The 71,464-nt window shown below is 41.0% G+C and overlaps 6 protein-coding genes across 6 annotated transcripts in view; all 6 read left to right on the top strand.

Annotated features, from left to right (window-relative positions):
* Window positions 1–1,240, top strand: part of LOC143825274 (vomeronasal type-2 receptor 26-like) — a 6,989-nt gene extending 5,749 nt beyond the window's left edge. The window contains exon 4 of the mRNA XM_077313298.1: window positions 339–1,240. Within this exon, the coding sequence (XP_077169413.1) occupies window positions 339–1,240 (902 nt within the window). The remainder of the gene's footprint in view (window positions 1–338) is intronic.
* Window positions 1,241–15,246: 14,006 nt separating this feature from the next.
* LOC143826499 (vomeronasal type-2 receptor 26-like) lies at window positions 15,247–16,146 on the top strand. The gene has a single exon (XM_077315336.1). It carries the CDS (start codon window positions 15,247–15,249, stop codon window positions 16,144–16,146), a length of 900 nt encoding a protein of 299 aa, XP_077171451.1.
* A 6,791-nt stretch (window positions 16,147–22,937) lies between these two features.
* On the top strand, window positions 22,938–34,912 carry LOC143825273 (vomeronasal type-2 receptor 26-like). Its single transcript, XM_077313297.1, has 7 exons — window positions 22,938–23,741; window positions 26,092–26,319; window positions 26,641–26,767; window positions 28,512–29,406; window positions 32,079–32,234; window positions 33,121–33,412; window positions 34,667–34,912. Exons 1-7 carry the CDS (start codon window positions 22,938–22,940, stop codon window positions 34,910–34,912), a joined length of 2,748 nt encoding a protein of 915 aa, XP_077169412.1.
* A 155-nt stretch (window positions 34,913–35,067) lies between these two features.
* LOC143825271 (vomeronasal type-2 receptor 26-like) lies at window positions 35,068–42,144 on the top strand. The gene is made up of 4 exons (XM_077313296.1): window positions 35,068–35,883; window positions 39,461–39,688; window positions 40,480–40,606; window positions 41,243–42,144. The coding sequence occupies exons 1-4, from the start codon at window positions 35,068–35,070 to the stop codon at window positions 42,142–42,144; spliced, it is 2,073 nt and encodes a 690-aa protein (XP_077169411.1).
* Window positions 42,145–48,396: 6,252 nt separating this feature from the next.
* LOC143826854 (vomeronasal type-2 receptor 26-like) lies at window positions 48,397–54,847 on the top strand. Its single transcript, XM_077315973.1, has 4 exons — window positions 48,397–49,212; window positions 51,034–51,261; window positions 51,582–51,708; window positions 53,946–54,847. The coding sequence occupies exons 1-4, from the start codon at window positions 48,397–48,399 to the stop codon at window positions 54,845–54,847; spliced, it is 2,073 nt and encodes a 690-aa protein (XP_077172088.1).
* A 9,714-nt stretch (window positions 54,848–64,561) lies between these two features.
* LOC143826702 (vomeronasal type-2 receptor 26-like) lies at window positions 64,562–71,111 on the top strand. Its single transcript, XM_077315604.1, has 4 exons — window positions 64,562–65,377; window positions 67,370–67,597; window positions 67,910–68,036; window positions 70,210–71,111. Exons 1-4 carry the CDS (start codon window positions 64,562–64,564, stop codon window positions 71,109–71,111), a joined length of 2,073 nt encoding a protein of 690 aa, XP_077171719.1.
* The last annotated feature ends 353 nt before the right edge of the window (window positions 71,112–71,464 follow it).

Here is a 71,464-nt window from a genome sequence, read left to right as displayed (position 1 = left end):
GAATATAGAATGAACTGAAGTAGCCTATAATGCATGGAATCATATAATGGAATCTATAAATACTCCACAGGACAGAATTCAGATTAAAGAAATTGAATTCCTGGCCACCATGAGGGCTTCGTTCTGTTTTAAGGAAAGATCATTAGTAGAAAAACTTTGACTGGTATCAATAGACTCCACCAAAAAAGTACCTCAATACTCCATACAGGAATTATGCCCTTATTTCAATATATCCCAGAAGAAACAAATTGGGACATCACTTCTGATATATTTTAAATGTTACATAAATCTCTTCTTGTTGGATGAAATTGTCAAATTAAGTTATATTCTCTTTTCAGACATGGATAATTGCATCACTTGCACTGAATATCATTATCCAAACCAAGGACAAGACCACTGCCTTCCCAAGATCCTAAATTTTCTGTCATTTATGGAGCCTATGAGCATTATTTTAGCCTCTTTAGCTCTTTCCTTCTCTCTGATAACAGCTCTGGTGCTTCTGGCCTTCATAAAGCACCAGAACACACCCATCGTTAAAGCCAACAACCGGACCTTGACCTACGTTCTGCTCACCTCCCTTCTCCTTTGCTTCCTCTGCTCTTTACTCTTCATTGGACAGCCTAACGAGGTGACTTGCCTGCTCCGACAGATGACGTTTGTCATCATATTCTCTGTTGCTCTTTCTTCTGTCCTGGCAAAAACAGTGACTGTTATTGTGGCATTTATGGCCTCTAAGCCAGGAAGCCTTTTTCGAAAATGGGTGGGGAAACATTTGGCATATTATATTGTTGTTTCTTGCTCCTTTGTTCAAGTTCTCATTTGCACGGTTTGGCTTGGTTCTTCTCCTCCCTTCCCAGATTTGGACACCCATTCACTGAGTAGAGAAATCATATTGCAATGCAATGAAGGGTCAGTCACCATGTTTTACTGTGGCCTGGGTTACATTGGAATTCTTGCCACTATATGCTTCATTGTAGCTTTCAAAGCTAGAAAGCTGCCTGACAGTTTCAATGAAGCCAAGTTCATCACCTTTAGTATGTTGGTCTTTTGCAGTGTGTGGCTGTCCTTTGTGCCTACCTACCTGAGCACTAAAGGAAAAGATATGGTAGCCGTGGAGATCTTCTCCATCTTAGCCTCCAGTGCAGGATTACTAGGCTGTATCTTTTTCCCCAAATGTTTTGTCATTCTCTTGAGGCCTGAATTAAACAGAAGAGAGCAACTGATTAGGAAAAGGCATTAAATTCTTTCTCAGCCACCCACTTGTTTTCCAGATGTTCCACAATTTGAGATTTGCAAAAGTGCCTGCATGGCAGAAGGTAATTAAACTCCACATTCAAACTTACCTTGGTGTTACTAACTTGTTCAGCCGAACTTCAATTTGGGTAGTGGGAAGACCAGGTGATTGGAATCTCAGCTGAAAAATTCTCATTTTTTGGAAAACAATGTTTTGAGTCATGAGACCTGTGAGATCCCTCCTGATCACAGGTAATCAGTAGTTTTCCTGGTATTTTGGTTGAAATTCTAGTCTATCCACCAGCTTGAGCAAATAGTCCTTAAAATAGTGAACCCACTGTGTCAAATGCTGCTAGTAAATTAAAAACCCGTTCTTTCAAAAAATGAAGTAAGGTTACCATCAGTTGTTCATTCCAGTCTACGTTATCTGAACATACCCATTTCACGCCATCTTAGTTGAGATGCACTAGTCCAACCTGACCATTAATTGCCTGGCCCAGCTGATACATTCTCTGAAAGGAGGCAACTGAGGAGATTAAAACAACGCCTTCATTGAGGTGTTCAAAACTAACACTTCCTTCAAAAACTACAGCTGCCAGTGAGACAGAATATCAAGGCTCAAAAGACAGTGTGTAGCTTAATAAGCCTAATTAAGGAATGAGCAGCAACACCATCCTGGAGAGCAAGCTGAAGAGGCCCAAAGTCCTCCATGCTGATATAGTCCTACAGATATTAAGTTAAGCTCTCTCACATTGTGGACAACCAGGATTCTGCACTGGGGTCGACGTAACCTTGGGTGTGATTTCTGCTGTTTTGCTAACTTCTTATTCCTTTCAGGTTTTTATCAGCACACCCTTATAGAGTTTCCTGGTCATAGGTCAACTTAATGATCTCTGCTGCTGGGGCATTGCTGGTACCTGCATCATGAACATTTGCATAGGGAACAGATGAACCAGATATGTGTCCCCTTATTTGATCCACATGTTGTCCCAGCACACAGCCAACTGGTGGATCTGCCCAGTAGGATAATGGCCCCTTAGCTCATGACACAATAGCTGGAATCGATACTAAATCAGAACTATAATACAGGATCACTTGGAATAAATGTGTGGACAGACCATTGAACACCTCTTGGAGAGGAGTGACAACTGGAGTGTCTCGGGGATGTGTTCTGGGCCTTGTACTGTTCAATATTTTAATAAATGTTTTAGATGAATAAATTGAGGGGTGCTTGTTGAATTTTCAAGAGCCTCTTGTGGCGCAGAGTGGTAAGGCAGCCGTCTGGAAGCTTTGCCCATAAGGCTGGGAGTTCAATCCCAGCAGCCGGCTCAAGGTTGACTCAGCCTTCCATCCTTCCGAGGTCGGTAAAATGAGTACCCAGCTTGCTGGGGGGTAAACGGTAATGACTGGGGAAGGCACTGGCAAACCACCCCGTATTGAGTCTGCCATGAAAACGCTAGAGGGCGTCACCCCAAGGGTCAGACATGACTCGGTGCTTGCACAGGGGATACCTTTACCTGCTGAATTTTCATATGATACTAAATTGAGAGGGGCAACAAACACAGCATTAGACAGAATCAGGATGCAGGATGATCTTCACCCATTTGAAATTCTAACTCCTCTCCAGAAGGAAACAGAAAACAAATCAGAAATGAAGTCTCAAAATTCTGGCTACAAAAGCCAACACTGACCCATTCATGACTAAAATAAGGGACTGGAGAGAGACATGTTTCTTGTTGCTACTCCATATCTCTCGAATAGCATATAAAACTGACAGTTGCAAAACAAAGAAATTAGGTTAATATCTGAGATCATCTTAAAACCAGGCTGAACCTAATGAAAAAAATCTTTAGAGGAGACCCAGGAGTGTCAAATTGTAAAGACATGCCTTTGGATTGCAAATGGAAGAATCTGTGATATTCCTGCTGATACTAAGGCTCCTTGCTTTTATGTAAATTTTAGAGTATGAAGTGCTCTGGAAACAATCCCCCTCAGATTCCACATCAGTGGTATCAGCCAGCTGATATCCTGATAGGGAGAATTGTTACTCATATGGGTTGTTTTAAGCAGAAGGTTTTATTTCAGCAGTGCTCTGACCAGAATGATAAATGCCTTTTCCTTATCAGTTGCTCTATAAACATTTAAACCAGCTCCTAATAATATCACTAGACATGACGAGCACACTGACTTGACACATTCATTGCGTTATCCATTTATACTTCAAGGTCTCTTTCCTCATGAGGTTTACATCAGTTCAGACTTCATTATTATTATTTATTTATTTATTTATTTATTATATTTATAAAGTAGCATCTACTTGAAGTTTGGGGTGGGTTGGTTGTCACCTTACTCTTTCATGTGTTGAACATTCCTGTGCATTTATTTCTAGACTTTTTGAGAAGTTACAGGAAGACAGATTTAAAGGAAACCAGATAAATTGACCACAGTAGAGCTTAGCGATGCTTTAAGGCAAGACACTGTCTTGTAAGAAATTGAGAAGAATCAACGAGAACCACAAGAGTTCTTTAACCTCAACGGGATTCAGACACTTAGTTGAATATCTCCTTGAAAGTGCAAATGGAGACTTTGTTTCTTACATATTTTTAATGTCAGGACCAGTGTATAAACTGTTTTCATCATGGGGTGATATTACAACTCTCGCTACAAAATCTTCTGCTTCTTGAATGATGAAAGTACCTATATACGTTATCTTTTCCTTTCAGATAGGGATTATTGTATCACTTGTTCTGAAACCCAAACCAAGGACAAGACGGCTGCCTTTCCAAGGTTCCAGACTTCCTTTAATTTCTAGAGCCTATGAGCATTAAAGTAGTCTTTTTAGCTCTTTTCTTATTTCTTATTTATCAAATATTACACATTAAATATTAACTATTAACTGATGATGTTATCTGTTCAGTCGTGTCCGACCCTCGGCGATTCTATAGGAAAGTTTTCACCATACTTTTCTATCAATGGCTGCTTCCAGGGGAAGGACCTCGAAACACACCCCGTCTTTTTTGCTAAGAAAATTCTATATTAAGTCCATCAACTATGGTATGGTGTGGTAGGCCGCACAAGCCACGAAGTACTGAACTATTAACTATTGATTAAATATTTAATATTGTTATTACTGTAATGATACGTTTGAATATTTTATTTTTGTAAGTCTCAAATACAAAACACCAGTTGGGGATTGTGTGTGTGTGTGTGTGTGAGAGAGAGACAGAGAGAGACAGAGAGAGACAGAGAGAGACAGAGAGAGACAGAGAGACACACCAGCACTGTTTCACAGATCTGATGTCCTTGCAGCCTCAATTGATCCTTTTCCCTACTGGGATATTATGCAAAAACAGACGTCCCACTCCTCTCCTCTATAAAGATTTTTTCAGGGGGTGGATGGGTGGATTAGTGGGGTTGAAAACCACCATGTATGTGTGTGTGTGTGTGTGTGTGTTTATGTGGACAGGTTGTGACCTGCCACAAGCCGGTTCGGGAGTGGTGGGTAATAAGTTTAAATAATAAATAAACAATAAATAATTACTGAAACAGGACAACAAAGTGCAGCACTATTTTACAGATCTGATGTCCCCACAGCCTCATATGATTCTTTTGCCTCGCGTGATGTTACTCGAAAACGCAGCAGACTAGAAAACATTTTATGCTCTTTATTTTACCAGCAGCAAATCAAAAAGCAGACGCAGGGCAAAACTGTGCATGAAACATTAGGGTTACATGCCTCTATCTTGGGAGACTGGCACCATAAACTGGACCCGTGCCACTAATCCTGACCTCTAAATGAAGAAATGAGGTGGCATTTTCAGCTTTGGTATTGTGCCCATGGGCTACGCTTTCCTGTGAGCCTTCCCCCCCCGAAAAAGTCATCTTTCGCCAAGCACTTAATAGTGAGGGTGATCTTGCAACATTGTGATAGAAAGATCTGTAAGACCCCCTAGGACTAAAGATATTATCGTTATGTGAACAGCCAACTTGCATTTTTATCTGCCCCTTTCATCCCTTTTTTGGGGTAGAACTGGGAATTATTTGGTTTTCTTGTTATTTATTATTACCTTCTATTTGTAGTATTTTTTATGTCTGTGGTTTTAAAGGGAAATTTATTGAGGCTTTTCATACAGACGTTTGTACCCCGCCATGAGGTGTTGGGAAGTAGAGAGTAAGAAATCTAAATAATGATAATGATAATGATAATGATAATGATAATGATAATGATAATGATAATGATAATAATAATAATAATAATAATAATAATAATAATAATAATAATAATAATAATAATTTGTTTCTAAGCTGAGAAAACTGTAAATCACATGGCTTAGCATAGGGTTTAGATACTGGATATTTAGGGTGAGTTTTACTGAACTTTGGATGATTCTATTTCCTTTGTTGCTTTACCATGTTTTTTTCCCCGTAGACTACTTCGAACAGTCTGTCAAGACAAGTGTTACAGAATGTTCTAAATAAATTAAGAAATAGTTGAATCAGAGGAAATGTTCACAGTTATTGCATTGTCACTTTCCTTCTGGGAATCCTCAGGTCTTTCTTTGGATAATTTCATGGAGGGAAAGTTTGAGCTCCGCATTCCAGCTGCTGGTCTTGCGACTGAGGAGCAACAATAAGATCAGACAAATATATTTGCTCCACTATTTCTGCAGCTAATTACCCAGAACTCAAATAAGAGTCTTCCAGAGGAGATTATCTCCGCTATAATTATCAGAATCAATGTCATTTCTTCACCTTGTCAAAGTTCCAGTACCCTTCCTGAAGGAAATGGAAAATAAATCAGAAATGAAGTCTCACATTTCTGGTTATAAAAGCCACCAGTGAGTCATTTACTGCTAAAATGGAGGATTAGAGAAATGTGGTTTTCATATCAGTACTCACTATCTCTTGAGTAGCATACAAAGCAGATAAATGGGCCATGAAAGACAAGGATCATATGTGTATGCTTCAACAGTGTGTTGGATGAGGTAGGAGACATCCAAATAATCTTTTTGAAATCGGAAGCTACCTGACAATCGTATGGAGGAGACAAAGAAGAGGAGAAAAGGCATTTTAGATTGCACATGGCAGAATATGTGATGTTGCTGTTGTTACCAAAGCTGCTTGCTCATGTATGAATTACGTAGCATGAAGTGCACTGGAAACAATCCTCCTCAGATTCCATATCAGTGGTATCAGCCAAGAGAAATCCTGATTGGTGGAATTGTCACTCATATTGGCTGTGGCTCCCAGAAGGTTCCATTTCGTCAGCACTCTGACCTGGAATATAGATGCGATCCAATGTAAGGGATGAGGGCATATTTTGGGTACCAAAACAAAGTAATCACACTCCAGGGACAATCATTATAGGCATCATTGCTTCATTGATAATTTATTGATAATAGACTGCACTTTTTATGGTCGGAGCATTTATGCACTGAGCATTCCTAGATTACAAAATGTACAGCATGAATCAGGGATTTTTTTCATTGCACAAAATATCCATTCATTGGCTGTGCTATTTTGAAAAAGGTCAGTTCAGGACTGGGGAGGACAAAGCTAAAAAAGAAGTAATGAGACCTAATATTTGAAAAACAATATAGAGTAACTTGAGAGATAATCTCAGTATGATGAAAATGTAAAAGTATTTCAGTGCCATAAGAGACTTGTGATGTTGATCTGTAAAGTCTGAACCAAGGGTGCATCCGTAGTCATGATTTTTCAACCCTCGGGTTACAGATCAGTTGCATTTTTTACTAACGACATAAAGGAAGACGTGAAAGACATTATGTATAATTTGGAGAAAGGAGAATGTCTAGCCCATTTTTCACTACAGTAAAAGTCAGAATCACTGAATGCATTTTTATTACCAATATATAGATAGAACAGACATATGAAAGTGCTTCCTAACAGAGCACTGGCTATACTGAAGGTGACTGGATTACACATCTTAAAGGGGCTTAGGAAAATTCATGGATATATTAAGGGCCCTTTCTTTGGGTAAGTGACAGGAACAAGCAGTATCCATGAGAATGTCAGTCATTGGGGGCAGTCGGGATGGCTGATGGCTCCATGTCCAACTTGATAGTTTTCCAGCAGCATTGTGCTATAGGACATGAAAATGTAGAACACATGGGCCTTATATCTCATTCATCTGGAACCTTCTTATGTTCTTAGACATACTACTGTGATGATCCAGATTATCTTCTAAAACAATAACTGGTTTTCTTTGCAGGCTACTAACAAAGTTCTACCAGCACATCCTCGCCTTAGTGTTTGCAATCTATGAGATCAATCAGAACCCCAACATACTGCCCAATGTCACTCTTGGGTTCCACATCCGTGACACCACCACAGTTCAAAAGTGGATCCACGGGATCACCCTGGACCTCCTCTTTGCATCACCTGAACTTGTTCCAAACTACAAATGTGGCACCGAAAAAAACATGATTGGAGTCATTGGGGGATACAGTTCTGAAACCACAACAGACATGGCAACTATCTTAAATCGTTACAAGATCCCACAGGTAAGATTGGAGAACTGAAACTATTTGGACTTTCACATGTAGCGAGATTGAGAACTATTCCAGGGTACATAGTCGCTGTGGGGCAAAGAATGAAACAGGCATCCTTGAAATCATAACCAAATCACCCCATAAGGGTCAAAAATATTTACTAGGCTGTTCTCTACAGGGCAATCTCCTTGATGTGAATGCCAACTTCATTACTCTTTAAGAAGTGCTATTTTTGATACCCTTAACTTTTATTGCCCAAAGTATTCTCAAAGTGAATCAGTATAACTATACTTGCTCCCCCCACAACAGACAACCTATGAGATAGGTGAGGCTGAGAGAATTCAGAGAAAACTTTTATTGACCCAAGGTCACCCAGCTGGCTTTAGGTGGAGAAGTGGGGGACCAAACCCAGTTCTCCAGATTACACCAAGCTTGCTCTCTTTAACTGTCCATAATGCCCTGCACATTGAAAAATGAATATGAATCAAAGAGGAGGTGTGCACACAACTCAATTACTGAAGCCAAGTGATATTCCACATAGGAAAATTTCTAGTTTCTTCTTGTGAATGTTGATCAGGGAACCAGGAGAAAGCTTGTTAAAGTTTATTCTATATTATCTGTTTCTCTGTTACCCTTTGTCCTTTAAAGATATACTTGATTTGTAACTATAGTATCTACTCCAATTGGATCCTGGATAGTCATACATTCATTGTCATACATTCACTGGATGCCTCACTTCAAGAAGGACGTAGATAAAATTGAAAGGGTGCAGAGGAGAGCGACAAAGATGATCTGGGGCCAAGGGACCAAGCCCTATGAAGATAGGTTGAGGGACTTGGGAATGTTCAGCCTGGAGAAAAGGAGGTTGAGAGGGGACATGATAGCCCTCTTTAAGTATTTGAAAGGTTGTCACTTGGAGGAGGGCAGGATGCTGTTTCTGTTGGCTGCAGAGGAGAGGACACGCAGTAATGGGTTTAAACTTCAAGTACAACGATATAGGCTAGATATCAGGAAAACATTTTTCACAGTCAGAGTAGTTCAGCAGTGGAATAGGCTGCCTAAGGAGGTCGTGAGCTCCCCCTCACTGGCAGTCTTCAAGCAAAGGTTGGATATGCACTTTTCTTGGATGCTTTAGGATGCTTAGGGCTGATCCTGCGTTGAGCAGGGGGTTGGACTAGATGGCCTGCATGGCCCCTTCCAACTCTATGATTCTATGATTCATTCATTTGGATTTTTATACTGCCCTTCCATATAGCTCTGGGTAGTTCACATAGAGCATTGCAAGAAAATAGTTACATAGAACATTATAACAATAACAATCATAAAATAACATAACATAGCATGTCAACGTGAAGAGTATATCAGCAGAACAACAAAGACATATCCCTGGGGAGGTCATATTGTTCAGTCATAAAGTGGTGTTCAGGGTGGGAACCAGATTCAGATTTAGTTTATTAGTCGGCCATTGGCCATTTCCAGCAAATTGACTGTACAGTACAAAAGTCAGTTAAAATTAAGACATCAAGCTGGTAAAATCACAGGTAGTAATAAAAGTAATAAAATAATAAAAAGTTACACAGATAAAAAGGAACCATAATGATTAGGGTTTTAATCCTAATTGCACAATTTGGACCTGATTTTCCTGGCTGCGAGAGCAAACAGTGCGACTCTGTTGGTAACGTAGGCATCGATATCACACAATAAAAAGATCATATACTCAGTTTTTGAGAGGCCTGAGGTGGTAGGGAGTATTCTTTTAATAAACTTGCCTCTTGGTTCATCACAGAGGGGGCAGTCCATTACATAGTCTGTGAGGTCCTCTATCACTCCCCTATCACATTTGCAGATGCATTCAGATAGGGGGAGATGGGAGAACCAACTACTACACACTGCTATGGGTAAGGATTGGAACCTTAAATGAGTAAATGCCATCCTGAGTGTTAAGGATGGCAGACTCTCCAGATATGAAGATCTGCAATGAATTCTCTTGAAATGTTTAAAAAGAGGGACAGCTCTGGACCGAGCAATTATATCACCATCTAGAACTGCATCCATTTGATAGATCCATTTCCAGAGCTCCTTTACTGAGCTTCCAGGCCTGATTAGATCGTCTGGGATAGAGTAGTATAAGATAATACTATTTATGTACTCTAGATGGATTCTATCAGTAATGGAAGTGAAGGGTGGGAACCAGCAGATGTTTTGAGTTGGTTGGCCTCAAACAAATGCCTGGTGAAGGAACTGGAATTAATATATTACAGAGAGAGGACTTTCTGACTTCCACCCATGAAGGAAGCTCACCTGGAGGGAACATAAGAGTGAGTCATTTCAGTAGGAGTTCTAACAATTATCGAACAACTTCCCAAAAAGCACACCTGCCCCCCTCCTTTTCAATCTTGATGAACCAGTTAAATGCTGTTTTATTAATGACTTGTTTGACTAACTAAATCTTTTAATCACAGAGATTTAAAATTATGGCATTTCATGTATTTTATTGACATTATTAGACACCTTGAGTGCTGCAAGGTGAAAGATGGTTGGGGAATGTTTTAAATATATGTATTAATTATCAGAAGGAAGAGATATACAAAACATGTGGTTTTTGATAAATTTATAGTGGGGATAATATAGGTTCAAAAACTGTGGTGACATTTTAACACCTTGTGAAAGAAGGTGGTGATGAATAGAAATTTCACTGGTTCAATGTTTAAACCTCAATGAACAACGAGCTTATAATATTATTAAGCAGCAAAAACTTGACATCAGTGATCAAACTATCCTAGAAGGAGAACATAAATCCTTCTCCCCCAAAAACATTTGATATTTTCCCTTCTGTGGAAAGAACAGATTCTTTTTCATTGCTCGCCTCACATTCCATTAGAAGACTCTTCATGCTGGCATTACCAACAGTGCTAACTAAAGGCCAATATTTAAAAGCCCCTTACTTGGAGAGTCTCTGCACCTATTCAGTTAAACAACCTGAATCCCATTGAGCAAGTTTTCTTTTACTGCAAGCGACAGAACCACATAGAACAACTCTTGAAATCATTAATCAGAAGTGATGTCTCCCAAAATACAAAGAAGATAACTAGTTACTTTCTTTAAGATCACTACCCTCAGCTGATGAAAATTATTGTCAGGTGTCTGTAATTATCCTTATACCCACACCATGATAGCGCTTGACTGCCTGAGTCTGAATTTTGATGGCTCACTTTCTTTTATATATTAATTTTAGGGTTTCCTTTTCTATGCAAATAATGATAGTGAAGTTCAGTTTGATTTAAGTATTTCTATTATCCCTCTGTAACATGGTTCTTTTTCTTATTAGTTGTCCTATGGCTCCTTTGAATCAGATGTGGATGGCCCAACCAGTTTCCCTTCATTTTATCACATGTTTCCACACGTTCACCTTCAGTACGAGGGAATCATCCAAATACTTCTGCATTTCAGGTGGAAGTGGGTTGGCCTCATCACTGTGGATGATGAAAGGGGAGATCGTTTCTTGCAGACTTTGGAGCAGATGCTTTTCAGGAATGGAATCTGTGCAGCCTTCACAAAGAAGGCAATGAAAGAGTTCCACTGGGATAATATGGATTTTCTAGACAATAGCAACACAAATTTCTTGAATAGCAACGCCAATGCAATTGTTGTATCTGGAGAATCCAGAACAATGATTTGGCTGGCAGTCATTATCTTTGTGCCTGCATTTTTCATGAATTTTACAGATTACATGGAGAAAACCTCCACTGGAAAGGTGTGGATTACAACAGCCCAGATGGATTTTGCATTCAACTCCTTTCAAAAAGTTGATTATATAGAAATGTTCCATGGGGCTCTTACCTTCTCAATTCATTCAATGGACATACCAGATTTCAGAAATTTTGTTCAGCATTATAAGCCTTCCTTGGCAAAAAGGGATGGTTTTATCAGGGATTTCTGGGAACAAGTGTTTGATTGTGCATTACCAGGTTCCATTAAACCAGCAATGTCTGGTGAAACGTGTACTGAAGAGGAGAAACTAGAGACTGTTCCGGCACCTTTTTTTGAAATGAGCATGACTGGTCATAGCTACAGTATATATAGTTCTGTCCATGCCATTGCACATGCCCTACACAGCTTGGGCTCATCTAGAATCAACCACAGAGCAAGGGCTAATGGAAGCAACATGACTTACTTGAATGTGCCACCATGGAAGGTAATTTCACTGGGGGGTGGGAGAACACTCCCTTGCCATGCTTAATGCTCAATCTGTTTCTAAGAGTGCAGGGAATTGGATTTTGAAATTGTTTCCTGCCCAACTGAGAGTCAGAAAGTCACTTAGTTGTCCTGAGTTTCCTACACAGTGAGTTTTCTCCCTCCTAAATTTCTCCATTCTCTGGATTTCGTTGCCATCCTCAATGCATAACAAAAAAAGGGTATTTTCTGCTCATGAATTTGTTTGGGTCATCCATTACTACAGTGTCTTTCTAGGCTTAACTCTTGGGTTCTCCTGAGAAGTAGGGTGGCTACAGCCCCTTCCTCCCTTTCTTTTGGTGCAGTTTTGTAAAACAGGAGGCTTTCATGTGTCTCACAGAGACCAGAGTAACTGCCATTTCATTGAAATATAGTTTATTATAAATTCAAAAATATACATAGCTGTTGTAAGCACAAAATACTGAGCAAAGACATATAAATCAGTTAAAACAAAAGGTGTAATTAAAAGCGTGCTAAGGACACCTAGCTTTATCTCCTCATGGACAGCTGCCCAGTCTCTCCCCCCCCCCCCCCGGGTACCATTTGCCAACTGTTTAGAAGCAGTGGCTGAGTGGCTTGAGATGAGTCGTCTGAATCTCAACCCCTCCAAGATGGAGGTTGTGTGGCTAGGAAGTAGTGGAGCAGATCAGGATTAGCCACCCTGGTAGGGAGACAATTTAGACTGTGACAAGGCCAGAAATTTGGGAGCGACCATGGATGCCTCACTAACTATGGAGGCACAGGTCAAGAGGGAAACTGACCAGACTTTTTCCTACCTTCTCCAGGCTCAGCTACTAGCACCCTACCTGTCCTCTGAACACCTGGGCAAGGTCATCCATGCAACTGTCACCTCCAGAATAGATTTCTGTAAGTCGCTCTATGTGGGACTCCCCTTGTCCTTGATCCGAAAATTGCAACTGCTACAAAATGCGGCTGCTAGGGTCCTCACAGGAACACCTTCCAGGGCCCATATTCAACCTGTGCTGAGGAACCTACATTGGTTGCCAGTTGCTACATGGATCTGGTACAAGGTCTTAGTTTTGACCTTCAAGGTCTTTTGCCATCTGGGCCCCACTGAACTGAGGGTCTTCCCATGCTCTATTCGCCCTGCAAACCTTTACGCTCCACAGGTACCAACTTGCTGGTCATTCCTGGCCCCAGGGAAGCATGTCTGTCCTAAACCATGACCAAGACTTTTTTAGTACTGGCACCTACCTGGTGGAATGAGCTCCTGGTTGAGGTACAGGTCCTGCAGGAGCTCTCAGTGTTCCACAGGGCCTGTAAAATGGAGTTCTTTCACCAGGTCTATAGTTGAGGCCCGGGCTGCCCCCCCCCCCGGAGCTAAGCAGCATGGAGCCATGTGTGAGCAATGGCTACATCTCCCTACTCCCTTATATAGATATGTGTTTAGGGGGATCGGAGAATTGAATTATATCACCAAGTTTATGCTCTGGTTTTAGTTTTATTGTAAGATTGTTTATGTCCCTTTATTGGTTTTAATGTGGTTTTTGTTGGGGTTTTATTGAGAACAATTGGTAACCTGCCACGAGCTATCCTTGCAAGTGGTAGGAATAAATTTAAATAGCAACAGTAGTAGTAGTAGTCGTAGTGCTAGTAGTAAATGTTACATAACTGGAATGATATGAAACAGATTTCAAAAGTTGCAGGCCTTAAATATATAATAGAAAGGCATTGGTGAGCACACTCCACAACATCCCATTAATTCCATTCCCCTTAATTCTTCTTCTCTTTTCCCTTAGCTCCACACCCTTCTTCAGAGAATTGCTTTCAACAATAGTATCGGAGAGGAAGTGGCCTTTAATGAACATGGAGAAATGAAAGGTGGAATTGACATTACCAACTTGATCACTTTTCCGAATAATTCTTATATCAGAGTCAAGATTGGGAGGGTGGATCCACAGGAACCTTTTAGTAAAAGAGTAATTATTCATGAGGACAGGATTAAGTGGAACAGACACCTTCTGCAGGTGAGACAGCACCTAAGTGTTTTTCAGATACAAAACCCTTTGCCATTTAAGGCAATGGGCAGCCATATGCTTTAAGGAGAGCAAATGGATTCTATGATTCTTTTTAATCTGTGGAATTTGCTAAGTAATATCTGAGTTCAATGAGCATGACACATTTCAACCATAGTTAGTTCCATCTTGTTTTGTAGACTATGCATTCCTCTCGCACATAAGGAGCCAGCTTTGAGACTGAGATATAAGGATTTAATTTTGAAGCACAATGCTCACAATTGCTTCTCAGTTTTAAATTCTTACTTTCTTCAAGGACAGGTGCCTCCTCTCTCTCGCTGTAATGATAATTGCAAGCCTGGCTATAGCAGGAAGAAGAAGGAAGGGGAGAAATTCTGCTGCTACCTTTGTGATCGGTGTCCGGAAGGGAAAATGTCAGACAAAGAAGGTAGGAAATGCTCTGATGAAGATCACTTCTGTTAAAAGGTTAAATATTTGCATGGTAAGAAAACATCAAAAAAGACTTAGATGCTGTTTGTTTTCATTACGCATTAAGAACACATAACAGAGATATAATCCCATAGGATCAGACAAGTGCTCCAACAAGGCCAGCAGCCTTTTTCAATAGTAGCCAACTAATTCATCTGAATGACCAACAACAGGGAACAGAGGCCATAACTTTCCCTTGATGCTGCCTTCTAACTCTGGTGTTCAAAGGTATCATACAGTACACAAACTATAAAAACAATAAAATGCCATAAAAATGCAGACGTAAAAACACAGTTCTAAACTTACAAAAGAAACTTATTCAGGATAGGATTAACATGGACACATATAAATTGGTATGCAAAAAAAATTTTTTTTAACTTGATTGAAGGTAGAATGTAGGATACATCCCTAAATACAATGGATGCATTTGCATCCACCAGTAGCAAACTGATGTGGTATTCTACTATTCCAGAGGAATGTAGATTGACCTGAAGCAGCCTATAATGTGTGAAATCATATAATGTAATCTATAAATACTTCACAGGACAGAATTTAGATTAAAGAAAACTGAATTCCTGGGCAGCACTAGGGCTTGGTTCTGTTTTAAGGAAAGATCATTACTAGAAAAACTTTGAGAGGTATCAAAATACTCCACCAAAAAGCACCTCAATGCTCCTTATCATGCCCAAATAACCCAGAAGGGATATAACTTCTGGGCATCACTTTTTATATATTTACAATGTTATATAAATCTCTTCTTGCTGTATGATATTGTCAAATTAAGTAATCTTTTCTTTTCAGATATGGATTATTGCATCACTTGCACTGAATATCATTATCCAAACCAAGGAAAAGACCAGTGCTTTCCCAAGATCCCAAATTTTATGTCATTTATAGAGCCTATGAGCATTATTTTAGCCTCTTTAGCTCTTTCCTTCTCTCTGATAACAGCTCTGGTGCTTCTGGCTTTCATAAAGCATCAGAACACTCCCATTGTTAAAGCCAACAACTGGACCTTGACCTACGTTCTGCTCATCACTCTTCTCCTTTGCTTCCTTTGCTCTTTGCTCTTCATTGGACAGCCTAACAAGGTGACTTGCCTGCTCCGACAGATGACGTTTGTCATCATATTCTCTATTGCTGTTTCTTCTGTCCTGGCAAAAACAGTGACTGTTATTGTGGTATTTAAGGCCTCCAAGCCAGGAAGCCTTTTTCGAAAATGGGTGGGAAAACATTTGGCATATTATATTGTTGTTTCTTGCTCCTTTGTTCAAGTTCTCATTTGCACGGTTTGGCTTGGTTCTTTTCCTCCCTTCCCAGATTTGGACACTCATTCACTGAGTAGAGAAATCATAGTGCAGTGCAATGAAGGATCCATCACCATGTTTTACTGTTGCCTGGGTTACATTGGATTTCTTGCCACTATTTGCTTCCTTGTGGCTTTCAAAGCTAGAAAGCTGCCTGACAGTTTCAATGAAGCCAAGTTCATCACCTTCAGCATGTTGGACTTTTGCAGTGTTTGGCTGTCCTTTGTGCCTACCTACCTGAGCACTAAAGGAAAAGACATGGTAGCCGTGGAGATCTTCTCCATCTTAGCCTCCAGTGCTGGATTACTAGGCTGTATCTTTTTTCCCAAATGTTTTGTCATCCTCTTGAGGCCTGAATTGAACAGAAGAGAGCAACTGATAAGGAAAGTGCGTTAAATGCTTTCTTCAGCCTCCCACTTTTTCTCCAGATTTTTTAAAAATGGAACTCATATAGGAATTTTTTATTTTGTTTAGAGAGTGGAACCTATGTATCATTTCCCAAAAGTTATGCTTGTTTGTTTTTTCTTTGTCTTAATATTTTTCATTTGTTTGGTTAGCCTTACTTTTCAGATTAAAGAATTATGCATTTGAATGTATTATTCTCAACATACCGGAATTACATAGTACAACAGTACTTTCCTCATCCTTGATATCACATATCATGATCAAAGTGTTTGTACACTGTCCATCATTTGGTTTACCCAAACATATAACTTTCATGCAGTCTAAGGGGAGATGTAGAGATTCATACTGGTGTAGAGAGCCAGCTTAGTGTAGCAGTTAAGTGTGGTGGCTTCTATTCTGGCAAGCCAGATTTGATTCCCAACTCCTCCTTCACATGCAGCCAGCTGGGTGACCTTGGGCTAATCACAGTCCTGATAGTACTATAAGAGGTCTCTCGGCCCCTCCTACTGCAGAGGATGTCAGTTGTGGGGTGAAGAAGGGAAGGTAATTGAAAGCTAATTTGAGATTCCATCTGTTATTGAAACACAGGATATACAAACCAACTCTTCCTCTAATCCCCCTTCACTCAATCATTTCTACACCTGTTCATCTGTGATTAAGGTGGAAAAATTACTGCTCCATAATTTGCGATTTGCAAAAAGTACCTGCCAGGTACCCTCACACCTACCATGGTGCTACAAACGTATTTCAGCTGGACTTCAGTTTGGGTAGAAGGAAGACCAGGTGATTGGAAGCTCGGCTCAAAAATACTCATAGTTTTTAGAAATTGTGTTTTGAGTCATGAGACCTGTGAGAGCTCTCCTGATCACAAGCAATCAGAAATATTCCTGGTATTTTGGTTGAAATTCTAGTCCACCCACCAACTTGTCATCATGGCATAACCCTGAGCAAACAGTCCACGAATTTCTTTAACATCTGAATATATCCCTGAATGTGCAAATGAGGAATTTGTTTTTTTACATATTTTTAAGATCAGGACCAGTGTATAAACTGTTTTTATCATGGGGTGACATTAAAATGCTTGTTACAAAATCTTCTGCTTCTTGAAAGATCAAAGTGCCTTCATGTGTTACCTTTCCTTTTAGGAAGGGATTATTGCATCACTTGCTCTGAAGGTTATGGTCAAAACCAGGGGCAAGACCAGGGCCTTTCCTAGATTCCAAACTCCCTTTTTGAACTTTTGAGCATTATTTTAGCCTTTTTAGAACTTGCTTATTTATTATTTATCAAATATTACATATTAAAAATTAAATATTCAACATGAAATGCTATTGTTATTACTGCAATTATACACGTAAATATTTTATCTTTGTAAGTCTCAAATATAAAACACCAGTTCTGGGTTTGTGTGTGCTTGTATGATAGATAGATAGATAGATAGATAGATAGATAGATAGATAGATAGATAGATAGATAGATAGATAGATAGATAGATAGATAGATAGATAGATAGATAGATAGATAGAGAGAGAGAGAGAGAGAGAGAGAGAGAGAGAGAGAGAGACAGACAGACAGACAGACAGACAGACAGACAGACAGACAGACAGACAGACAGACAGACAGACAGACAGACAGACAGACAGACAGACAGACAGACAGACAGACAGACAGAGGTGTCCTGCAGCCTCATATGTTACTGAAAAACACAACAGACTCAAAAACATTTTGTTTTTATTTAACAACAGCAAATCAAAAAGCAAACCCGAGGGAAAACAGTGCATAAAACAGTAGGGTTACATGCCTCTATCTTGGGAGACTGGCAGCATGACCTAGACCAGTGGCACTATTCTTGACCCTTGAATGCAGCAATGACGTGGGTTGGGCCCAAAGATGGTTCTTTCAAGTTTTGGTATCTTGCCCATGGAATACCCTTCCCTGTGAGACACCTGTGAGCCAGACACCTACCCTACTATAAGTTAGGCAGAAGGCCAAAAAAGTTATCTTTCCCCATGAACTTAATTGTGAGGGTGATCTTACAACATTGTAATATTTTGTTTCAAAGCTGAGAAAACTTGTAAAACACATGGCTTTGCACAGGAATACGGGATTTTTTGGGTGGGTTTTTCTGAACTTTGAATGATTCTATTTCTTTGTTGCTTTACCATGTTTTTTTTTGTAGACTACTTTGAACACTCTCTCGAGACCAGTGGTAGAAAAATATTCTAAATAAATTAAGAAATAATTTGAATCGCAGGAAATGTTCACAATTATCACTTTCCTTCTGGGAATCCTCAGGTTTTACTATGGATAATTTCATGGAGGGAAAGTTTGAGCTCCGCATTCCAGCTGCTGGTCTTGCCACTGAGGAGCAACAATAAGATCAGACAAATATATTTGCTCCACTATTTCTGCAGCTAATTACCCAGAACTCAAATAAGAGTCTTCCAGAGGAGATTATCTCCGCTATAATTATCAGAATCAATGTCATTTCTTCACCTTGTCAAAGTTCCAGTATGCTTTCTGAAGGAGACAGAAAACAAATAATAAATGAAGTCTCACATTTCTGGTTATAAAAGCCACCAGTGAGTCATTCACTGCTAAAATGGGGGATTAGAGAAATGTGGTTTTCATATCACTACTCACTATCTCTCGAGTAGCAATCAAAGCACATAGCTGGGACATGAAAGACACGGTTCATATGTGTGTGCTTGAAAAGTACTTTGAATGAGGTAGGAGACAGCTGAATAATCTTTTTGAAATCAGAAGCTAAAAGAAGATTGCATAGAGGAGACAAAGAAGAGGAGAAAAGGCATTTTGGATTGCACTTGGCAGAATATGTGATGTTGCTGTTGTTACCAAAGCTGCTTGCTCATGTATGAATTACGTAGCATGAAGTGCACTGGAAACAATCCTCCTCAGATTCCATATCAGTGGTATCAGCCAGGAGAAATCCTGATTGGTGGAATTGTCACTCATATTGGCTGTGGCTCCCAGAAGGTTCCATTTCGTCAGCACTCTGACCTGGAATATAAATGTGATCCAATGTAAGGGATGAGGGCATATTTTGGGTGCCAGAATGAAGTAATCACACTCCAAGGCCAAACATAGGCAGCATTGCTTCACTGATAATTTATGAGAACACTGCACTTTTTTAGTTGGAGCATGTATGCACTGAGCCTTCCTAGATTACAAAATGTACAGCAGGAGTCAGGGATTTTTTTTCATTGCACAAAATATCCATCCATTCATTTGCTGGGCTGTTTTGAAAAAGGGACAGTTCAGCACTGGGGAGGGCAAAATTAGAAAAGAAGAAATGAGAAGGGACCTAGTAATTGAAAAAAAATAGAGTAACTTAAGAGATAATCTCAGTGTGATGAAAATGTAAAAATATTTCAATGCTACAAGAGACTTGTGATGTTGGTCAGTACAAACTGCATCCATAGTCATAAATTTTCAACCCTCAGTTGCAGATCAGTTGCATTTTTGACTAACGACATAAAGGAAGATGTGAAAGACATTATGTATAATTTGGAGAAAGGAGAATAAGTGTGTCTAGCCCATTTTTCACAATAGTATAATTCAGAATCACTGAATGAATTTTTCATTATGACTATATAGGTGGAACAGACCTATGAAAGTGCTTCTTCACAGAGCCTTGGCTATACTGAAGGTGATTGGATTACACCTAAAGTGGATTAGGAACTTTTATGGATATATCAAGGGCCCTTTCTTTCGGTAACTAACAGAAACCTCCAGTATCCATGAGAATGCCAGTCATTGGGGGCAGTAGGGATGGCTGATGGCTCCATGTCCAACTTGAGGGTTTTCCAGCAGCATTGTGCTATAGGAAATGATAATGTGGATCAGATGGGCCTTATCTCTCCTTCCTCTGGGACCTTCTTATGTTCTCAGACATACTACTGTGACAATCCAGATTCTCTTCTAAAAAATTAACTGCTTTTCTTTTCAGGCTACTAACAAAGTTCTACCAGCACATCCTGGCCTTAGTCTTTGCAATCTATGAGATCAATAAGAACCCCAACATATTGCCCAATGTCACTCTTGGGTTCCACATCCGTGACACCACCACAGTTCAAAAGTGGATCCACGGGATCACCCTGGACCTCCTCTTTGCATCACCTGCACTTGTTCCAAATTACAAATGTGGCACTCAGAAAAACATGATTGGTTTCATTGGGGGATACAGTTTTGAAACCACAACAGACATGGCAACTATCTTAACTCTTTACAAGATCCCACAGGTAAGGTTGGAGAACTGAAACAATTTGGACTTTCACATGTAGTATTATTACTCTTCTTGATCTGTTATCAGGGTTTGCAAAAAGAGGGTAGAAATGAAATGTGTTAAATTACATGTAAGTTTCAAGATGGATCTTGACATTTCAGGTTTGAGAATGCATCCCAAAGTTTGACATTGAATATTCTGGCTCAACTTATTCAAGTGTTGAGTGGAATGTGTTAAAGTACTTCTGTTCAATGAATGTATGTTGATTTGATTTTTCACCACTTCTGTCTACAGGATAATTTATTAAATATACAAGGAACACTCCTTTTAATATGGTAGCTACTAAATGTAGAAGAAAAGGATTGTATAGAAGAAGATATATAACTGATTCACACAAATCCGATGACCTTTTTCTGTGATACTTGGCTTTTCAGATTGAGAACAATTATAGAGTACACAATTGCTGTGGGGAAAATAATTAAACAGGCATCCTTGAAATCATAGTCAAATACCCCATAAAGGTTAAAAATATTTACTTGGTTAAAAAACTGATGTTCTCTACAGGGCAATCTCCTTGACTTGAAAGACAACTTCATTGGTCATTAAGAAGTGCAATTTTTGATACCCCACCTTTCACTGCCCAGAGGATACTCACAGTGGATTAGTATAACTATCCATACTCCCCCCACCAAGAACAGACAACCTATGAGATATGTGAGGCTGAGAGAATTTAGCAAAAACTCTTATTGGCCCAAGGTCACCCAGTTGGCTTTAGGTGGAGAAGTCGGGGACCAAACCCAATTCTCCAGATTACACCAAGCTTGCTTTCATTAACTGCCCATACAACTCTACACATTGAATAATTAATATGAATTCAAGAAGAGATGAGCACACAACACATACACTAAAGCCATGTGATTTTCCACACAGGAATACTTGGAAGTTTCTTCTTGTGAATGTTGATCAGGGGAAACAGGAGATGGCTTGCTAAAGTTTATTCAATACTCTCTGTTTCTCAGTTACCCTATGTCCTTTAAAGCTATACATGATTTGTTACTATAGTATCTACTCCAATTGGATCCTGGCTAGTTATTTATTTTTTATTTATTAGTTATTTATTTGGATATTTATACCACCCTTCCATACAGCTCTGGGCGGTTTACATAGAACGTTGTAAGAAAATACTTACATAGAACATTATAACAACCTGTAAGATAACAATCATAAAATAACATAACATAGCATGTCAACCCGAACTTTATATCAACAGAACAACAATGGCATATCCCTGGGGAGGTAAGATAGTTGAGTCATAAAGTGGTGTCTGAGAGATGGGGCAGCAGATGTTTTGAGTTGGTCGGTCTCAAAAGAAATGCCCGATGAAGGAGCTAGGAATTAATATTACAGAGATAGGACCTTCTGACTTCCACCCATGAAGGCAGCTCACCTGGCAGGAACATAGGAGTGAGTCATTTCAGTAGGAGTTCTAACAATTATGGAACAACTTCCCAAAAAGCACACCTGCCCCTTCCCTTTCAGTCTTGAGGAACCAATGCTGTTTTATTAATGACATGTTTGACTAACTACATCCTTTAATCACAGAGATTTAAAATTATGGCATTTCATGTATTTTATTGACATCATCAGCCACCTTGAGTACTGCAAGGCGAACGATGGCTAGGGAATGTTTTAAATATATGTATTAATTATCATAAGGAAGAAATATACAGAACATGTTCAACAGTCTGAAAACATGAGTGGTTTTTGATAAATTTATGGTGGGAATAATATAGGTCCAAAATCTAGGGTGACATTTAAATACTTTGTGAAAGAAGGTGGTGATTAATACAGATTTCATTGGATCAGTGTTAAGACCACAATGAACAAAAAGCTTATAAAATTATTAAGCAGCGAAAACTTGACATCAAGTGTCAAACTACCCCAGAAGGAGAACAAATCCTTCTCCCCAAAAAATGTTTGATATTTTCCCTTCTGTGGAAGGAACAGATTATTTTTCATTGCTTGCCTCACTTTCCATTAGAAGACTCTTCATGTTGGCATTGCCAACAGTGCTAACTAAAGGCCAATCTTTAAAAGCCCCTTACTCAGAGGGACTTTGCACCTACTCGGTTAAACAATCTGAATCCCTTTGAGCATGTTTTATTTATTGCAAGCAACATAACAACCACATAGAACTCTTGAAATCATTAATGAGAACTGATAGGTCCTACAATACTAAGAAGATAACTAGTTACTATCTTCAAGATAACCACCTCAGCTGAAGAAAATTATTGCCAGCTTTCTCTACTTCTCTATACCCACACCATGATAACTCTTGAATACCCGAGTCTGAATTTTGATGGCTCGCTATCTTTTATGTATTAAATTTTATTGTTTCCTAACTATGCTAATAAGGATTAGGAATTTAAGTAGATCTATTAGCCCTCTGTAACATGATTCTTTTTCTTATTAGCTGTCCTATGGCTCCTTTGAATCAGATGTGGATGGCCCAACCAGTTTCCCTTCATTTTATCACATGTTTCCACATGTTCACCTTCAGTACGAGGGAATCATCCAAATACTTCTGCATTTCAGGTGGAAGTGGGTTGGCCTCATCACTGTGGATGATGAAAGGGGAGATCGTTTCTTGCAGACGTTGGAGCCAATGCTTTTCAGGAATGGAATCTGTGCAGCCTTCACAAAGAAGGCAATGAAAGAGTTCCACTGGGATGAAATGGATTTTCTGGACAATAACAATGCAAATTTCTTGAAGAGCAATGCCAATGCAATTGTTTTATCTGGGGAATCCAGAACAATGATTTGGCTGGCAGGCATTATCTTTCTGCCAACAATTTTAATGAATTTTACAGAATACGTGGAGAGAACCTCCACTGGAAAGGTGTGGATTACAACAGCCCAGATGGATTTTGCATTCAATTCATTTCAAAAAGTTGATTATATAGAAATGTTCCATGGGGCTCTTTCCTTCTCAATTAATTCAAAGGACATACCAGATTTCAGAAATTTTGTTCAGCATTATAAGCCTTCCTTGGCAAAAGGGGATGGTTTTATCAAGGATTTCTGGGAACAAGTGTTTGATTGTACACTACCAGGTTCCGGTAACCCAGCTATGTCTGGTGAAACGTGCACTGAAGAGGAGAGACTAGAGACTGTCCCAGCACCTTTTTTTGAAATGACCATGACGGATCATAGCTATAGTATATACAATGCTGTCTATGCCATTGCACATGCCCTACACATCTTGGACTCATCTAGAATCAACCAGAGAGCAAGAGCTAAAGGAAGCAGCTTGGCTTCCTTGAATGTGCCACCATGGAAGGTAATTACTCATCACTGGGGGGGGGGCTCCCCTGCCATGGTTAAGGTTTAATCTGTTGGTAAGAGTGCAGGGAATTGGATTTTGAAATTGTTTCCTGCCCAAGTGAGAGTCAGAAAATCACGTAATTGCTCTGAGGTTCCAAGCCAGCAAGGTTTCTCCCTCCTTCTGAATTTCCAATTCTTTGGATTTTGTTGCTATCCTCAAGTCATATCAAAAAAAGGTTTTTCTCTGCACATGAATTCAGATGGGGAGTCCAAAACTACAATGTCTTTCTAGGCTCTTTTGGGTTCTCCTGGGAAGGAGGGTGGCTACAGTCCCTCCCTCCCTTTCTTTTGGTATACTTGAGTAAAACAGGGGTCTCTCGTGTATCTCACAGAGACCAGAATGACTGGCATTTCATTCATGGCCCCAGGGAAGCATGCCTGGCCTTGATCATGAGCAGGGCTTTTTCAGTCCTGGCACCAACCTGGTGGAATGAGCTCCTAGTCAAGGTACAGGCCCTGCAGGAGCTCTCAGTGCTCCACAGGGCCTTTAAAATGGAGTTCTTCCACCAGGTCTATGGTTGGGCTTGGGGCACCCCCCCCCCACGGTGCTAAGCAGCATGAAGCCATGTTTGAGCAATGGCCACCTCTCCCTACTCCCTTATTTAGATATGTGTTTGGGGGGATCAGAGAATTGAACAATATTGCTGTGTATCTTCTCTGGTTTTGGTTTTATTGTAAGGTTATTTTATATCCTTGTATTAGTTTTAATGGGGTCTTCTTGGGGTTTTATTGAGGACAATTTGTAACCCGCTATTCTAGGGAATGGCAGGAATAAATTTAAATAATAATAGTAAAAATAATAATAACTGTTACATAACCGGAATGATAGGAAACAGATTTCCAAATTTGCAGTCCTTTAGAAAACATCTATTACTTTTTTCCCTGTGTGGTTTCAGAGTGGTAAGGCAGCTGTCTGAAAGCTTTGCCCATGAGGTTGGGAGTTCGATCCCAGCAGCCGGCTCAAGGTTGACTCAGCCTTCCATCATTCTGAGGTCGGTAAAATGAGTACCCAGCTTGCTGGGGGTTAAACGGTAATGACTGGGGAAGGCACTGGCAAACCACCCCGTATTGAGTCTGCCATGAAAATGCTAGAGGGTGTCACCCCAAGGGTCAGACATGACTCAGTGCTTGCACAGGGAATACCTTTACCTTTACCTTTAACAATGAAGGCAGAGGTATTTGCTAGATCATGTTGCCGTTCTATATCCACTACTCGCAGTTTGATAACCTTTTAAGCTTGTTCATAGGCCATCTGAACCAGGAATTCCGGTGAAAATCCCAAAACTGCAATTTTCCCCGTCACATATTGTTTCCATGAAGACTGGAAATCATCCTTCAATATCAAAGAAGCTACTCCACAGGGAAAAAAAGAGATCTTAAGCCAGTAATTGAGAATGCTTAACCATACTCTTGCCTCCACCTTCATAAGGCCAGTCTCAAGTCACAAGCTGGCACTGGAAACACATCTTGGGACTTGGATGGCTGCTCTTAGGAATTTGGATTGTACAAATTCCAATAATGCAAAGTTGGAATAAGGACCTAGCTGCACACTGTATAACAGTTGTGCCATTGACTTAGCGTCAAACAATTTTAGAACTGCAGGGATAAAATGTCCTCCTTTCAGCCTAAGGAATCTGAGGATGGCATTGGCACTTTTTTGTGCCTTTTCAGCGACATAAGCCCCATGGGCTATCCTGCGGCCAGATGATTGCAGAACAACTCCCAAATATTTGAAACAGGAAACCTGTTCTATCTTAGTTCTGTCAATGTGCCAGGTGTATTTCTTTGGCCTTTTGGCAAATGTCATGATTTTGGTTTTCTGACAGTTAAGTTCTAATTGATCCCCTTCACAATATAATGGTAATGCGTTCACTTTCAGTGAGATCCCTTCATTTAACTTACGTATTAAATAAAGCAGCCGATGGTCTATTGAAGAATTCTCCAATTTCTCCCGCAGTTTGACATGGGAAATGGAGTCAAAAGCTGCTTTGAAATCTATAAAAGCAGCATAGAGGGAAGTTGTGTAGCAAGAGGAGTAATGTCGAACCAGACACTGATCGATAGTAGATTGACCCTCCCTAAAGCATTCATTCCAGAAACATCCTGAATCATACATCTTTCCTTTGCATGGCATTTAGCAATGGAAGTTTATTCTCATGAGCAAAAATAAAATAATGGCAATCATAAATGCCTCCTCATCTTCAAGAAAAGAATCTAAAAATCTGTAACAGAAAGGCATTGGTGAGCATACTCCACAAGAGCCAGTTGTTTCCATGCCCCTTAATTATTCTTCTCTTTTCCCCAAGCTCCACACCCTTCTTCAGAGAATTGCTTTCAACAATACTATCGCAGAGGAAGTGGCCTTCAATGAACATGGAGAAATGAAAGGTGGATTTGATATTACCAACTTGATCACTTTTCCAAATAACTCTTATGTCAGAGTCAAGATTGGGAGGGTGGATCCTCAGAAACTTCTTAGTAAAGGAGTAATCATCCATGAGGACAGGATTAAGTGGAACAGACACCTTCTGCAGGTGAGACAGCATCTCAGTGTATCTCAGATACAAAACCCTTTGCCATTTAATGCAATAGGCAGGCATATTCATTAAGGAGCAAATGGTTTCTATGATTTTTTAATCTATGGAATTTGCTAAGAAATATCTGAGCTCAATGAGCATGCCACATTTCAACCATGGTTAATTCCATCTTGTTTTGGAGACTATGCATTCCTCACGCACATAAGGAGCCAGCTTTGAGATCTGAAATATCATGCTTCCATCACTATAAGAACTTAATTCTGAAGCGCAATGCTCACAATTGCTTCTCAGTTTAAATTCTTTCTTTCTTAAGAACAGGTGCCTCCATTATCTCGGTGTAATGACAACTGCAAGCCTGGTTATAGCAGAAAGAAGAAGGAAGGGGCGAAATTCTGCTGCTACCTTTGTGATCGATGTCCAGAAGGGAAAATGTCAGACAAAGAGGGTAGGACATGCGCTGGTGACAATCACTTCTGTCAAAGGGTGGGAATGTAAATATATGCACTATATGAAAACATCAAAAAAGACTTAAAGATGATGTTTTTTCCCATTAAAATGTAAGGACCTATAACAGAGATACAGTCCAACAGGATCAGAGTCAGACAAATTGTCAAACAAGGCCAGCAGCCTTACTCAATAGTAGCCAACCAATTTATCTGGATGTCCAACAACAGGGAATAGGGGCCATAGCCTTCCCTTGTTGTTTCCTCCTATCACTGGTGTTCAGAGGTTTGCTTCCTGCAGATGTGGTGGTTTCCACTAGCCAACAAAATTAGAAGCCATTGATAGGCTCCATGAATCTATCTGATTCCCTTTTAAATATATGCACGTTTGTGACCATCTCTACATCAACTGGCAGCAAATTCCATATTTTTAGATGAGGTATAAAGAAGTATTCCCTGTTGCCTGAGCTGAAGCTATTACCCATCAGATTCCCAGAGTACAATTTTTGTATTTTGTCAGAAGGAGACAAAATTATTCTGTCCCATGCATTATTTTTCAACCTCCATCATGTCTGTCCCTTAGAACAGCCTTTTTAACCACTGAGTACCCCCTGGAAGACTCTACGGTCTCTGAGAAACCCCAGAAGTGGTGAGATTGTGCAGAATATGGTTGGGAAGCATACCAGCATATATGCCTACCTAGGATCCCTCCTCTTCCTACTTCCACCATGCCAACATTGGCCATTTTAGTTGGCGGGGGTAATGATGATCAAATCTGTTCTTATCACCCAATAAAAGTTTAACATTTATTTTATCTATATACTAGGGGCAAAACCCATTGCATTATGGAGTACAAAAGGCACCAGTACTTCCTCCCTCCACGCCAGCCCCAAAAGCCTTGCCAAAGGCTGTGCATGTCGTAATGGGGCTTTTGAACTGTGTGTCTTGGTACAGAATATGCAACATGGTTTGCCGGTCATCAAGTGGCCAGCCATTCAGGCTGCAATAGGACACAGTCATGAAGGCTCATTGGCCTTTAAACTGTGAGGCCCAAAACTCCTTACTGCTTTATTATACTTACAGTTACATACATACATACATACATACATACATACATACATACATACATACATACATACATACATACATACATACATACATACATACATACATACATAATGGCTCCCTTGAAGGCTGGACTCTGAGGCACTGTAACCAGGAGGCGGTGGAGTTCCTGGGCTTTCGCATTTCCAGTGGGAGAATAGAGATGGACCCAGGGAAGGTCCGGGATCTGTTGGCTTGGGAACCCCCTGTATGAGGAAACAGCTGCAAAGTTTCTTAGGGTTCGCCAACTTCTACTGTTCCTTCATCTGCAACTTTGCGAAAGTTGCCCTCCCATTGACTGATTTGCTAAAGACTAAAGGAATGGCCGCACGAACCAGCACGCCACTGGCATGGTCCCCTGGCTGTCTCGGCCATGGACGGATGTTACCATGGACTTCATTACGGACCTCCCGCTTAGTCAGGGGAAAAGCGTGATTTGGGTTGTAGTGGATGCTTTCTCTAAGCAAGCTCATTTTGTCCCCTGTGCTGGAGTACCTTCTGCCCTGTAGTTTGGGTACAATGGGCTTTGCTCCTAATCCTACATATTTTTAAAGTTAGGACAGCTTTATGGGTTGATGATATGTTACATATATCTCTTCTTGTTGGATGAAAATGTGAAATTAAGTTGTGTTCTCTTTTCAGACATGGATAATTGCATCACTTGCTCAGAAGATCATTATCCAAACCAAGGAAAAGACCACTGCCTTCCCAAGATCCCAAACTTCTTGTCATTTACTGAGCCTATGAGCATTATTTTAGCCTTTTCAGCTCTTTCCTTCTCTCTGATAACAGCTCTGGTGCTTCTGGTCTTCATAAAGCACCGAAACACCCCCATTGTTAAAGCCAACAACCGGACCTTGACCTACATTCTGCTCATATCTCTTCTCCTTTGCTTCCTCTGCTCTTTGCTCTTCATTGGACAACCAAACAAGGTGACTTGCCTGCTCCGACAGATGACATTTGGCATCATCTTCTCTGTTGCTGTTTCTTCTGTCCTGGCAAAAACAGTCACTGTTATTGTGGCATTTATGGCCTCAAAACCAGGAAGCCTTTTTCGAAAATGGGTGGGGAACCATTTGGCATATTATATTGATGTTTCTTGCTCCTTTGTTCAAGTTCTCATTTGCACTGTTTGGCTTGGTTCTTCTCCTCCCTTCCCAGATTTGGACACCCATTCACTGAGTAGAGAAATCATAGTGCAATGCAATGAAGGATCCATCACCATGTTTTACTGTGCTCTAGGTTACATTGGATTTCTTGCCACTATTTGCTTCCTTGTAGCTTTCAAAGCTAGAACGTTGCCTGACAGTTTCAATGAAGCCAAGTTCATCACCTTCAGCATGCTGGTCTTTTGCAGTGTTTGGCTGTCCTTTGTGCCTACCTACCTGAGCACTAAAGGAAAAGACATGGTAGCCGTGGAGATCTTTTCCATCTTAGCTTCCAGCACAGGCTTATTAGGCTGTATCTTTTCCCCAAAATGTTATGTCATTCTCTTGAGGCCTGAATTGAACAGAAGAGAGCAGCTGATCAAGAAACGGTATTAGATTCTTTCATCAGTTACCCATTTGTTCTCCAGATGTTTTTTTTTTAATGAAACTCAAACAGGAATTTTTCTTTTGCACAGAGTGGGACCCATGACATTTCTATTTCTAATTTTTTTTTCTCTTGGGTTAGCCTTACTTTTCGAACAGAAGAGTTATGCAGTTGAATGTTTTAGTCTCAAAATGTTTTAGTACTTTACAGATCCTTGATATCACATATCATGATAAAAGCCTCCATACACCCTCCACCATTTGGTGTACTCAAGCCTATTCTTTTCATGCAGTCTTAGGGAACATGTAGAGAGTCATTTTGGTGTAGAGAGCCAACCTGGTGTAGTAAAGTGTGGTGGCTTCTATTCTGGGAAGCCGGGTTTTATTCCCAACTTCTCCTTCACATGCATCCAGCTGGGCTAATCATTGTCCTGATAATACTGTTCTCACACAGTAGTCCTGTCACAGCTCTCTCAGCCCTACCTACCTCACAGGGTGTCCGTTGTTTATAACTCCATCTGGTAGTGAAACACAGTCTTTGTTTATATTGCTAATCTGCTTTATGCCAATAAATTTATTGTGTGTGTGTGTCTGAAGCACAGGATATACAAATCAACTCTTCTTCTGATCCCTCTTCACTCATTTATTTCTGGAACTGATCATCTGTCAATCAGGGGGTGTAATGACTGCTCCATGTTTTGTAGAAGTTCCTGCAAGGCAGAATGTAATAAAACTCCACTTCACTTCAGTTTGGATAATTGGAAGACCAGGTGATTGGAAGTTTGGCTCACAAAATCTTATGGTTTTGGGACATGGTGTTTTGAGTCATGACAATTGTCACATCTCTCCAAACTATAAATATGGCACCAAGAAAAACATGATTGGTGCCATTGGGAGATATCTTTCTGAAACCACATCAGACATTCAACTCTCATAAATCTATACAAGAGACCACAAGTAGGATCAGAGAACTGGATTATATTAAGGGTTGCAAAGACTAAGAACTACAACAAACAATAATAGAAAAGATTACCATATATACTCGAGAATAAACAAACTCGTTTAAGCCAAGGCACCTAATTTTACCACAGAATCTGGGCAAACTTATTGACTCACACATCAGCCGAAGGTGGGAAATGCAACAAACGAAAGATAAAAATCTGTCCAATGGCTTAATTAAAGATCAAAAGCTTAAGAGTCTCTGTTATATCTTTTATTTAATTAGACTTGGACTTATTTTGGCTGGGAACCATTCTCTTTATTCTCAGTTTTAAGGGATCTAATAGGTGCTGAATATGCAGAAAGAACCTCTGAAGGAAAGGACTGGCTTACAATGGCCCAGATTATCTGAATATATCCCTGACGATGCAAATGGTGGCTTTGTTATTTACATACTTTTAATGTCAGGACCAGTGTATAAACTCTTTTCATCATGGGGCGACACTGCGATGCTCTTTACAAAATCTTCTGCTTCTTGAAAGATAAAAGTTCCTACACATTGTATCTACTCCTTTCAGGTAGGGATTATTGCATCACTTGCTCTGAGGCCCATTATCTAAACCAGGGAAGGGACGACTGCCTTCCCAAGATTCCAAACTTCCTGGAATTTCTTGAACCTATCAGCATTAATGTAGCCTTTTTAGCTCTTTTCTTATTTTCCATTTATCTTTTATCATGTATTAAATATTAAATATTTTTCTAAATCTCAAATATAAAACACCAGTTCTGGATTCTGTGTGTGTGTATGTTTGTGTGTGTGTGTGTGTGTGTGTGTGAGAGAGAGAGAGACAGAGAGAGAGAGAGAGAGAGAGAGAGCACTATTTCTGTATTTCTGATGTCCCTGCAGTCTCATATGATCATTTTGCGTAGTGTGTGAGAGAGAGGCAGAGAGAGAGACGGGGGGAATAATTTCTAAAAATATGTTGGGTTTTTTCCCGCTAAGGTACTTGAGTACACAAAGTCAGATTTTGTTTTTGTAGACTACATCAAACAGCATCTTGAGACAAGTGGTACAGAAATGTTCTAAATCAATCAATCAATAGTTGAATCTGAGGGAATGTTGTTCACAGTTATTGCATTGTCACTTTCCTTCTGGGAATCCTCAGGTTTTATTTTGGATTATTTCATGGATGAAAAGTTTGAGCTCACCATTCCACCTGCTGGTCTTGCTATTGAGGAGCTGGAATAAGATCAGACAACTATTTCTGCAGCTAATTACCCCAGAACTCGATTCACAGTCTTCCAGAGGAGATTATCTCCACTATAATTATTAGAATCAATGTCATTTCTTCACCTTGTCAGAGTTCCAATACCCTTCCAGAAGGAAACGGAAAACAAATCAGAAATGAAGTCTCACATTTCTGGTTATAAAAGCCACCACTGAGTCCTTTACTGCTAAAATGGGGGAATAGAGAAATGTGGTTTTCATATCACTACTCACTATCTCTTGAGTAGCATTCAAAGCACATAGTTGGAACATGAAATTCGAGATTCATACGTGTATGCTTGAGAAGTGCATTGGAAGAGACACGAGCCGTCGGAATAATCTTTTTGCAATCGGAAGCTAATGATGATGGTATACAGGAGACAAAGAAAAGGAGAGAGGAGTATTTAGATTGCATGTGGCAGAATGTTGCTGTTTTTACTAATGCTCCTTGCTCATGTCTGAATTACATAGCATGAAGTGCACTGGAAACAGTCCTCCTCAGATTCCACATCAGTGGTATCAGCCAGGCGAAATCCTGATTGGTGGAATTGTTACTCATATTGGCTGTGGTGCCCAGAAGGTTCCATTTCGTCAGCACTCTGACCTGGATTATGAATGTGATCCAATGTAAGGGATGAGGGCATATTTTGGTACCAAAGTGAAGTACTCACTCTCCAAGGCCAAACAGTATAGGCAGCATTGCTTCATTGAAAATTTATGTCCAGACTGCACATTTTTGGTGGAAACATTTATGCACTGAGAGTTCCTAGATTACAAAATGTACAGCAGGAGTCAGGGATTTTTTTTTCATTGCACAAAATATCCATCCATTCATTTGTGGGACTATTTTGAGAAATGTTAGTTCAGCACTGGGTAGGACAATATTAGAAAAAAAGAAAAGAGCTGGGACCTAATATTTGAAAAAAAAAGATTAACTTGAGAGTGTGATGAAAATGTAGAAGTATTTTTATGCCACAAGACTTGTGATGCTGATCTGTACAGACTGAACCAAGGGTTCATCCATGCATTTTCAAACATCAGGTTACAAATCTCTTACATTTTAGACCAAACTCATACAGGATGATATGAAAGGCATTATGAATAATTCGGAGAAATCAAAACAAGTGTCAGAATCACTGAATGAATCTTTTACTACCACTATAGGTGGAACAGACATATGAAAGTGCTTCTTCACAGAGCACTGGCTATACTGAAGGTGGCTGGATTACACATCCTAAAGGCGGTTAGGAAAATTCATGGATCTGTCAAGGGCCCTTTCTTTGTGTAACTAACAGGAACCTCCAGCATCCATTCGAATGCCAGTCATTGGGGGCAGTAGGGATGGCTGATGGCTTCATGTCCAGCTTGAAAGTTTTCCAGTAGCATTGTGCTATAGGAAATGAAAATGTGGATTAAATGAGCTATATCTCTCCTTTATCTGGAGCCTTCTTATGTTCTCAGACCTGTGATGATCCAGATTCTCTACTAAAACAATTACTTCTTTTCTTTGCAGCCCACTAACAAAGTTCTACCAGCACATCCTGGCCTTAGTGTTTGCCATCTACGAGATCAATAGGAACCCCAACATACTGCCCAATGTCACTCTTGGATTCCACATCCGTGACTCCACCTCAGTTCAAAAGTGGATCCACAGGATCACCCTGGACCTCCTCTTTGCATCACCTGAACTTGTTCCAAACTACAAATGTGGCACCCAGAAAAATATAATTGGAGTCATTGGGGGATACAGTTCTGAAACCACAACAGACATGGCAACTCTCTTAAGTCTTTACAAGATCCCACAGGTAAGATGGGAGAACTGGAACTATTTGGACTTTCACTAATCTCACATCTCATCTCACATGTAGTTTAATTACCTTTGCTGATCTATCAGGGGTTGCAAAAATAAGAAATAAAACACAAAAAGGAGTAGTAGTGAAATGTGTTGAATTGCATTTAAGTTTCTTGATGGATCTTGAAATACCAGATTTTAGAATGCATTCCAAAGATTGACCTTGAACATTCAGGTTCAACATGTTCACGTGTTGAGGGGAATGTGTTAAAGTACTTCTGTTCAATGAATGCATGTTGATTTGATTTCTTCACCTGTCTACAGGATAATTCATTAGATATACCATGAACATTCCCTCTATTATGGTAGCTACTCAATATAGAAGAAAAGGATTGTATAGAAAAAAGAAATGTAACCGATTCACACCAATGTGGTGACCTTTTTCTGTGATTTTTGGATTTTCAGATTGAGAACAATCCTAGAGTATACTGAATCACTTTGGAGCAAAGAATAAAACAGGCATACTTGAAATCATAAACATACCACCATAAAGGTCAAAAATACGTATTCAGTTGAAAAACTGCTGTTCTCTACATGCCAATCTCCTTGATGTGAAAGACAACTTAATTGGTCATTAAGAAGTGCTATTTTTGATACCCCACTTTTCACTGCCCAAATGATTCTCTAAGCAGTTTAATATTGTATGTACTCCTATCGGATCCTGGCTAGGAATTAATATTACAGAGGGAAGCCCTTCTGATTTCCAGCCATGAAGGAAGCTCCCCTGGAGGGAACATAAAAGGGAGTCTTTTCAGTAGCAGTCCCAATGATTATGGTACAACCTCCCAAAAAGTGCAATTGCCCCCCTCACTGTCAATATTTAGGAATGAGTTGAATGCAGTTTTATTAATGACTTCTTTGACTATTTACATCCTTTAATGACAAATTTAATGTAAAATTAATGGCATTTCATGTATTTTCATAATACTTTGATTGACATTATTAGCCACCTTGTGTACTGCAAGTTGAAAGATGGCTATGGAATTTTTTAAATATAGATAACAATTTTCAGAAAGAAGAAATATGCAGAACGTGTGCAACAGTCTGAAAAGATTAGTTATTTTTGATAAATTTATGGTGGGGATATTATAGGTTCAAAATCTGGGGTAACATTTAAATATCTTATGAAACAAGGTGGTGATGAATAGAGTTTTCACTGGATCAATGTGAAAACTTCCATTAATGAGAAACTTATAATGTCATTAAGCAGCGAATACTTGACATCAACTATCAATCTAACCAAGAAGGAGAACGTAAATCCTTCTACTCAATAACCTTTGATATCTTCCCTTCTGGGGGAAGAATACCAGATTATTTTTCATTGCTGTCCTCACTTTCCATGACCCTTCATGCTGGCACACTTAAATTTATTACTAACAGTGCTAACTTAAGACCAATATTTAAAAGTCCCTTATTTGGAGAGACTTTGCTACTATTCAGCTCAACAACCTGAATCCCTTTGAGCATGTTTTCTTTATTGCAAGCAACATAACAATTTGAGTTATTTCTATTATCCCTCTGTAACATGATTCTTTTTCTTATTAGCTGTCCTATGGCTCCTTTGAATCAGATGTGGATGGCCCAACCAGTTTCCCTTCCTTTTACCACATGTTTCCACATGCTCACCTTCAGTATGATGGAATCGTCCAGATACTTCTGCATTTCAGGTGGATGTGGGTTGGCCTCATCACTGTGGATGATGAAAGGGGAGATCATTTCTTGCAGACTTTGGAGCAGATGCTTTTCAGGAATGGAATCTGTGCAGCCTTCACAAAGAAGGCAAGCAGAGAGATCCATTGGGATGACATGGGGTTTCTGAACAATTTTCTAGACAATAACAATGCAAATTTCTTAAATAGCAAAGCCAACACCATTGTAGTATCTGGGGGATCCAGAACAATAGTTTGGCTGGCAGCCATGATCTTTCTGCCTACTGTTTTAATGGATTTTACAGAATACGTGGAGAGAACCTCAGTGGGAAAGGTATGGATTACAACAGCCCAGATGGATTTTGCATTCAATGCATTTCTAAAAGTTGATTATATAGAAATATTCCATGGGGCTCTTTCCTTCTCAATTTATTCAAAGGACATACCAGATTTCAGAACTTTTGTTCAGCATTATAAGCCTTCCTTGGCAAAAGGGGATGGTTTCATCAGGGATTTCTGGGAACAAGTGTTCGAATGTACTCTACCAGGTTCCAGTAACCCAGCAAAGGCTGGTGAAAAATGCACTGAAGACGAGAGACTGGAGACTGTCCCAACACCTTTTTTTGAAATGAGCATGATTGACCATAGCTACAGTATATATAATTCTGTCTATGCCATTGCCCATGCCCTACACATCTTGGACTCATCTAGAACCAACCACAGAGCAAGAGCTAATGGAAACAGCTTGGCTTACTTGAACGTGCCACCATGGAAGGTAATTTAACTTTGGGGGGGGGGGTGAACAGTCCCCTGCCATGTTTAAGGTTCAATCTGTTGGTAAGAGTGCAGGGAATTATATTTTGAAATCATTTTCCTGCTCTGTCAGAAAGTCACTTAGTTTTCCTGAGTTTCCTACCCAGTGAGTTTTCTCCATCCTTCTGAATTTTCCCATTCTCTATTTTGTTACCATCCTCAAGTCATAAAAAAATCAGTATTCTCTGCCCATTAATTTGGATCAGGAGTCCAATAAAACAATGGCTTTCTAGACTTAGATGTTGGGTTGTCCTGAGAAGGAGTGTGGCTGCATCCTCTCCTTACCATTCTTTTGGTACATTTGAGTCGACAGGGGGCTTTCATGTGTCTCTCAGAGACCAGAATGACTGCCATTTCAATGAAATGCAGTTTATTAACAATTCAAATATACACATAGCTGTTGTAACCATTATATACTGAACAAAGACAAAAAATATGTTAAAACAAAAGGTCTAACTAAAAGCTCTATGCTGAAGACACCCGGCTCTATCTCCTCATGAACTGCTGCCAAGATTCCCCCCTTCCCCAGAACCATTTACCAAATATTTGGAAGCAGTGTCTGAGTGGCTTGAGCAGAGTCATCTGAAACTCAACCCCTCCAAGGCAGAGGTCCTGTGGCTGGGAATTAGGGGGGCAGGTCACGAAGCACGTTTACCCAGCCTGGCAGGGACACAACATACAGCCATGACCAGGCCAGAAATCTGGGAGTGACTATGGATACCTCACTAACCATGGAGGCACAGGTCAAGACTGTAGCTGGCCAAGCATTTTTCCAACTCTTCCAGGCTCAGTTACTAGTGTCCTACCCAGGTGATCCATGCAATGGTAACCTCCTGAATAGATATCTGGAACTCACTGTAAGCGTGTCTGCCATTGTCCCTGATCCTAAAATTGTGGCTGGTACAAAATGTGACTGCTAGGGTCCTTACATGAACCTCTTGGAGGGCCCATATCCATGCTGTGCTAAGGCAGCTGCATTGGTTGCCAGTTGCTGCCCGGATCCTGTACAAGGTCTTGGTTTTGACCTTCAAGGCCATTTGTAGTCTGGGCCCCACAGATCTGAGGGACCGCTTGTGCTCTATGCCCCATGCAGAGCTTTACATTATGTGGATACCAACTTGTTGGACATTCTCGGCTCCATGGAAGCATGCCTGTCCTCGACCATGGCCAGGGCTTTTTCAATCCTGGCCCCTACCTGGTGGAATGAGCTCCTGGTCGAGCTACGGGCCCTGCAGGAGCTATCGGTATTCCACAGGGCCTGTGAAATGGAGCTCTTCCACCAGGTCTATGGTTGAGGCTGGGGCAGTGAGAAAGATCTGACTGGGCCTCTCCACCCCTGGTGCTAAGCAGCATGTAGCCATGTGTCAGCAATGCCCACCTCCTCCTACTCCCTTATTTAGATACATGTTTGGGAGGGATCAGAGACATGAAAAATATCAACATGTATTTGCTCTAGTTTTGGTTTTATTGTACAATTTTTAATGTCCCTGTATTGTTTTTAAAGGGGTTTTATTGGGGACAATTTGTAACCTGCCACAAGCTGTTCTTGGTAGTGGTGGGAACACATTTTAACAACAACAACAACAACAACTCTTACATTGGAAACAGATTCCCAAAGTTGCAGTCCTTTACAAAATATCTATCACATTGTTCCAGTGGTTTCAGATTCTTCCCTCTGTGGTTTCAGCAAAAGGCTGAAATTCAAAGCCTTGGGGGGGGGGATTGTGTAAAGGTTCTAAGAGCACCTCATGACCAATCACTGTTCAAGGGATCTTTGATTTCTTCTGATTGTGGTGACAGTCCAAGGGCAGCCAATATCAGGGTTCTACAATGGGGAGTATTTCATGAAAAATTGGAGGTGATATTCAGGTTGAAATTCAGGTTGAAAGGGCTGCTGCCAGCCAAATATCAGCATTCTTGAGAGAAACTTCAGCCCTTGACACATTTCAGTCAGGCTTGTGGCCTGGCCATGGGGTAGACAGCGCTAGTTGCCCTGATGGATGACCTCTGCCGCTAACTGAACTGAGGCGGGTCAGAACTGCTGGTACTATTAGACCTGTCAGCAGCATTTGACACAGTCGATCATGTGCTTCTAGCTCAACGCCTTGCCGACACTGGGATACATTGGACAGCCCTCAAATAGCTGATCTCCTTCCTCCAGGGTCATGGACAGAGGGTAGCAATAAGAGAGAGGGTATCTAGCCATTACCAGCTCACATATGGAGTCCCACAAGGAGCAGTCCTCTCTCCTATCCTATTTAATATCTTCATGCGCCCTCTTGCTCAGGTGGTGTGAAGGTTTGGGCTGGGTTGGTTGCCACCAATTTGCAGATGACACCCAGCTCTTCCTCCTGATGGATGACCGCCCTGACTCCCTCCCAGAATTTTTACCTCTAGACTAGTCACCTCTAGACTGGATTTCTGTAACTCATTCTATGCAAGCCTACCATTATCCTTGATCCGGAAACTACAACTGGTGCAGAACGCTACGTCCAAGATTCTCACTAAGACATCATGGAGATCTCACATCCGGCCGGTACTCCAAGAACTCGGCTGGCTACCAATTGAATTCTGGATTAAGCTTAAGGTTTTGGTAATCACCTTTGAGGCCATACGCAGTCTGGGCCCAATGTATCTGAGAGACCGCCTCTCTACCTATACCCCCAGAAGATCTATATGCTTTGCCACTTCCAACAGGCTGTGCATCCTTGGCCCTAAAGAGGCACGTCAGACCTTAACAAGGACCAGCACATTTTCAGTCAAATATATTGTTGTTGAAATACTGTTCTAATTGTTCTAGTTGGTATGTTATTGTTATTGTTGTATTGTTGTATTGATATTGATAGTGGTCTATGTAAATGTTCCAAGATGTTTTATGTAAACCATCCAGAACTGTAGGTTAGGGGGTTATAAAAATCTGTCTGTCTGTCTGTCAAAATCTAAATCTCAACCCCCTCCCCTTTTAGAAATTCCCAAAGCCATGGAAATTACAGTAAATCATATAGAATTGTGGCCTTTTAATTCTTCTTTACTACCTACCAGCTATTTCCTTTTAACACTTGGCATTTCATAGAATCATAGACCTTTATGAACCATAAAGGTCTCCTAAGACCAGCAGCAACTCTTCAGAGTATCCATCCAAGCTCTTTTACATCATCTACTACCTGACCTTTTACTTGGCAATGCTAGGGATTGTCCCTGGGCCCTTCTGCATGCCAATCAAATGCTCAAAACTGAGTTGTGGATAATACCTTTTTGCCACCATTGGGTGGAGCAATACCAAAATTAATCTTTTTCAATGTTCTCTATGCAGCGTTCATTACAGAAACATCCTGAATCTTACCTCTGTCCGTTGCCTTGTGTTTAGCAATGCAAGTTTATTCTCATGAGCAAAATTATCATAATGGAAATCATAAATGCCTACTCTCCTGTAAGAGAGGAATTTCAAAATCTGTTTGAAACAGAAAGGTGTTGGTGAGCATACTCCACAACATCCAATTGATTCCAGGCCTCTTAATTCTTCTTCTCCTTTCCCCAAGCTCCACACCCTTCTTCAGAGAATTGCTTTCAACAATACTATTGGACAGGAAGTGGCCTTTAATGAACATGGAGAAATGAAAGGTGGATTTGACATTACCAACTTGATCACTTTTCCGAATAACTCCTATGTCCGAGTCAAGATCGGGAGGGTAGATCCTCAGGAACCTCTTAGTAAAAGAGTAATCATCCATGAGGACAGGATTAAGTGGAACAGACACCTTCTGCAGGTGAGACAGCACCTCAGTGTTTTTCAGATACAAAACCCTTTGCCATTTAAGGCAATGGGAAGGTGTAAGCTTTAAGGAAAGCATATGGACTCCATTATTTATTTTTTAATCTACTGCAGTAGTCCGCAACCTTCCGGTTGCTGCGGACCGCTGCTCCGGAGTGGAGGGAGAGGGCGGCCCGGGGTCCCGCGCATGCACGGCAGCCCCAGCGCAAACGCGCGTGCGCAGACTACCGCACACGCACATTTGCGCCCGGCAGGGGCACAAACGCGCGTGCGCAGCAGTCCGCGCATGCGCGTTTGTGCCGCCGCCATGCCGGCGGCCGCGGCTCCCTCTCCCGGCCCCTACGGGCCGCCAGCAAATCGGCCGCCAAAGCGGCCAATTAGTTTGCGGCTCGGCAAGCTTCTCTTCCCCCCCCTCCCGAAACAAGAAGCTTGCCGGGCCGCAAGCTAATCGGCCGCTTCGGCGGCCGATTTGCTTGCGGCCTGGCGAGCTTCTCGCTTCGGGGGGGGGGCCGGAAGAGGGAGCTGCAGCCTGGCACCAGGCCGCGGCCCGCAGTTTGGGGACCACTGATCTAAGGAATTTGTTGTGATCTCTGAGCTCAATGAGCAAGCCATATTTCAACCATGGTTAGTTCCATCTTGTTTTGGAGATTATGCATTCTTCACGCACATGCGGAGTCAGCTTTGAGATCTACGATGTCATGCTTGCATCATTATACGAACTTAATTCTGAAGCACAATGCTCAGAATTGCTTCTCAGTTTTGAATTCTTACTTTTGTTAAGAACAGGTGCCTCCATTCTCCCGGTGTAATGATAATTGCAAGCCTGGCTACAGCAAGAAGAAGGAGGAAGGGGAGAAATTCTGCTGCTATCTTTGTGATCGATGTCCAGAAGGGAAAATGTCAGACAAAGAAGGTAGGAGATGCACTGGTGAAGATTACTTGTGTTAAAGGGTGGGAATGTAAATATTTGCACTATGAGAAAATGCTAAGAAAGAATTAAGCATACTGTTTTTTATTATGCAATAAAAACATATAACAGAGATACAGTACTACAGGATCAGAGTCAGACAAGTTGTCCAACATGGCCAGGAGACTTTTTCAATAGTAACCAACAACAAGGAAAAGAGGTCATAGCCTTCCCTTGATGTGGCCTTCCATCACTGGTGTTTAGAGGCTTGCTGACTGCAAATGTGGAGGTTTTCACTAGACAACAAAGTTAGAAGCCTTTGATAGGCTCCATGAATCTGTCTGATTCCCTTTTAAAGTCATTGAATTCCTGGGCAGCACTAGGGCTTGTTTCTGGTTTAAGGAAAGAGAATAAATAGAAATTGAGAGGTATCAACAGGTCCCACAAAAAGAGTCCCCAAAGTCTTCCTACAGGATTCATGCCCTAATTTCATTATAACCCAAAAGGCACAAATTGGGTCATCTTACATATTTTCAAAGTTAGGACAGGTTAATAAAATGGCTTTCATCATGGGTTCATGATAAAATGTTACATAAATCTCTTCTTGTTGGATGAAAATGTCAAATTATCTTCTCTTATCAGACATGGATTATTGCATCACTTGCTCTGAAGATCATTATCCAGACCAAGAACAAGTCCTTTGTCTTCCCAAGATCCCAAACTTCCTGTCGTTTACTGAGCCTATGAGCATTATTTTAGCCTCTTCAGCTCTTTTCTTCTCTCTGATAACAGCTCTGGTGCTTCTGGCCTTCATAAAACACCAGAACACCCCCATTGTTAAAGCCAACAACCAGACCTTGACCTACGTTCTGCTCATCTCTCTTCTCCTTTGCTTCCTCACCTCTTTGCTCTTCATTGGACAACCTAACAAGGTGACTTGCCTGCTCCGACAGATGACATTTGGCATCATCTTCTCTGTTGCTGTTTCTTCTGTCCTGGCAAAAACAGTTACTGTTATTGTGGCATTTAAGGCCTCCAAGCCAGGAAGCCTTTTTCAAAAATGGGTGGGGAAACATTTGGCATATTATATTGATGTTTCTTGCTCCTTTGTTCAAGTTCTCATTTGCACTGTTTGGCTTGGTTCTTCTCCTCCCTTCCCAGATCTGGACACCCATTCACTGAGTAGAGAAATCATACTGCAATGCAATGAAGGGTCAGTCACCATGTTTTACTGTGCCCTAGGTTACATTGGAATTCTTGCCACTATATGCTTCATTGTAGCTTTCAAAGCTAGAACGTTGCCTGACAGTTTCAATGAAGCCAAGTTCATCACCTTCAGCATGTTGGTCTTTTGCAGTGTTTGGCTGTCCTTTGTGCCTACCTACCTGAGCACTAAAGGAAAAGACATGGTAGCCGTGGAGATCTTCTCCATCTTAGCCTCTAGTGCTGGATTACTAGGCTGTATCTTTTTCCCAAAATGTTATGTCATCCTCTTGAGGCCTGAATTGAACAGAAGAGAGCAGCTGATAAGGACAAGAAATTAAATTCTTTCATCAGCCACCCACTTGTTCTCCAGATGTTTTTTTTTAATGAAACTTATATAGGATTTTTTTGTTTTTTCCAGAGAGTGGGAGTACTTCATTATGTTCTTGAATAGCAATGCCAATACAATATGGTTTGTTCACCATCACCAGTACTGGATAATTTACACTGGGAATGAAGAGTTGGTTTCTATATCCTGCTTGTCACTGCCTGAAGGAGTCTCAAAGTGGCTTGCAATCGCCTTCCCTTCCTCTATCCTCAACAGACACCCTGTGAGGTTGGTGAGGCTGAGAGAACTCTGACAGGACTGCTTCATCAAAACTGCACTATCCAGGCTGTAATAACCCCTAGGTCACCCTGCTGGCTGCATGTGGAAGAGCAGGGAATCAAACCTGGCTTGCCAGATTAGAAGCTACCACTGATAACCACTACACCATGCTATTTTTCCTCTGTGACATTATTTTTTTCCTTAATGCTCATCCTATGGCTCCTTTGAATCAGATATGGATGGCCCATTAGGTCACCCTAATTTTACTACATGTTCCCTAAGGAAGCCCTTCAGTATGAGGGAATAGTTTAGACAGTTCTGCAATTCAGGTGGAAGTGGAGTAGCCTCATCACTATGGATGATGAAATGGGTGATCACTTATTGCAGACACTGGGGAAGATGATTTCCAGGAATGGAACCTGTGCAATCTTCATAGAAAAGGTGACCAGACAGGTCCATTGGCATGACATCATTTTTCAGAACCATTTTATTGACCATATCAATGCAATTATTTTGGACAGCAAAGTCAATGTAATTGTTTTATACGAAGAAACTGTCCCAGTATTTTGGCTGGGAACCATTCTCTTTATTCACAGTTTTAAGAGATTTAATAGGTGCTGAATATGCAGACAGAAACTCTGAAGGAAAGAACTGGATTACAATGTCCCAGATTATCTGAATATATTCCTGAAAGTGCATATGGGGGCTTTGTTACTTACATACTTTTAATGTCAGGACCGGTGTATAAACTCTTTTCATCATGGGGAGATGTTGCAATGCTTGTTGCAAAATCTTCTGCTTCTTGAAAGATAAAAGGGCCAGCATATGTTCCCAGAACACCTAGCCACAGTGATACATGCAACGGTAACCTCTAGGCTGGACTTCTGTAACTCGCTCTATGCTGGCCTGCCCTTATCCTTGATATGAAAACTGCAATTAGTCCAGAATGCACCTGCCAGGGTTCTCACATCAACACCTTGGAGGACCCACATCCAGCCCATCCTCCAGCAGCTGTGTTGGCTCCCGATTGAATTCTGGATCAGGCTTAAGGTTTTGGTTATCACCTTCAAGGCCAACCTCCTGGTGGTCCCTGGCCCCAAGGAAGCCTGCTTGACCTCAACCAGGGCCAGAGTCTTTTCCATTCTGTCCCCCACCTGGTGGAACGAGCTCCCAGAGGAGATCAGGGCCCTGACGGAGCTAAAATAGTTCCACAGGGCCTGCAAAAGGCAGCTCCTCCACCAGGCATTTGGTTGAGGTCGACCTGTCCATTGCTTCCAATTGGCCCCAAAGCCCTCCCCTCCTACCATGACTAAACAAATCCACCCAACCCTTGGGTCTCAGTACGAGTTGAGCTAAGGTTCTTGTAGTTGCAGTTTCACCTTCCATTAATGCTATTGATTTTATTGTTATTATGTTAAGGTTGTTATCATTGTTGTGACCACCTTACTGTTGAATAATGTTACCTGTACCATTTTGTTGTTTCCTGTAAACCGCCCTGAGCCTTCGGGGAGGGCAGTATAGAAATAAATAAATAAATAAATAAATAAATAAATAAATAAATAAATAAATAAATAAATAAATAAATAAATAAAATCTTCTGCTTCTTGAAAGATAAAAGGGTCTATGTTCTCTCTTCAGCTAGGGATTATTGCATCACTTGCTTTGAAAATCATAATCCAAACAAGGGACGAGACCATTGCTTTTCCAAGATTCCAAATTTTCTTCAATGTATGAGCATTAATTTAGCTTTCTTAGAGCTTTTCTTATTTTCCATTTATCATTTATCATTTATTAAATATTAAATACTTTACTAACCTCAAATATAAAACACAAGTTGGGGATTTTGTCTATGTGAATGTCTGTTTGCGTGTGTGTTTGAGAGGGAGAAAGAGATAGAAGGAGGGAGAATTTCTAATAATGGACTGTTTTTTCCCCCCCACTATAAGACACTTCAGTAAACTTTTTTTTTTTGTAGACTACATCGAACAGTGTCCTGAGACAAGTGGTACAAAAATTTTCTAAATAAATTAATAAATAGTTGAATTTGAGGAAATGTTTTACACAGTTATTGCATTGTCACTTTGCGTCTGGGAATCCTCAGGTTTTACTTTGGATTATTTCATGGAGGGAAAGTTTGAACTCACTACTCCACCTGCCAGTCTTGGTGTTGAGGAGCTGGAAAAACATCAGACAAATATTTTTGCTTCACTATTTCTGCAGCTAATTACCCCGGAACTCGATTCACAGTCTTCCAGAGTAGATCATCTCCACTATAATTATCAGAATCAATGTTATTTCTTCCCCCTGTCAAAGTTCCAATACCCATCCAGAAGGGAATAGAAAACAAATCATAAATGAAATCTCACATTTGTTGTTATAAAAGCCACCACTGAGTCATTCACTGCTAAAATGGGGGATTAGAGAAATGTGGTTATCATATCAGTACTCACTATGTCTTGAGTAGGATACAAAGCAGATAGTTGGGACATGAAAGACAAGGTTCATTTGTGTATGCTTAAAAAGTGTGTCAGACGAGATTAGAGCCATCTAAATAATCTTTTTGAAATCAGAAGCTAAATGACGATGGTATAGAGGAGACAAAAAAGAGGAGAGAGGACATTTTAGATTGCACATTGCAGAATATGTGGTATTTCTCCTGATACCGACGCTGCTTGCTCATGTATGAATTACGTAGCATGAAGTGCACTGGAAACAATCCTCCTCAGATTCCACATCAGTGGTATCAGCCAGGAGAAATCCTGATTGGTGGAATTGTCACTCATATTGGCTGTGGCTCCCAGAAGGTTCCATTTCGTCAGCACTCTGACCTGGATTATAAATGTGATCCAATGTAAGGGATGAGGGCATATTTTGGGTACCAGAATGAAGTAATCACACTCCAGGGACAACCATTATAGGCATCATTGCTTCATTGATAATGTATGAGAACACTGCACTTTTTGGGTTGTAACATTTATGTACTGAGCATTCCCAGATTACAAAATGTACAGCAGGAGTTAGGGAAATTTACTGGATTATACATCCTGAAGGGGGTTAGGAAAATTAATGGATCTATCAAGGGCCCTTTTTGGGTGTAACTAAGAGGAACCTCCAGTATCAATTAAAATGCCAGTAACTGGGGGCAGTAAGGATGGCTGATGGCTCCATGTCCATCTTGAGAGTTTTCCAGTAGCACTGTTCTATAGAAAATGGAAATGTGGATCACATGGGCCATATCCCTCATTAATTTGGGGCCTTCTTAGGTTCTCAGATATAAAAATAGGACAATCCAGATTGTCTTCTAAAACAATTTTGTTTTGTTTGAAGGCTACTAACAAAGTTCTACCAGCACATCCTCACCTTAGTGTTTGCCATCCACGAGATCAACAAGAACCCCAACATACTGCCCAATGTCACTCTTGGGTTCCACATCCGTGACACCACTACAGATCAAAAGTGGATCTATGGAATCATCCTGGACCTCCTCTTTGCATCACCTGAACTTGTTCCAAACTACAAATGTGGCATCCAGAAAAACATGATTGGTGTCATTGGAGGATACAATTCTGAAACAACATCAGACATCGCAACTCTCTTAAGCATTCACAAGATCCCACAGGTAAGATGGGAGAACTGGAACTATTTGGACGTTCACTAATCTCACATGTAGCATAATTACCTCTGCTGATCTATTATCAGGGGTTGCAAGAATAAGAAATAAAACACAAAATGGGCAGAAGTGAAATGTGTTAAATTACATTAAATTTCAAGACGGATCTTGAAATACCAGATCTGAGAATGCATTCCTAAAGGTTCAACATGTTCACATGTTGAGGGGAATATGTTAAAGTACTTCTGTTCAATGAATGTATGTTGATTTGATTGGTATGTTGATTTTGATTCTGTCTACAGGGTCATTCATTGTATATACTATGAACATTGCTTTTATTATGGTAGCTACTAAATACTGAAGAAAAGGATTATATAGAGAAAGAAATATAACTGATTCATACAAGTCTGGTGATCTTTGTCTCTGATTTTTGGATTTTCAGATAGAGAACAATCCTAGGGTAAAAGAATAAAACAGGCATAGTAGAAATCATAACCAAATCACCCCATAAATTTTAAAAATATTTACTAGGTTGAAAAACTACTGTTCTCTACACAGGGCAATCCTCCTGATGTGAAAGACAACTTTATTGGTCATTAAGAAGTGCTATTGTTGGTACCCCACTTTTCACTGTGCAAAGGATTCTCCAGGTGACCTAGTATCACTATCCTTGCTCCCCCTACAATGGACAATCTATGAGATAGATGAGACTGAGAGAATTCAGAGACAACTATTATTGGCCCAAGGTCACCCAACTGGCAGTATGTGAAGAACTGGGGATCAAACCCTGTTCTCCAGATTACACCAAGCTTGCTCTCATTAACTGTCCATACAATTCTACACATTGAAAAATGAATATGAATCCAAGAGGAGATGTACACACAACAGATACACTGAAGCCATGTGATATTCCTCACAGGAATACATGAAGTTTCTTCTTGTGAATGTTGATCAGGGGAAACAGGAGATGGCTTGCTAAAGTTTATTCTACACCCTCTGTTTCTCAATTATCCTTTGTCCTTTCAAGCTATACATGACTTGGAACTATGGTTTCAGAAGGAAGAAACATGCAGAATATGTGCAACAGTCTGAGAAGATGTGTGGTTTTTGATAAATTTATGGTGGGGATATTATAGTTTCAAAATCTGGGGTAACATTTAAATATCTTGTGAAAGACGGTGGTGTTGAATAGACCTTTGACTGGATCAATGTGAAAACCTCTATGTACAACAAACTAATAATATAATTAAGCAGCGAATCCGAGGCATCCACTATAAAACTATCATACCAGGAGCACGTAAAACCTGCTCCCCAATAGAAGAAGAAGAAGAGTTGGTTCTTATATGCCACTTTTCCCTACCCGAAGGAGGCTCAAAGCGGCTTACAGTTGCCTTCCCTTTCCTCTCCCCACAACAGACACCCTGTGGGGTGGGTGAGGCTGAGAGAGCCCTGATATCACTACTCGGTCAGAACAGTTTTATCAGTGCCGTGGCAAGACCAAGGTCACCCAGCTGGTTGCATGTGGGGGAGCGCAGAATCGAACCTGGCATATAACCTTTGATATCTTCCCTTCTGCGGGAAGAATACCAGATTATTTTTCATTGCTGGCCTCACTTTCTGTGAGAAGACTCTTCACACTGGCACACTTAGATTCGTTACCAACAGTGCTAACTAAAGTCCAATATTTAAAAGTCCCTTATTTGGAGAGACTCTGCATCTATTCAGCTAAACAACATGATTCCCATTTAGCATGTTTTCTTTTACTGCAAGCAACATAATAACCATATTGAAGAAGAAGAGTTGGTTCTTATATGCTGCTTTTCTCTACTCAAAGGAGGTTCAAGTTGGCTTAGTTGGCTTCCCTTTCCTCTCCCCACAATAGACACCCTGTGAGGAGGGTGAGGCTGAGAAAGCCCTGATATCACTGCTCGGTCAGAACAGCTTTATCAGTGCTGTGGCGAGCCCAAGGTCATCCAGCTGGCTGCATGTGGGGGAGTGCAGAATTGAACCCGGCTTACCAGATTAAAAGTCCACACTCCTAACCACAACACCAAACGGAACAACTCTTGAAATCACTACTGCGTTACTTTCTTCAAGATCACTAACCTCAGCTGACCAAAATCATTGCCAGGTTTCTGCACTTTTCCCTATTCCCACACCATTATAACTTGGGACTGCCCGCGTCTGAATTTTGATGGCTCAATTTCTTTTATGTATTAAATATTATTGTTTTTTTCCTAACTATGCTACTAATATTTTTTGAATTTAAGTATTTCTATCATCCCTCTGTAACATGATTCTTTTTCTTCTTAGTTTGCCTATGGCTCCTTTGAATCAGATATGGATGGCCTAACCAGTTTCCCATCATATTACCACATGTTTCCTAAGGAAGCCCTTCAGTATGAGGGAATCATTGAGATACTTCTGCATTTCAGGTGGAAATGGGTTGGCCTCATAAGTGTAGATAATGAAAAGGGGGATCGTTTCTTGCAGACTTTGGAACTGATGCTTTTCAGGAAAGGAATCTGTGTAGCCTTCACAGAGAAGGCAACCAGACAGGTCCAGTGGGATGACATGGGTTTCCTGAACAATTTTCTAGACCATAGCAATGCAAATTTCTTGAATAGCAATGCCAATACAATTGTCATATCCGGGGAAACCAGAATAATAATTTGGCTGGCAGCCATTATCTTTCTGCCTACACTTTTAATGGATATTACAGAATACGTGGAGAGAACCTCTGCAGGAAAGGTGTGGATTACAACAGCCCAGATGGATTTTGCATTCAATTCCTTTCAAAAAGTTGATTATATAGAAATATTCCATGGGACTATTTCCTTCTCAATACATTCAAAGGACATACCATATTTCAGAACTTTTGTTCAGCATTATAAGCCTTCCTTGGCAAAAGGGGATGGTTTCATCAGGGATTTCTGGGAACAAGTGTTCGATTGTACGCTACCAAGTTCCAGTAACTCAGCAAAGTCTGGTGAAACATGCACAGAAGAGGAGAGACTAGAGACTGTTCCGGCACCTTTTTTTGAAATGAGCATGACTGACCATAGCTACAGTATATATAATTCTGTCTATGCCATTGCCCATGCCCTACACATCTTGGACTCATCTAGAATCAACCAGAGAGCAAGAGCTAAAGGAAGCAGCTTGGCTTCCTTGAATGTGCCACCATGGAAGGTATTTCCTCATCATTGGGGTGGGGGCTCCCCTGTCATGCTTAAGGTTTAATCTGTTGGTAAGAGTGCAGGGAACTGGATTTTGAAATCTTTTTCCTGCACAATTGAGAGTCAGGAAGTCACTTAATTTTCCTAAGTTTCCTAGCCAACGTTTCACATTCTCTGGATTTTGTTGCCATCCTCAAGTCGTATCAAAAAAGGTTTTTCTCTGCCCATGAATTCGGATGGGGAGTCCAATACAACAATGTCTTTCTAGGCTCTCTTGGGTTCTCCTGAGAAGGAGGGTGGCTACAGCCCCTCCCTCCCTTTCTTTTGGTACACTTGAATCAAACAGGGGCCTTTCAAGTGTCTCACAGAGCCCAGAATGACTGACATTTCAATGAAATATAACTTATTACAGATTCAAAAATAAGCAAAGACAAAAAGAGCTGTTAAAAATGTCTAACGAAAAGCTCTATACAGAAGTTATCCAGCTGTATCGCCTCATGGACAGCTGCCCAGATCCCCCCCCCCCAGTAACATTTGCCAAATGTTTAGAAGCTGTGGCCGGGTGGCTTGAGTAGAGTTGTCTGAATCTCAGGCCCTCCAAAATGGAGGTCCTCTGGTTGGGAAGTAGGGGGGCAGGTCAGGAAGCGTGATTAGCCACTCTAACAGGGACACAATGTACGATTGTGACAAGGCCAGGAATTTGGGAGTGACCGTGGATTCCTGACTAACCATGGAGGCTCAGGTTAACTGGCCAGACATTTTTCTACCCTTTCCAGGCTCAGCTACTAGTGCCCTACCTGTCCTCTGAACACCTGGGCATGGTAATCCATGCAAATGTCACCTCCAGAATAGATTTCTGTAACTCGCTCTATGTGGGCCTGCCCTTGTCCCTGATCAGAAAATTGCAGCTGGTACAAAATGTGGCTGCTAGGGTCCTCACAGAAACATCTTCCAGGGCCCATATCCAGTCCGTGCTGAGGCAGCTGCATTGGTTGCTTCAGTTGCTGCCCGGATCTGATACAGGGTTTTGGTTCTGACCTTCAAGGCAGTTTGCAGTTTAGCCCCACATCCCTGAGGGACTGTCTGTACACTATGCCCCCTACAGACCTTTACACTCCATAGGTACCAACTTGCTGGTCATTCCTGGCCCCAGGGAAGCATGCCTGGCCTTGACCATGGCCAGGGCCTTTTGAGTTCTCGCATGTTCCTGGTGTAATGAGCTCCTAACCAAGGTACGGGACCTGCAGGAGCTCTCAGTATTCCACAGGGCCTGTAAAACGGAGTTTTTCCATCAGGTCTATGGTTGAGGCCGGGGCTGCCCCCCCTCCCGGTGCTAAGCAGCATGGAGCCCTGTGTGAGCAATGGCCACCTCTCCCTACTCCCTTATTTAGATATTACTTATGTTTTGGGGGGATAGGAGAATGGAACAATATTGCTGTGTTTCATCTCTGGTTTTGGTTTTATTGTAAGTTTTGTAAGATTTTTTTTGTCTCTGTATTCATTTTAATGGTGTTTTTATTGGTTTTTTATTGAGGACAATTTGTAACCCTCCATGAGCCATTCTTGTGAGTGGCAGGAAGAAATTTAAATACTACTACTACTACTACTACTACTACTACTACTACTACTACTACTACTACTACTACTACTCAGTCCTTTAGAAAACATCTATCACATTGTTGCAGTGGTTTCAGATTTTGACAGTGGCTTCAGAAATGCCTACTCTCCTACAAGAAAGGAATTTAAAAATCTGTATCAGAAAGATATTGGTGAGCACACTCCACAACATCCAATGGATTCCATGCCCCTTAATTCTTCTTCTCTTTTCCCCAAGCTCCACAACCTGCTTCAGAGAACTGCTTTCAACAATAGTATCGGAGAGGAAGTAGCCATTAATGAACATGGAGAATTGGCAGGTGGATTTGATATCACCAACTTGATCACTTTTGCGAATAACTCCTATGTCCGAGTCAAGATCGGGAGGGTGGATCCTCAGGAATCTCTTATTAAAAGAGTCATCATCCATGAGGACAGGATTAAGTGGAACAGACACCTTCTGCAGGTGAGACAGCATCTCAATGTATCTCAGATATAAAACTCTTTGCCATTTAAGGCAATGGGCAGGCATATTCATTAAGGAGAGCAAATGGTTTCTATGATTTTTTAATCTGTGGAATTTGCTAAGTAATCTCTGAACTCAATTAGCATGCCATTTTTCAACCATGGTTAGTTCCATCTGGTTTTGGAGACTATGCCTCCCGCACATAAGGAGCCAGCTTTGAGATCTGAGAGATATGCTTCCATCACTATAAGAACTTAATTCTGAAGTACAATGCTCACAATTGCTTGTCAGATTTAAATTCTTACTTTTGTTAAGAACAGATACCTCCATTCTCTCGGTGTAATGATAACTGCAAGCCTGGCTATAGCAGGAAGAAGAAGGAAGGGGAGAAATTCTGCTGCTACCTTTGTGATCCGTGTCCAGAAGGGAAAATGTCAGACAAAGAGGGTAAGCAATGCTCTGGTGAAGATCACTTCTGTCAAGGGGTGGGAATGTAAATATTTGCACTGTATGAAAACATCAAATAAGACATTAAGGACATATAACAGAGATATAGTCCCACAGGATCAGTCAGACAAGTTGTCCAATAAGACCAGCAGCCTTTCTCAAAAGTAGCCAACCAGTTCATCTGGATGGACAACAACAAGGAACAGAGGTCATAACCTTCCCTTGATGTTGCCTTCTAACTCTGGTGTTCAGGGGTTTGCTGTCTGCAAATGTAGAGGTTTTCATTAGCCAACAAGGAAGCAAGTGATAGACTATCCTCCATGAATCTGTCTTATTCCTTTTTTAAAGTTGCCCATATCAGTGACCATCTCTACATCAACAGGCAGCAAATTCCATGTTTTTGTGGGATATAAAGACAAATTTCATTTTGTCTAAACTGAAGCTATTTCCTATCAGTTTCCAAGAGTACTCTAGAATTCTAGTATTTTGTGGGAGAGAGACAAAATTATTCTGTTCCATATATTATTTTTGACATCTATCATTTCTGTCCCTTTAGTCAACCTTTTTTATATACTGAAAACACCTGGAGCAGCCTGTTTTACCCTTGAGTACCCCCTAAAATAGTCTTCTAACAGGCCAACATTGGTCATTGGATATTGTGTTTGTGTAGGGGGGTAAAGATGATCATATATGGTCCTATCACCCAATACATTTTATATATATACTAGGGGCAAAAGGAAAAGCTATCCCCTGTGCAAGCACCGAGTCATGTCTGACCCTTGGGGTGATGCCCTCTAGCGTTTTCTTGGCAGAATCAATACAGGGTGTTTTTTGATTTCCTTCCCCAGTCATTACTCTTTTACCCCCCAGCAACCTGGGTACTCATTTTACCGACCTCGGAAGGATGGAAGGCTGAGTCAAACTTGAGCCAGCCCCTGGGATCGAACTCTCAGCCTCATGATCAGAGCTTCAGTCAGAATGTCAGCCGCTTTACCACCCTGCACCACAAGAGGCTCCTTAAATATATGTGTGTGTGTGTTTGTGTATGTTTGTGTGTGTATGTAAAAATTAAATCTATCTCTCTCTGTTTGCTATTTTCTTTCCTCCCCCCTGCTAGCACCTCTTTTATCAACTACACGCACACACACACACACACTAGAGGCAAACCCCATTGTATTCCTGAATTCAGCAGGCAGTACACGCACATACCCCCAGGCAGGCCAGCCAAGGCCTGGAGAGGCATTGGTGGGCCTGCAGGACACACTGTTGGGCAGCCCCATCCCCCTTACCCCGAAATTACTACTGAGGGCCACCCACCCCACAGCAGGGCATTCAGTGATGGGAGGGAGTTGGAGTTGGTGGCCCCGCTGAGGTCCGCACATGCCGAAATGAGGCTTTCAGGGTGGTGGAGAGGTGGCAGTGGTGGTTGCCAGTTCCTTCTCCCTCCCTGCCATCCAAAAGAGAACCACCTAGTGCCATGCAAACTACAATTGGGGGAAGGAGGGAAGAGGTGGCGGCTAGCCCCTTTTTCATCCCCACCACCACAAAAGCCCCACTGAGAGCCATGAATTTTTTTGATAAGAACCGCACTTAGTATTCCAAATGAGTCCGCAAAACAGATCTACATAGGGCCATTATAATATAGGCTGTTTTATTTTAACTTCTAATACTGGAAGTAATGTATTAGTGCTATAGCCACAGGCCTTAATATTGTAAAATACACAAACCATAACAACAACAAAATGCAGTAAAAATACAGAGGTAAAAACACAGTTCTAAACTTTTAAATATTTTTTTTTAACTTGGTCATAGATAGAATGAAGGATGCATCCCTAAATACAATGGATGCATTTGTATCCACCAGTAGCAACCTGATGTGGTCCTCTACTGTTCCAGGGGAATCTAGAATGACCTGAAGTAGCCTATGATGCATGGAATCTTAAACTGGAATCTATAAATACTCCACAGGACAGAATTCAGATTAAAAGAGACTGAATTCCTGGGCAGCACTAAGGCTTGGTTATGTTTTAAGGAAGGATCATTAGTAGAAAAACTTTGAGAGGCATCAACAGACTCCACCAAAAAAGTACGTCAATATTCCCCACAGGAATTATGACCTTATTTAAATATACTCCAGAAGGAACAGATTGGGGCGTCACTTCTTATACATTTACAGTGTTACATAAATCTCTTCTTGTTGGATGAAATTTTCAAATTAAGTTATGTTCTCTTTTCAGACATGGATTATTGTATCAACTGCTCTGAAGATCATTATCCAAACCAAGGAAAAGACCACTGCCTTCCCAAGATCCCAAATCTTCTGTCATTTCCTGAGCCTATGAGCATTATCTTAGCCTCTTTAGCTCTTTGCTTCTCTCTGATAACAGCTTTGGTGCTTCTGGCCTTCATAATGCACCAAGATACCCCCATCGTTAAAGCCAACAACCGGACCTTGACCTACGTTCTGCTCACCTCCCTTCTCCTTTGCTTCCTCTGCTCTTTGCTCTTCATTGGACAGCCTAACAAGGTGACTTGCCTGCTCCGACAGATGACATTTGGCATCATCTTCTCTGTTGCTGTTTCTTCTGTCCTGGCAAAAACAGTGACTGTTATTGTAGCATTTATGGCCTCCAAGCCAGGAAGCCTTTTTCGAAAATGGGTGGGAAAACATTTGGCATATTATATTGTTGTTTCTTGTTCCTTTGTTCAAGTTCTCATTTGCACTGTTTGGCTTGGTTCTTCTCCTCCCTTCCCAGATTTGGACACATATTCATTGAGTAGAGAAATCATAGTGCAGTGCAATGAAGGGTCAGTCACCATGTTTTATTGTAGCCTGGGTTACATTGGATTTCTAGCCACTATCTGTTTCATTGTAGCTTTCAAAGCTAGAAAGCTGCCTGACAGTTTCAATGAAGCTAAGTTCATCACCTTCAGCATGTTGGTCTTCTGCAGTGTGTGGCTGTCCTTTGTGCCTACCTACCTGAGCACTAAAGGAAAAGACATGGTAGCCGTGGAGATCTTCTCCATCTTAGCCTCCAGTGCAGGATTACTAGGCTGTATTTTTTCGCCCAAATGTTATGTCATTCTCTTGAGGCCTGAATTGAACAGAAGAGAGCAGCTGATTCGGAAAAGGCATTAAATGCTTTCATCACTCTCCCACTTGTTCTCCAGATGTTTGTTTGTTTTTTAAACAAAACTCTTATAGGAATTTTTTGTGGAACCTATGAACCATTTCCCAACAGTTATCTTAGTCTTATTTTTCTTTTTCCTAAAAACTTTCATCTGTTTTGTTAGCCTTATGTTTTGGACTGAAGAATTATACATTTGAATGTGTTATTCTCAACATACAGAAACAACACTACATAGTGCAACTGTACTTTACTCATCCTTGATATCACATCTCATGATCAAAGTGTTTGCACACTACCCACCACTTGGCATAACCAAGCCTTTACCTTTCATGCAGTCTTAGGGGAGATATAGAGAATCAGATTGGTGTAGAGAGGCAGCTTATTGTAGTGGTTAAGTGTGTTGGCTTCTATTCTGGCAAACCAGATTTGATTCCCAACTTCTCCTTCACATGTAGCCGCTGGGTGATGGTGGCCTAATCACAGTCCTGGTAGTACTATCACAGGTCTCTCAACCCCTCCTGCTGTAGAGGATGTGGGGAGAAGAAGGAAAGGTAATTGTAAGCTACTTTGAGATTCCATCTGTTATTGAAACACAGGATATACAAACCAACTCTTCCTTTAATCCCCCTACACTCAATCATTTCTGCACCTGTTCATCTGTGATTAAGATGGAGAAATGACTGCTCCACAATTTGCAATTTGCAAAAAGTACCTGCAAGGCAGAAGGTAATGAAACACCACCCTCACATATAGTGACCAGATTTTAACATTGGTAAAGAGGGACACCATTGACGGGGGGGGGGTCTTGATTAAAAGCTCTATATGGAGCAACAAAAAGTTTCATAGAATGCAGAGAACACAAAAATAGTATTGTAATATATATATATTTTTTAAATTTCAACATAAGTACAGTTTGCCAGATGTGGGACAATCTGGTCACCTTACACACTTACCATGGTGCTACAATCATGTTCAGCTGAACTTCAGTTTGGGTAGCAGGAAGACCAGGTGATTGGAAGCTCGGCTAAAAAATAGTCATGGCTTTTGAAAATGGTGTTTTGAGTAATGAGACATGAGAGCTCTCCTGATCTCAGGCAATCAACAATATTCCTGGTATTTTGCTTGAAATTCTAGTCCACCCACCAACATGTCATCATGGCATGACCCTGAGCAAACAGTCCACAAATTTCTTTAACATCTGAATATATCCCTGAATGTGCAAATGTGGGATTTGTTTTTTACATATTTTTTTAAGGTCAGGACCGGTGTATAAACTGTTTTTATCATGGGGTGACACTAAAATGCTTGTTACAAAATCTTCTGCTTCTTGAAAGATGAAAGTGCCTTTGTACATTATGTTTTCCTTTTGTGAAGGCCCTGGCGGCTCTCCTTGTCCGTCACCTGCCCTTCTTTTCCCTCTCTGCAGGGTTTCCAAGTCACCAGCCTGGCACAAACACCACACTCGGAGCCTCAATGCAGGTAAGTCAGCTGTTTATTCTTCGCTTCTTACACCAGAGGGATTTCTCCCAGCACCTTCCTTCGCCGTTCCACCCCTTCCACCTTTCCATCTCTCCTTTTTATCCCCCTTGTAATCTCCACCCCGTCCTATAAAACCCCACGCCCATTAATCTGCCACCTCTGAATTCTGGGTGTTTCCTCGATCCTAATTTCCTCCAGTTCTCCTCAACATCTCTCTTCTTCCTAGGTTCTTCGGTTGCCGCACCCTGGGCTTGGCCCTTCCCCGTGGAGGAAGCCCCATTCGGGGGTATGTGCTCGCTCCTGCTGCTCCCACCTTCTCCTGGGCTGGCTCAACCCCTTCTTGGTGCACCCATTCCTCCAGGTAAGTATCACCCTTGGTGCTATTTCCCCTGTCCTCTCCGCTTTGCTGCCTATTCCTTTTTGTTTCCACAGTCCAGGCGGGTCTCTATAAAGATCTCCGATTCTTATGTCGCTCTTCCTTTCAGGTCTTAAGGAGGTTTCGTGTTCGTCGCTCATTGCTTGTCCACTCCGATATACCCCGGCTTCGTCGCCACCCGTTCCCGACTCTCCTCGACGCCGCTGTTTCACATGGAGCCGCTGCTTCACTCCGAGCCTGCCGCCTTGCTCTCCCCCCCCGTAAGTCCTCCTCAGCTCACCCTTTTACTCTCCCTTTCTCTTTTAGTGTGGACCCGCCCGGACACCTTTCAACTAGGGATTATTACATCACTTGCTCTGAAGGTCATTGTCCAAACCAGGGGTGAGACCACAGCCTTTCCAAGATTCCAAACTTCCTTAAACTTCCTTTAAGTTTTTGAACTTTTGAGCATTATTTTAGCCTTTTTAGAATTTGCTTATTTATCAAATATTACATATTTATCAAATATATTTATCAAATATTTATCAAATATTTATCAAATATTAAAATTAAATGTTAACTATTAACTATTAAATACTATTGTTATTACTGTAATTATACACTTAAATATTTTAGTTTTGTAAGTCTCAAATATAAAACACCAGTTCGGGGTTTGTGTGTGTATGTATGATTGATTGATAGAGAGAGGGGGGGGGGGGGAGAGAGAGAGAGAGAGAGATTGCAGCACTATTTCACCAATCTGATGTCCCTGCAGCCTCATAAGACCCTTTTGTCTAGTGCGATGTTACTGAAAAACACAACAGACTAAACAGACTGTTGTTGTTATGTGCGAAGTCGTGTCCGACCCATTGCGACCCCATGGACAATGATCCTCCAGGCCTTCCTGTCCTCTACCATTCCCCGGAGTCCAATTAAGTTTGCACCTAATGCTTCAGTGACTCCATCCAGCCACCTCATTCTCTGTCGTCCCCTTCTTCTTTTGCCCTCGATCGCTCCCAGCATTAGGCTCTTCTCCAGGGAGTCCTTCCTTCTCATGAGGTGGCCAAAGTATTTGAGTTTCATCTTCAGGATCTGGCCTTCTAAAGAGCAGTCAGGGTTGATCTCCTCTAGGACTGACCGGTTTGTTCGCCTTGCAGTCCAAGGGACTCGCAAGAGTCTTCTCCAGCACCAGAGTTCAAAAGCCTCAATTCTTTGACGCTCGGCCTTCCTTATGGTCCAACTTTCACAGCCATACATTGCAACTGGGAATACCATAGCCTTGACTAAACGCACTTTTGTTGGCAGGGTGATGTCTCTGCTTTTTAGGATGCTGTCTAGATTTGCCATAGCTTTCCTCCCCAGGAGCAAGCGCCTTTTAATTTCTTTGCTGCAGTCCCCATCTGCAGTGATCTTGGAACCCAGGAAAATAAAATCTGTCACTATCTCCATTTCTTCCCCATCTATTTGCCATGAATTGAGAGGGCTGGATGCCATGATCTTTGTTTTCTTGATGTTGAGTTTCAAGCCAACTTTTGCACTCTCCTCCTTCACCCGCATCAACAGGCTCTTTAGTTCCTCTTCACTTTCTGCCATTAGAGTGGTATCATCTGCATATCTGAGGTTGTTGATATTTCTCCCTGCAATCTTGATCCCAATTTGTGACTCCTCTAATCCTGCATTTCTCATGATGTGCTCTGCATACAAGTTAAATAGGCAAGGCGACAATATACAGCCTTGCCGAACTCCTTTCTCAATTTTGAACCAGTTAGTGATTCCATGTTCAGTTCTCACTGTTGCTTCTTGACCTGCATATAAATTTCTCAAGAGACAAATAAGATGCTCTGGTATTCCCATCTCTTTAAGAACTTGCCACAATTTGTTGTGCTCCACACAATCAAAGGCTTTAGCATAGTCAATGAAGCAGAAGTAGACGTTCTTCTGGTACTCCCTAGCTTTCTCCATGATCCAGCGTATGTTGGCAATTTGATCTCTAGTTCCTCTGCCTCTTCGAAATCCTGCCTGTACTTCTGGAAGTTCTCGGTCCACATATTGCTGGAGCCTAGCTTGTAGGATTTTGAGCATAACTTTGCTAGCATGAGAAATTAGTGCAATGGTGCGGTAGTTTGAACATTCTTTGGCATTGCCCTTCTTTGGGATTGGAATGTAAACTGACCTTTTCCAATCCTGTGGCCATTGTTGAGTTTTCCAAATTTGCTGGCATATTGAGTGTAGCACTTTTACTGCATCGTCTTTTAAGATTTTGAATAGTTCAACTGGAATGCTGTCACCACCACTAGCTTTATTGTTGCTCAGACTTCCTAAGGCCCATTTGACTTCACATTCCAGGATGTCTGGCTCCAGGTCAGTAACTACCCCACTGTAGTCATCAGGGATGTTAAGCTCGCTCTTGTATAGTTGTTCTGTATAATTTTTCCACCTTTGTTTAATCTCTTCTGCTTCTGTGAGGTCCCTACCATTTTGGTCCCTTATCATACCCAACTTTGCATGAAACGTTCTCTTCATATCTCCAATTTTCTTGAAAAGATCTCTGGTCCTCCCCATTCTATTATTTTCTTCTATTTGTTTGCACTGTTCATTTAAGAAGGCATTCTTATCTCTTCTAGCTTTTCTCTGGAATTCTGCATTCAATTGGGTGTATCTTTCTCTTTCTCCCTTGCCTTTCACTTCCCTTCTCTCCTTAGCTATTTGTAAAGCTTCCTCAGACAGCCATTTTGATTTCTTGCATTTCTTTTTCTTTGGGATGGTTTTAGTTGCTACCTCTTGTACAATGTTGCGAACCTCAGTCCATAGTTCTTCAGGCACTCTGTCTATCAGATCTAATTCCTTAAATCTATTTGTCACCTCTACTGTGTATTCGTCGGGGATATGATTTAGTTCATACCTGAGTGGCCTAGTGCTTTTCCCTACTTTCTTCAATTTAAGCCTAAATTTTGCAACAAGAAGCTCATGATCTGAACCACAATCAGCTCCTGGTCTTGTTTTTATTGACTGGATAGAACTTTTCCATCTTTGGCTGCAGAGCACATAGTCAATCTGATTTCTGTGTTGACCGTCTGGTGATGTCCATGTGTAGAGTCGTCTCTTGGGTTGTTGGAAAAGAGTGTTTGCTATGACCATTGTATTCTCTTGACAAAATTCTACCAGCCTGTGCCCTGCTTCATTTTGTACTCCAAGGCCAAACCTGCCTGTTATCCCGGTTATCTTTTGGCTTCCTACTTTAGCATTCCAATCCCCCATGATGATAAGCACATCATTTTTTGGTGTTGCTTCTAGAAGGTGTTGTAGGGCTTCATAGAACTGATCAACTTCATCCTCTTCAGCAGCAGTGGTTGGGGCATAGACCTGGATCACTGTGATGTTGAATGGTTTGCCTTGGATTCGAACTGAGATCATTCTGTCATTTTGGGGATTGTATCCCAAGACTGCTTTTCCTACTCTCTTATTGATTATGAAGGCTACTCCATTTCTTCTGCGAGATTCTTGTCCACAGTAGTATACCTGATGGTCATCTGAATTAAATTCACCCATTCCTGTCCATTTTAGTTCACTGATTCCTAAAATGTCGATGTTCAGTCTTGTCATTTCTTGTTTGACCACGTCCAGCTTACCTTGATTCATGGATCTGACGTTCCAGGTTCCTATGGAATAAAAATCTTTACAGCATCGGACTGTCTTTTCGCCACCAGTTACTTCCACAACTGAGCGTCCTTTCGGCTTTGGCCCAGTCGCTTCATTCATTCTGGCGCTACTCGTACTAGCCGTCTGCTCATCCCCAGTAGCACATTGGACACCTTCCGACCTGAGGGGCTCATCTTCCGGCGTCATATCGTTATGCCTATTGGAACTGTCCATAGAGTTTTCATGGCAAAGATACTGGAGTGGTTTGCCATTTCCTTCTCCAGTGGATCACCTTTTGTCAGAGCTCTCAGCTATGACCTGTCCGTCTTGGGTGGCCCTGCACGGTATAGCTCATAGCTTCACTGAACTACGCAAGCCCCCTTGCCACAACAAGGCAGCGATCCTTGAAGGGGGAAACAGACTAGAAAACATTATTAAACAACAGCAAATCAAAAAGCAGACACGGGAGGAAATTATGCATAAAACAGTAGGGTTACATGCCTCTATCTTGGGAGACTGGCAGCATGACCTAGACCAATGCCACTATTCTTGACCCCTGAATGCAGCAATGATGTGGGTTGGGCCCAGAGATGGTTCTTTCAAGTTTTGGTATCCTGCCCATGGAATACCCTTTCCTGTGAGACACCTGTGAGCCTGACACCTACCCTGACATAAGTTGGGCAAAAGGCCAAAAAAGTCATCTTTCCCCATGCACTTAATTCTGAGGGTGATCTTGTAACATTGTGATATTTAGTTTCAAAGCTGAGAAAACTTGTAAAACACATAGCTTAGCATGTGGATACCGGATTTTTTGGGTGGGCTTTTCTGAACTTTGAATGATTCTATTTTATTTGTTGCTTTACCATGATTTTTTTGTAGAATACTTTGAACACTCTCTTGAGACAACTGGTACAGAAATGTTCTAAATAAATTAAGAAATAGTTTGAATCACAGGAAATTTTCACAGTTATTGCATTGTCACTTTCCTTCTGGGAATCCTCAGGTTTTTCTTGGATTATTTCATAGAGGGAAAGTTTAAGAAAAATATTTTTGCTTCACTGTTTCTGCAGCTAATTACCCCAGAACTCAATTAACAGTCTTCCAGAGGAGATTATCTCCACTATAATTATCAGAATCAATGTCATTTCTTCACCCTGTCGAAGTTCGAATTGCCTTCCAGAAGAAAACTGAAAACAAATCAGAAATCAAATCTCACATTTCTTGATAAAAGCCACCACTGAGTCATTTGCTGCTAAAATGGGGTATTAGAAAAATATTGATTCACTACTCACTATCTCTTGAGTAGCATACAAAGCAGATAGTTGGGACATGAAATTCAAGGTTCATACGAGTATACGTGGAAAATGGATGACATAGAAGCCATGTGAATAATCTTTTTGAAATTGGTAGCTAAATGACTATGGTATACAGGAGAAAAAGAAGAGGAGGGATGACTTTTTAGATTGGACATGGCAGAATCTGTAATGTTGCTGTTGTTACTAATGCTCCTTGCTCATGTATGAATTACGTAGCATGAAGTGCACTGGAAACAATCCTCCTCAGATTCCACATCAGTGGTATCAGCCAGGAGAAATCCTGATTGGTGGAATTGTCACTCATATTGGCTGTGGCTCCCAGAAGGTTCCATTTTGTCAGCACTCAGACCTGGATTATAAATGTGATCCAATGTAAGGGATGAGGGCATATTTTGGGTACCAAAATGAAGTAATCACACCCCAAGGCCAAACATAGGCAGCATTGCTTCACTGATAATTTATGAGCAGACTGCACTTTTTTGGTTGGAGCATTCATGCATTGAGCATTCCTAGATTACAAAATGTACAGCAGGAGTCAGGGATTTTTTTTTTTTTCACATTGCACAAAATATCCATCCATTCATTTGCGGGGCTATTTTGGAAAAGTTCAGTTCAGCACTGGGGAGGACAAAATTAGAAAAGAGGAAAAGAGCAGGGACCTTATATTTGAAAAAAATATATAGAGAGTAACTTGTAAGATAATCTCAGTGTGATGAAAATGTAAAAGTAGTTCTATGCCAGAAGAGACTTGTCATGTTGATCAGTATATTCTGGACCAAGGGTGCATCAGTAGTCATGAATTTTCAACCTTCAGGTTACAGATCCGTTGCATTTTAGACTAACAACATAAAGGAAGATCTGAAAGACATTATGTTTAATTTGCATAAAGCAGAACAAGTGTGTCTAGCCCACTGTTCACAAGAGTAGAAGTCAGAATTTTTTATTACGACTATAAGTGGAACAGACATATGAAAGTGCTTCATCATAGAGCACTAAATATGCTGAAGGTGACTTCATTACACATCCTAAAGGGGGTTAAGAAAATTTATGGATCTATTAAGGGCCCTTTCTTTTGGAAACTAACAGGAACATCCAGTATCCATTGGATGCCAGTCATTGGAGGCAGTAGGGCTTCCTGATAGCGCCATGTCCAACTTGAGGGTTTTCCAGTAGCATTGTGCTATAGAAAATGAAAATGTGGATCAGATGGACCATATCTCTCATTCATCTGGGACCTTCTTATGTTCTCAGACATATTACTGTGACAATCCAGATTCTCTTCTAAAACAATAACTGGTTTTCATTGCAGACTACTAACAAAGTTCTATCAGCACATCCTTGCCTTAGTCTTTGCCATCCATGAGATCAATAAGAACCCCACTATATTGCCCAATGTCACTCTTGGGTTCCACATCCGTGACTCCACCACAGTTCAAAAGTGGATCCACAGGATCACCCTGGACCTCCTCTTTGCATCACCTGAACTTGTTCCAAACTACAAATGTGGCACCCAGAAAAACATGATTGGTGTAATTGGGGGATACAGTTCTGAAACCACAAGAGACATGGCAATTCTTTTAAGTCTTTACAAGATCCCGCAGGTATGATTGGAGAATTGGAGGTATTTGGATTTTCACTAATCTCACATGTATTATAATTACCTTTGCTGATCTATTATCAGGGGTTGCAAAAATGAGAAATAAAACAAAAAAAATGGTAGAAGAGAAATAAATAATTTAAATTTTAAGATGGACCTTGAAATACCAATTTTGAGAATGCATTCCTAAAGATCGACATTGAATATTCAGATTCTACATATTCAAGTGTTGAGGGGATGTGTTAAAGTACTTCTGTTCAATGAATGGATGTTGATTTGATTTCTTCACCAATTCTGTCTACAGGATAATTCATTGTAAATACCATAAACACTGCTTCTATTATGGTAGCTATTAAATATTGAAGAAAAGGATTGTATAGAAAAAGAAATGTAATTGATTCATACAAATCTGATGACCTTTTTCTGTGATTTTTGGATTCTCATATTGACGGTTTATGCACTGGAGGTTTCATGCCAGGCTGCAGCCTGGAGTTTTAATCATGGCAGGTTGCCCCACCTCTTCCTGTACCCACACGGGGGAGCATTTGGCCCGGTGCTCCTAATCTGCCCCCAATTTTTGCACCTGCACAGGAGCTGGGGCAGTGAAGTTCCCAGTGCGTAAATGGTCATTGAGAACAATCCTAGAGTACACAGAATCACTGTGGGGCAAGTAATAAAACAGGCATATTTAAAATCCTAACTGTACCACCACATAAAGGTCAAAATATTTACTAGGTTGAAAAACTGATCCAAGCTATACATGACTTGTGATTATAGTATCTACTCAAATTGGTTCCTGGCTAGGAATTAATATTACAGATTGAGGCCCTTTTGACTTCCACCCATGAAGGAAGTTCACATCGAGGGAACATAAGAGAGAGTATTTTCATGTTCAGTATCACATTCCTTCATGTATTAAATATTATTGTTTTCTTTTCTAAGTAGAAGAAGAAGAGTTGGTTCTTATATGCTGCTTTTCTCTACCCGAAGGTGTGTCAAAGCGGTTTACAATCGCCTTTCCTTTCCTCTCACCTGTGAGGTGGATGAGGCTGAGGGAGCCCTGATATTACTGCTCAGTTAGAGCAGGTTTTGTCAATGCTGTGGTGAGCCCGAGGTCATCCAGCTGGTTGCATGTCAGGGAGTGCAGATTCAAACCCAGATTGCCAGTTTAGAAGTCTGCACTCCTAACCACTACACCAAGCTGGCTATGCCAATTAAGATATTGAAGTTCAATTTGAGTTATTTCTGTTAACATAGTTATTTTTCTTATTAGTTGTCCTATGGCTCCTTTGAATCAGATGTGGATGGCCCAACCAATTTCCCATCCTTCTACCACATGTTTCCACATATTCACCTTCAGTATGAGGGAATCGTCCAGTTACTTCTGCATTTCAGGTGGAAATGGGTTGGCCTCATCACTCTGGATGATGAAAGGGGGGATCGTTTCTTGCAGACACTGGAGCCAATGCTTTCTAGGAATGGAATCTGTGCAGCCTTCACAAAGAAAGCAACCAGAGAGGTTCAGTGGGATGACATGGATTTTCTGAAGAATTTTCTAGACAATAACAATGCAAATTTCTTGAATAGCAAAGCCAACACACTTGTTGTATCTGGGGAATCCAGAACAATAGTTTGGCTGGCAGCCATTATCTTTCTGCCTACTGTTTTAATGGATTTTACAGAATACATGGCAAGAACTTCTGCAGGAAAGGTGTGGATTACAACAGTCCAGATGGATTTTGCATTCAATTCATTTCAAAAAGTTGATTATATAGAAATATTCCATGGGGCTCTTTCCTTCTCAATTTATTCAAAGGACACACCAGATTTCCGGATTTTTATTGAGCATTATAAGCCTTCCTTGGCAAAAGGGGATGGTTTTATCAGGGATTTCTGGGAACAAGTGTTCGATTGTACGCTACCAGGTTCCAGTAACCCAGCAAAGTTTGGTGAAACATGCACTGAAGAGGAGAGACTAGAGACTGTTCCGGCACCTTTTTTTGAAATGAGCATGACTGACCATAGCTACAGTATATATAATTCTGTCTATGCCATTGCCCATGCCCTACACATCTTAGACGCATCTAGAATCAACCGCAGAGCAACAGCTAATGGAAGCAGCTTGGCTTCCTTGAATGTGCCACCATGGAAGGTAATTACTCATCACTGGGTTTGGGGGGGCTCCCCTGCCATGTTTAAGGTTCAATCTGTTGTTAAGAGTGCAAGGAATTGACTTTTGAAATCTTTTTCCTGCCCAACTGAGAGTCAGAAAGTCATTTAATTGTCCTGAGTTTCCTAGCAAGTGAGGTTTCTCCCTCCTTCTGAGTTTCCCATTCTCTGGATTTTGTTGCCATCCTCAAGTCCTATCAAAAAAGATTTTTCTCTGCCCATGGATTCGGATGAGGAGTCCTTTACTACCATGTCTTTCTAGGCTCTCTTGGGTTCTCCTGCACCTCCTTTCCTTTCTTCTGGTATACTTGTGTCAAACAGGGGGCTTTCATGTGTCTCACAGAAACTACAATTATTGTCATTTCAATGAAATGTAATTTATTGAGGATTCAAATGTATGCATAGGTGTTGTAAGCATAAGATATTTATTTATTTGTTTGGATTTCTACACCGCCCATTCCTTGTAGCTTTGGGAGATTTACATTGAACATTGAAGATTAGCTGGCAGGAGCTCATGGGAATTGTATTCCAAGAACATCTGGAGGACCTGGTCGAGCTATGGTCCCTGCAGGAGCTCTCGGCCTTCCACATGGCCTGTAAAGTGGAGGTCTTTCACCAGGTCTTTGGTTGAGGACTAGTCAGTGAGGAAGATCTGACCCCCCCCCCCGTGCTAAGCAGCATGGAGCTATGAATCAGCAATAGCCACCTCTCCCCCTCCCTTATTTAGATATCTCTTTGGTGTGATTAGAGAATTGAACAATATTGCCATATTTTTGCCCAAGTTTTGCTTTTATTATATGATTTTTTTGTCCCTGTATTGTTTTTAATGGGATTTTATTGGTGTTTTATTGGGGACAATTTGTAACCCGCCACAAGCCGTTCTTGTGAGTTGTGGGAATAAATGTAAATAATAATAATAACTGTCACATAACCAGAATGATAGGACACAGATTTCCAAATTTGCAGTCCTTTAGAATACATCAGTAACATTGTTTCAGTGGTTTCAGTATTTCCCTCTGTGGTTTCAGCAATATAGAGTCTAGGTATCGAAAAGCCAATGGTTCAAAGCCTTGTGGAGGGAGGGATTTGTGTTAAGGTACTTAGAGAACCTCATGACCAATCACTGTTCAAGAGATCTTTGTTTTTGTCTGATAGTGGTGCCTGCCCAAGGGCTGAAAATATCAGGATTCTACAATGGAGTGTATCCGCTGAATATATGAATTATATTTCATGAAAAACTGGGGGAGACATCAACCCCTTCCCACTTTAGGAATTCCCCAATACAATGCCATGGAAATTACAGGAAATCTTCTTTACTACCCACTGGATATTACCTTGTCTTCCTTGACATTTGATTCATAGAGGTTTCCTAAGACCAGCATAAACACTTTAGAGTGTCCACCCAAGGTCTTTTGCATCATCTACTACCTGACCTTTTACCTGGCAATGCTGGAGATTGTCCCTGGGCCCTTCTGAATGACAAGAAAATGCTTAACACTGAGCTGTGGATAATACCTTTTTGCCACCATTGGATGGAACAATATAAAAATTAATCTTTTTTCAATGTTCTCTATGCAGCATTCATTCCAGAAACATCCTGAATTATACCTCTCTCCTTTGCCTTGTGTTTAGCAATGGAAGTTTATTCTCATGAGCAAAAATAAAATAATTTAAATCATAAATGCCTACTCTCCTATAAGACCATTTATGCACTGGGAACTTCATTGCCAGAGCTACCATGCAGGAGCACAAATTGGGGGCACCAGGCCAAATGCTCCCCCGTGTGGGTGCAGGAAGAGGTGGGGCAACATGCCACAACTAATACTCCAGCCTGCAGCCTGGCAGGAAACCTCCAGTGCATAAATGGTCTAAGAGAGGAATCTAAAAATCTGTTTGAATCAAAAAGGCATTGGTCAGCACTCCACAACATCCTATTGACTCCAGGCCCCTTAATTCTTCTTCTCTTTCCCCCAAGCTCCACACCCTTCTTCAGAGAATTGCTTTCAACAATAGTGCCGGAGAGGAAGTGGCCTTTAATGAATATGGAGAAATGAAAGGTGGATTTGACATTACCAACTTGATCACTTTTGCGAATAACTCCTATGTCCGGGTCAAGATCGGGAGGGTGGATCCTCAGGAACCTCTTAGTAAAAGAGTAATCATCCATGAGGACAGGATTAAGTGGAGCAGACACCTTTCACAGGTGAGACAGCATCTCAGTGTTTCTCAAATACAAAACTCTTTGCCATTTAATGCAATGGGAAGGCGTAAGTTTTAAGAAGAGCAAATGGACTCCATGATTGCTTTAAATCTATGAAATCTGAGCTCAAAGAGCATGCCACATTTCAACCATGGTTAGTTCCATCTTGTTTGGGGACTTTGCATTCCTCTCGCATGTAAGGATCCAGCTTTGAGATCTGGAATATCATGCTTCCACCACTATAAGAATTTAATTCTGAAGCACAGTGCTTACAATGGCTTCTTAGTTTTAAATTCTTACTTTCTTCAAGGACAGGTGCCTCCTCTCTCTCGCTGTAATGATAACTGCAAGCCTGGCTACAGCAGGAAGAAGAAGGAAGGGGAGAAATTCTGCTGCTACCTTTGTGATCAGTGTCCAGAAGGGAAAATGTCAGACAAAGAGGGTAAGCAATGCTCTGTTGAAGATCACTTCTGTCAAGGGGTGGGAATGTAAATATTTGCACTGTATGAAAACATCAAAGAAGACATTAAGGACATATAACAGAGATATAGTCCCACAGGTAGGGAATGTTCTGGTGAAGATTACTTCTGCTAAGCGGCGTGAATGTAAATATTTGCACTGTGAGAAAGCATCAAAAAAGACTTAAAGATGCTGTTTTTTCATTATGCATTAAGAACATACAACAGAAATACAGTCCCACAGGATCAGACAAGTGGTCCAACGAGGCCATCAGCCTATCTCAATAGTAGCCAATCAATTCATCTGGATGGCTAACAACAGGGGAAAGAGGCCTTCCTTTCATGTTGCCTCCTATTCCTGTTCTTCAGAGGTCTTCTGCCTGACTGTGGAGATTTCCACTAGCCAACATATTCAGAAGCCATTGATAGGCTCCAGGATTTGTTTTTAAAGCTACCCACATTTGTGACCATCTCGACATCAACAGGCCGCAAATTCAATATTTTTAGATATGTGGGGTATAAAGAAGAATTTCCTTTTGCCTGAGCTGAAGCTATTGCCCATTAGTTCCCCAGAGTACTCATAGTTCTAGTATTTCTTGGGAGGGAGACAAATAATTCTGTCCCATTCATTATTTTTCAACCTCTATCAGGTCTGTCTCTTTAGTCATCTCTTTTCCTAACTGAAAACACTGAGACCAGCCTTTTTACCATTGAGTATCCCCTGAAATAGTCTTCGAGAAACCCCAGAAGTGGTGTGATTGTGTAGAAGATGGTTGGGAAGCATAGCAGCATATATGCCCACCTGGGATCCCTCCTCTTCCCCCTTTCAACAGGCCAACATTGGCCATTGTGTGTATGTGGGGAGGGGGTAAAGATGATCATATATGGTCATGTCACATAATGTTTAACATTAATTATATATATATATACTAGGGGCAAAACCCATTGAATACTGGAATGCAAAAGGTGCCAGTCCTTCCTCCCTCTCTGCCAGCCCCAAAATCTCTGCCAATGGCAGTGCAGGCTGTGCTGGGGCTTTTGGGTTGGGTGTCCGGGGTGGAACATGTAGCATCGTTGGCCGGCCAGCCAATCAGGCTGCAGTAGGACATAGTCATGAGCACACATTGGCCTTTAAAGTGTGAGGCCCAAAACTCCTTACTGTCTTATTATAGTAAGTTACATACATACATACATACAATTAACATCTACCATTTCAGGAAACTTCCAGGACCATCAAGAAACGTCAGGGTTTCATGAAAGCCTGGTTGAGCAAGCCTGGCTTGAGACTATTCACCGTTTCCTCAATGGGGAAGTCTTCCAAACCCTTATTAATTTTGCATGCCCTCTTCTGTACTTTTCCCAGCTCAGTGATGTCATTTTAGAAATTTTGTGATGAGAACTGCACTTAGTAATCCAAATGAGGCTGCATCACAGATTTACACGGGAAAATATCAGCTGTTTTATTTACACTTCTAATACTAATAGTAATTTATTAGTGCTATAGCCACAGGCCTCAACATCATACAATGCACAAACTATAACAACAATAATATGCAATAAAACTGCAGACGTAAAAACACAGTTATAAACTTACAAAGGAAACTTAGTTTTGATGGGACTAAAATGCACACATAAATTGGCATGCACAAAATATTTCTTTATTTCGATCGATGATAGGATAAAGGATGCATCCCTTAATACAATGGATGAATTTGTATCCACCAGTAACAAACTGATTTGTTCCTCTACTATTCCAAGGGAATGTGGAATGATCTGATGTAGCCTATAATGTATGGAATCATATAATGGAATATACGAATACTCTACAAGACACAACTCAGATTAAAGGAAATTGAATTCCTGGGCAGCACTAAGGATTGGCTCTGTTTTAAGGAAAGAGAATGACTAGAAAGAAATTGAGTGGTATCAACAGGCCCCCCAAAGAAGTCCCTCAATACTCTCTACAGGATTCATGTCCTGATTCCAGTATACCCCAGAAGGAACAAAATGGGGCATCTTACATATTTTCGAAGTTGGGACTTCTTATGAATTTTCAAAGTTAGGTTAATAAAATGGCTTTCATGATGGGTTGATGATTAAATGTTACATAAATCTCTTCTTGTTGGATAAAAATATCAAATTATCTTCTCTTATCAGACATGGATTATTGCATCACTTGCTCTGAAGATCATTATCCAAACCAAGGACAAGTCCTCTGTCTTCCCAAGGTCCCAAACTTCCTGTCCTTTACTGAGCCCATGAGCATTATTTTAGCCTCTTCAGCTCTTTGCTTCTCTCTGATAACAGCTCTGGTGCTTCTGGCCTTCATAAAGCATCAGAACACTCCCATCGTTAAAGCCAACAACCGGACCTTGACCTACGTTCTGCTCATCTCTCTTGTCCTTTGCTTCCTCTGCTCTTTGCTCTTCATTGGACAGCCCAACAAGGTGACTTGCCTGCTCCGACAGATGACATTTGGCATCATATTCTCTGTTGCTCTTTCTTCTGTTCTGGCAAAAACAGTCACTGTTATTGTGGCATTTATGGCCTCTAAGCCAAGAAGCCTTTTTCGAAAATGGGTGGGGAAACATTTGGCATATTATATTGAGGTTTCTTGCTCCTTCATTGAAGTTCTCATTTGCTCTGTTTGGCTTGGTTCTTCTCCTCCCTTCCCAGATCTGGACACCCATTCACTGAGTAGAGAAATCATAGTGAAGTGCAATGAAGGGTCAGCCACCATGTTTTACTGTGCCCTAGGTTACATTGGATTTCTTGCTATTATTTGCTTCATTGTGGCTTTCAAAGCTAGAAAGTTGCCTGACAGTTTCAACGAGGCCAAGTTCATCACCTTCAGCATGTTGGTCTTTTGCAGTGTTTGGTTGTCCTTTGTGCCTACCTACCTGAGCACTAAAGGAAAAGACATGGTAGCCGTGGAGATTTTCTCCATTTTAGCATCCAGTGTAGGATTACTGGGCTGTATCTTTTTCCCGAAATGTTTTGTCATCCTCTTGAGGCCTGAATTGAATAGGAGAGAGCAGCTGATAAGGAAAAGGCATTAAATTCATTCATCACCCACTTGTTCTACAAATGTTTTTTTTAATTAAACTCATATAGGAATGTTTTGTTTTGTACATAGAGTGGAACCTATGAACCATTTCCCAACAGTTATGTTCATTTTTCTTTTCTTTGTCTTAAATTTTTTCATCTCTTTGTTTACCCTTACTGTTTGGACAGAAGAGTTATGCATTTGAATGTTTTTTTTCTCAGTATAAGGATCAACACTTCATAGTTCAGCAGTACTTTACTCATCCTTGATATCACATATCATGATCAAAGTGTTCATACACAGTTGACCATCTGGTGTACCCAAGCCTACACATTTCATGCAATATTAGGGGAGATGCAGAGAGTC

Source organism: Paroedura picta, chromosome 16 (assembly GCF_049243985.1).
Source record: "Paroedura picta isolate Pp20150507F chromosome 16, Ppicta_v3.0, whole genome shotgun sequence".
Taxonomy (NCBI): domain Eukaryota; kingdom Metazoa; phylum Chordata; class Lepidosauria; order Squamata; family Gekkonidae; genus Paroedura; species Paroedura picta.
Note: the sequence above shows the minus strand (reverse complement) of the source record. Positions and strands in the feature narration are given on the sequence as shown.

What these genes read in the sequence shown, in the direction of transcription:
- LOC143825273 (XM_077313297.1), top strand. Translation starts at nt 22,938, where the DNA reads ATGTTTCCACATGTTCACCTTCAGTACGAGGGAATCATCCAAATACTT. An exon ending in TGAATGTGCCACCATGGAAG is followed by an intron (nt 23,742 to 26,091) that starts GTAATTACTCAT and finishes CTTTTCCCCAAG; the next exon opens with CTCCACACCCTTCTTCAGAG. An exon ending in GTCTTTACAAGATCCCACAG is followed by an intron (nt 33,413 to 34,666) that starts GTAAGATGGGAG and finishes AATGTCATTAAG; the next exon opens with CAGCGAATACTTGACATCAA.
- LOC143826702 (XM_077315604.1), top strand. Translation starts at nt 64,562, where the DNA reads ATGTTTCCACATATTCACCTTCAGTATGAGGGAATCGTCCAGTTACTT. An exon ending in GGAGCAGACACCTTTCACAG is followed by an intron (nt 67,598 to 67,909) that starts GTGAGACAGCAT and finishes CTTCAAGGACAG; the next exon opens with GTGCCTCCTCTCTCTCGCTG. An exon ending in GAAAATGTCAGACAAAGAGG is followed by an intron (nt 68,037 to 70,209) that starts GTAAGCAATGCT and finishes TTCTCTTATCAG; the next exon opens with ACATGGATTATTGCATCACT.
- LOC143825271 (XM_077313296.1), top strand. Translation starts at nt 35,068, where the DNA reads ATGTTTCCACATGCTCACCTTCAGTATGATGGAATCGTCCAGATACTT. An exon ending in TGAACGTGCCACCATGGAAG is followed by an intron (nt 35,884 to 39,460) that starts GTAATTTAACTT and finishes CCTTTCCCCAAG; the next exon opens with CTCCACACCCTTCTTCAGAG. An exon ending in GGAACAGACACCTTCTGCAG is followed by an intron (nt 39,689 to 40,479) that starts GTGAGACAGCAC and finishes TGTTAAGAACAG; the next exon opens with GTGCCTCCATTCTCCCGGTG.
- LOC143826854 (XM_077315973.1), top strand. Translation starts at nt 48,397, where the DNA reads ATGTTTCCTAAGGAAGCCCTTCAGTATGAGGGAATCATTGAGATACTT. An exon ending in TGAATGTGCCACCATGGAAG is followed by an intron (nt 49,213 to 51,033) that starts GTATTTCCTCAT and finishes CTTTTCCCCAAG; the next exon opens with CTCCACAACCTGCTTCAGAG. An exon ending in GGAACAGACACCTTCTGCAG is followed by an intron (nt 51,262 to 51,581) that starts GTGAGACAGCAT and finishes TGTTAAGAACAG; the next exon opens with ATACCTCCATTCTCTCGGTG.
- LOC143826499 (XM_077315336.1), top strand. Translation starts at nt 15,247, where the DNA reads ATGGATTATTGCATCACTTGCACTGAATATCATTATCCAAACCAAGGA.